At 44.1% G+C, this 72089-nt stretch overlaps 1 non-coding gene across 1 annotated transcript; it reads left to right on the forward strand.

Annotated features, from left to right (window-relative positions):
* Positions 1-34559: 34559 nt before the first annotated feature.
* Trnat-ugu (transfer RNA threonine (anticodon UGU)) lies at positions 34560-34634 on the forward strand. The gene has a single exon. It is a non-coding gene; the product is annotated as a tRNA-Thr (tRNA).
* Positions 34635-72089: the final 37455 nt, after the last annotated feature.

Below are 72089 nucleotides of genomic sequence, written 5' to 3' on the forward strand. Positions count from 1 at the left end.
TCATTCTACCCATGATTATTTTTCCAGGAAAAAATTTAAAGATCATTTTATCCGTGACGGGCCCATTTGATGCATCGGTGCTGCCACAGGTTCTGGATGGATGGTGGAGTAATATTTTGTAACATTTCTCGACCATTTTATGAGGCAAACCAGAGCAACAAAAGAAGCTCTCGTCCTACTACTCCTGGACAACCATTCCTCCCATCTCAGAATAGAAGCCCTTAATAAATGTAAGAACAGTCGTGTAGCGCTGCTATCATTTCCTCTCCACTGTTTTCACAAATTACAGCTCCATGATGTAAGCGTTTACGTTCTTTTCAAGAACATGTGCTCCAGGTGAATCGATGTATGGTTGAAAGCAAATCCAGGAAAGACACTAACAATTTATGATTTGCCTTCCATTATAAACAAAGGACTTCTCACAACTTTCACACCAGCAGACATCACTTCAGGATTCTCAGCTACAGGCATAGCCCCAAGTGACCCAGACAAATTCCAAGAAAGCGATCTTTCTGCATCTTTTGTGCGCGATAGGCCAGTTCCGGAAGGAAAACTTTCAGATGCTCTGGCTAAATCCGAGAATGTGGTGAATGTTGTTAATTCTATTCCACGTACTTGAGCAGAGAAACATTTTCCCCTAAACACATTCATCCTTTCCCTAAAGATGGACCAAGGAAAGGTGGAAGAAAGAAGAGGAAGTGTGCTAGCTTAACAGACACACCCGAAAACCAGGCTCTAGAAAAAGAAAGAGAGGAGATAAATCATAAGATGGCACCGTAGAATGGAAAGAGAAAAAAAAGGAGGTAGGGAAGCAACAACTAGCAGCAAAAGAAAATTGCAGTTTCATCCATCTTCCGAAGAAGAAAATATCGTCCGAAATTGTGCTAAACGCATTCTCTGAAAATTATTTCGAGCAGTTAGTTTATGAGTCCACGCGAATAGTAAACGGTTGTGAAAACACACTTGTCTTCTTACCAACAAATAATCCTGTGTTAATAACCAGCATCAAAACCGATATAGGGATTAGTGAACAGAGGGTTGTCGTAGCGAGACTGAATATTGTAATCCCCAAATCTTCGAAAAATAAGCGAAAAATATACCTATTCAAAAAAGCAGAAAAAATTCACTTACGCCTTCCTGAGAGACAATCTCCACTTATTCCAAATTAATAATATAAGTGTAGACCAGATGTGGCTTAAATTCAAAGAAATAGTATCGGCAGCAATTGAGAAGTTTATACCAAATAAACTGACGAACGACGGAGATGATCTTCCCTGGTAAACAAAACGGGTTAGAACACTGTTGCAGAAACAACGAAACAAACATGCCAAACTTAAACAGACGCAAAACCCCAAGATTGGCGATCCTTTACAGAAGCTCGAAACTTAGCGCGGAGTTCAATGCGAGACGCCTACAACAGTTCCCACAACGAAATTTTGTCTCGAAACCTGGCAGAAAATCCAAAGAGATTCTGGTCGTATGTGAAGTATGCTAGCGGCAAGAAACAATCAATGCCTTCTCTGCGCGATAACAATGGAGATAATATCGAAGACAGTGCTGCCAAAGCAGATTTACTAAACACAGCCTTCCGAAACGCCTTCACAAAGGAAGACGAAGTAAATATTCCAGAATTCGAATCGAGAACAGCTGCCAACATGAATAACGTAGCAGTAAATATCCTCAGAGTAGTGAAGCAACATAAGTCACTTAATAAAAGCAACTCTTCTGGCCCAGACTGTATACCAATTAGGTTCCTTTTGGAGTATGCTGATGCATTAGCTCCATTCTTAACAATCATATACAACCGTTCGCTCGACGAAAGATCCGTACCAAAAGACTGGAAAGTTGTACAGGTCACACCAATATTCAAGAAAGGTAGTAGGAGTAATCCACAAAATTACAGGCCCATATCGTTAACGTCGATATGCAGCAGAATTTTAGAACATATATTGTGTTCGAACATTATGAATTACCTCGAAGGAAACGGTCTATTGACACACAGTCAACATGGGTTTAGACAACATCATTCCTGTGAAACACAACTAGCTCTTTATTCACATGAAGTGCTGAGTGCTATTGACAAGGAATTTCAGATCAATTCCGTATTCCTAGATTTCCGAAAGGCTTTTGACACTGTACCACACAAGCGGCTCGTAGTAAAATTGCGTGCTTCTGGAATATCGTCTGAGTTATGTGACTGTATTTGCAATTTGCTGTCAGAGAGGTCACAGTTCGTAGTAATTGACGGAAAGTCATCGAGTAAACCAGAAGTGACTTCAGGCGTTCCCCAGGGTAGTGTTATAGGCCCTTTGCTGTTCCTTATCTATAAGCGATTTGGGAGACAATCTGAGCAGCCGTCTTCGGTTGTCTGCAGATGACGCTGTCGTTTATCGACTAATAAAGTCATCAGAAGATGAAAACAAACTGCAAAACGATGTAGGAAAAATATCTGAATGGTGCGAAAATTGGCAGTTGACCCTAAATAACGAAAAGTATGAGCTCAGCCACATGAGTGCGAAAAGGAACTCGTTAAACTTCGGTTACAAGATAAATCAGTCTAATCTAAAAGCCGTAAATTCAACTAAATACCTAGGTATTACAATTACATGCAACTTAAATTGGAAAGAACACACAGAAAATGTTGTGGGGAAGACTAAGCAAAGGCTACGTTTTATTGGCAGGATACTTAGAAAATGTAACAGACCTACTAAGGAGACTGCCGAAACTACGCTTGTCCTTCCTCTTTTAGAATAGTGCTGCGCTGTGTGGGATCCTTACCAGGTAGGGCTGACGGAGTACATCAAAAAAGTTCAAAGAAAGGCATCACGTTTTGTATTATCGCGAAATATGGGAGATAGTGTCACAGAAATGAACAGGATTTGGGCTGGAAATTATTAAAAGAAAGGCGTTTTTCGTTGCGACGGAATCTTCTCACGAAATTCCAATCATCAACTTTCTCCTCCGAATGCGTAAATATTTTGCTGTTTGTTGACACCGACCTACATAGGGCGGAACGATCACCACGATAAAATAAGGGAAATCAGAGCTCGTACGGAAAGATATAGGCGTTCATTCTTTCCGCGCGGTATACGAGATTGGAATAATAGAGAATTGTGAAGGTGGTTCGATGAACCCTCTGCCAGGCACTTAAATGTATCCACGTAGATGTAGATGAAAAAGAAAATTATTGTTTGATCTGTGGCGATGTTTATAGAAAGGGAGAGGAATGGATACAGTGTACTAAATGCAAATTGTGGTCTCATTGGTCATGTGCGAGTAATGATTCTTTCTACATGTGTGCAGAATGTGGACACAATTCAGTCATAACACTTCAAAAAAATTTTTGGTATGTTGTAACGTGCCCCGTTGGTGGGGTAAATTGATAACACATGTCAACCTTTCCTCTATACTTTATAGCAGCCGTTCTAATGGTTTAATTGGACGTTCTATTTGTGATTTCTATGTGTAAAAGTAAGTAGTTTCTCACTTCCATTTTCAAATTTAAACAGTTTACAATTAAAAAGAATAATAAAAATTAATAGGTTTTCTTGTTGAAACGTGCCCCTATCTCCCCTATATACGTCTGTCCCGTGGGCCGCGCCTCGGTAAGATTATGTGGGTTATGTGAGTCTGAGTGACGCTACTGACATTCCGAATAAGAGAGGTAGGAGTCGCTGCACAGTGACGGGATCTCTTGCAATGTCACGGACTGTATGACACATTGGCTGATGTTCAGGAGGAGCCTGGCCGAGTTCATCATTCCTGCCTTCCTCAGTTAGATTGTCCGTTAAATGTTTCGCAGTTGCGAATATGAACAACCATCAGCTGTAGAATGGAATGACGACAGTAAAAATTTTTGCCAGACCGGCACTCGAACCCGGATTTCTCGCCTACCGCGAGCGGTTGCCTTATCATTTTTCTTTTCTATTCCTTAGACCTCTTCTAATTCAGGCATTGGCCCCTATCACCCATACTACCCCCAAAAATCTATCTAACCTAAAAACAAAAACGAAGCTAGTGCCACCACCACTTTCACCCTAAAGCTAACTAGACGGTTGTTTGCCACCACTTCAGACTCCGCCCACGAAGAAAAATTAAATACGCCACGTTTTGTTAAAAAAAAGAAAAGGATAAAGGAAGGAGTATAACACTTTTATTATATTTTATTTGTTTTTCATTTATTTGTTATGTTCTTATCTGTAATTATTTTTTATCTTTATTTATTTATTTGTGTTCTTTCGGGGGTGTCCACAGCAGCCAGACGGCGGGATGTCCTGGTCCTCTTCTCGTACAGCGAGGGTGAAACACCCCATAATTACCGTTGATGTCTCCCATCAGTCCATCATGTGCTACATCTCAGTCTCGTCTCACACCCGGTACACCCCAATGGTTTGGAGTGCGCGTAAACAACGACCCCAAGTAATTCGCAAAAAGCGCACCATACGACGCTTTGCGCCGCAAACCCGTGTAGTTGCTCATTAAATAATGCTAAAAATCGAACAACACTGCAACGCTCCCACTAAAAAAAGTATGACAATGCCATACCCTTAACACACACCGTGGCGTTATGACGAGTAGCCAGGAAGTAAGTGACGTCGAGATGGATGAGTTGGGTGGGTTCTATGGACTGAGGCATCCGTCGCAGCAACAATGCCAACATACGCCGTGCGAGAAGCCAGCAGTCGGCAGCCGTACCACAAGCGAAACGGTGCATGTCGGTATCGACAGCGGCGTATCTGGGGCAGAGAGGGTCCTCGGCAAGATGGATCACTGTAAGCGTTGTCGGGTGGGGAATTTTTCAGTGTTATCACATACCGCAGTGTCCTGACCATGTTGGGAAGGAAAGGCGTTACTCCACACCCGTCTCCAGCCAAACGCCGGATGGTGGTGTTCAACCACATTAACAGGCAGCGTCTGTTGAAAGTAGCGGTAGAAATCCTCGGTTCTAGGATCCCGCGTGGTCGGTAGGAAATCCAACAGATAACTCCTGTAGATCGGCCAGTCTGTGGATGGTTTTTAGGCGACTTTCCATCTACCTCGGGGAATGCGGGCTGGTTCCCCTTATTCCGCCTCAGTTACACTATGTCGGCGATTGCCGCGCAAACAAGTTCTCCACGTACGCGTACACCACCATTACTCTACCACGCAAACATAGGGGTTACACTCGTCTGGTGTGAGACGTTTGCTGGGGGGTCCACCAGGGGCCGAACCGCACAATAGCCGGCCGGAGGTGGCCGAGCGGCTCTAGGCGCTACACTCTGGAACCGCGTGACTGCTACGGTCGCAGGTTCGAATCCTGCCTTGGGCATGTCCTTAGGTTAGTTAGGTTTAAGTAGTTCTAAGTTCTAGGGGACTGATGACCTCAGATGTTAAGTCCCATAGTGCTCAGAGCAATTGGAACCATTTTTTGAACCGCACAATAACCCTGCGTTCGGTGTGGGGCGGCAGAGGGGTGAAGAAGTGGACTGCGATAGTCGTCGTGGGGTTGTGGACCACTGCGGCTGCGGTGAGGACGGAGCCTCTCCGTCGTTTCTAGGTCCCTGGTTAACATACAATACAATACAATACAACGGTTCTTGAACACCCTACCCTCGCTGACGAAATGACCTAAGGCGACCTGGAACTTGGCAGATACCGTAACGGCCATTGGGAGAACGTGTGTGTAATGATTAAGTTTCGGAGCGAGGTAGACGTTGACAAAATGTACCCGCATCATCAAGTCAAGTGTTCGAAAGTTATGGAGACGAACTTACGTGCGGATCACATTAAGTAGTCTGCGATACGTTTCTGCTGCTGTATAATGCACGTTCCCACGGAAGGTCACTCCCAGACATTTCATCGCCTGGACTTCGGTAATGGGTACTGGCGTACTCATATTCAGTCCTCTGCCCACATCCATGTAGTGCGACTTTAGAAGGTTGATACAGCTTCTGGCCACCTGGTCGTATCGCAAAAGCCACGCGATCGCTGTACTTATATCGTCTGCCGACCTCGCCAAGAAAACTATATCGTCCGCATAGGCACAACATTTAAAATGCACATTGCGGAAGCGAATGCCCTCCAAACTCTGTCGTAGACCATGAAGTGCAGGCTCGAGGGCAACTGCGAAGAGAAAGGCTGACAGAGGACATCCTTACCGCACTGAGCGTGAGCGCTCAATAGTGAACTTTGGCTAGCGGTAGCCATTGACCAGGACTGTGGAAGGGGCTCCGTGGATGAGACGGAGAACGACACCTGCCGATACTGGAGACAGTCCTATCTTCTCTAAGACAGCCTGCAGGAAATGGTGCTCAAATCGGTTAAATGCGTGGTCTAGGTCAACTGCCACGAGGGCGCATCTAAGCGGCATGCCGACATGAGCGCCACCACATCTCTATACGAGCTTAACGCCGTGTGTATATTACTGCCACCTCTCAGATATGTTTGGTCGGCATGAATGGCATCTTTGACAATAGTGAGGAGGCGAGCACGAGGAACGGGGGCGAACAGCTTGTAATACGATTTCACTAACGTCAACGGCCGGAAGCCTTGAGGCCCCCCCCCCCCCGTTTGGTTTTGGCACAATGGGTAGTTATGCCCTCCAAAAATGCTGGGAGGGGGGGGGGGGGCGGAGTGCGAAAGTCCGGATCCAGGAATTCGCGGCACGTCTGCCGCCAAACTTCCCCCATCAGGTCAGAAAAAGTGCTATAAATTTCAATCGGAAGACCATCAGGTCCAGGGGATTTGTTTCTCGCGCCCCGCGACAGGGTCATGGGCACTTCTTCCCACGTGACGGCCTCCAAGAATGTGGCGTCGCCTTGCGCCCTACCCGAAGGTGACAGGTCGTGCAGGACGTCCTCAGTGTCTCTGTCACGCCGTTGATCTGCTTGATAGAGTGTGCGATAATAATCTGTGAGGGCACGGGAGATGGCGTTGTGTGTCTCTGCGCGTTACCCGTCCGCGGAAATAAGTGCCGTGATGAGTCGTCTCTTACGGTGTCTCCGTTCTCAGACGATGTGATAAAGAGAAGCACGTTACTCTAGGATGGAATCTTGCAGTCTCGCTCGAAGCCGCGTGCTGTCCAATCTGTCAGTTGTAATCTGCAGAAGCCGTGCCTGTGCCAGATTGACGGCCATTGGCGCTATGGCGAAGGTTGTAGCGACGCTAGTTCTCGCAAGACCGTGTAGTAAAACTCACAGGTCGATAGGAGCCAAAGCGCCCTGTCTCGTCCATACGCCATGAGCGTGCGGCGAAGAGCTGGTTTGGCGCAGTATGTCCACCATCGTGTTGTGGAATCATTGGTATGACGTCGTCTCTCACATTTGTGCCAGGTACTCGTAGCATTGACGGCTAGACGGCAAGCCTCCTCCCGGAGAATGTTAACGTCCAAAATCCTCTACTACGGCTCGTCTGTTGTCGTGGCAGAGTCACGGCGCAGATGAAGGCCTGATGGTCGGTGGGTGCAGTGGGCCACAGCCCAGCACAGACAGTCGTTGCCCGAAGATCTCGGGAGACGTAAATCCTGGCCAAGCGGTTGGTGAAGTGTGTGTATCCCAGACGGTCACCGTGGATTAGTGTCCATGTATCTTTCAAAGCGAGATCCCTGACCATAGCATGTAGTGCTGGACATGGAACATGGTGAGGGATCTGATCCTCATGGCGTAAGACGCTGTAAAGGCCCCGCCCACCACGAAGTGTTCTGTAGCGCGTTGAAATAATGGACCTACCTAAGGAGAGTAATAGAGTGTTCGCTCTCGACGCTTCGCTGTGCGAGACGGGGCATACAGATTCACAAGGCGGACTGCGCCGGTTGTGAATGCCTCTCGCTGATGGCAGATACTGAATGTCCGTTGCTTCGATGGCATCGCATAGTAGTATGGTCGTACCACTACCACCGTCGGAAGTTGGTTTGACGTAAGAGGCGTATCCATAAACATCCAGGCGCAGATCACGCCGTATCTCTTGAAGGAGCACTATATGAGTGCCCGCCGCCCGAATCATGTCGTTTAACAACTGGGTTTTGATCGTGGAACTAATGCCGTTGACATTGACTGTACCTACCCTATACACCTGGGTCATTTGACGGTACGATGACGTATCCTGCTGTCGTTTAAGTCAGTAAGCGCCACGTCACCCGTCCGACCGTCCCTGCCACCCGCACCGTATACAGGGTGAGTCACCTAACGTTACCGCTGGATATATTTCGTAAACCACATCAAATACTGACGAACCGATTCCACAGACCGAACGTGAGGAGAGGGGCTAGTGTAATTGTTTAATACAAACCGTAAAAAATGCACGTAAGAATGTTTTTTAACACAAATCTACGTTTTTTTAAATAGAACCACGTTAGTTTTGTTAGCACATCTGAACATATAAACAAATAGGCAATCAGTGTCGTTTGTTGCATTGTAAAATGTTAATTACATCCGGAGATATTGTAACCTAAAGTTGACGCTTCAGTACCACTCCTCCGCTGTTCGATCGTGTGTATCGGAGAGCACCGAATTACGTAGGGATCCAAAGGTCACCGCTTTCACCCGTTTCATGTGTCGCTACATCAGCAATTACATGGTGATGACTTTAATCATCGAGTGCAATTCTGTCAATGGGCATTAACAGAGAATGCGTTGCAGTTCTACTGTTTACCGATGAAGCGGGTTTCACAAACCACGGGGCACTCAATCTACGGAACATGCATTACTGGTCCGTGGACAATCCTCGCTGGCTCAGACAGGTAGAGCGACAGCGACCGTGGACTGTAAATGTATGGTGCGGAATCATTGGCGACCACCTCATTGGTCCTCACTTCATTGCAGGGTCCCAAACAGCTGCAACATACATCGCATTTCTACAGAATGAACTGCCAACGTTGCTCGAAAATGTCCCACTGGAAACGCGTCGGCGTATGTTGTATCAGCATGATGGTGCACCTGCACATTCCGCAATTAACACTAGGCTGACCCTTGAGAGGATGTTCGACGGGCGTTTCATAGGACGTGGAGGACGCATAAATTGGCCAGCCCGTTCTCCTGATCTTACACCTCTGGACTTCTTTCTGTGGGGTACGTTAAGGGAGAATGTGTACCGTGATGTGCCTACAACCCCAGAGGATATGAAACAACGTATTGTGGCAGCCTGCGGCGACATTACACCAGATGTACTGCGGCGTGTACGACATTCATTACGCCAGAGATTGCAATTGTGTGCAGCAAATGATGGCCACCACATTGAACAACTATTGGCCTGACATGTCGGGACACACTCTATTCCACTCCGTAATTGAAAACGGAAACCACGTGTGTACGTGTACCTCACCCCACATGGTAATGTACATGTGCGTCAGTGAAAAAGACCAATAAAAAGGTGTTAGCATGTGGACGTAATGTGTTGTTCCAGTCTCTTCTGTACCTAAGGTCCATCACCGTTCCCTTTGGATCCCTACGTAATTCGGTGCTATCCGATACACACGATCGAACAGCGGAGGAGTGGTACTCAAGCGTCAACTTTAGGTTACAATATCTCCGGATGTAATTAACATTTTACAATGCAACAAACGGCACTGATTACGTATTTGTTTATATGTTCAGATGTGCTAACAAAACTAACGTGGTTCCATTTAAAAAAAACGTAGGTTTGTGTTAAAAAACATACTTTCGTGCATTTTTTTATGGTTTGTATTAACCAATTACAGTAGCCCCTCTCCTCACGTTCGGTCTGTGGAATCGATTCGTCAGTATTTGATGTGGCTTACGAAATATATACAGCGGTAATGTTAGGTGACGCACCCTGTATATTACTGATCGGGTAAGACAAGATGTCCGTCCGACGATCCGCCGGCCGTGGACATCTGGTTGTCGCTCGAGTCTGACATCGTTCTTTCCATCACCATCTCGCACGTCCAATCACCAAGTTTGAGGGATGGTATGTTCGGCGACGCATGACGTTCATCTGGTGTCTTAGGAGCAAAATCGCCAGGGGACTCGTCGGTCAATTGAGCATCGTCAATTTGGCTTTGTCCTTGGGCGGACGTTGCCAGCAGCGAACCAGGAACCGTTGGAGTGAGGTCTACAGCCCGGGACTGATGGACTTTCCTCATCCTCCTGCAACGTGCCACCATCTCGCGAAGCATTTCCTGCAGACAGCCTCCTCTTCTTTCGTCGTTTGGTCGACTTCTGCTTGCAGGAACGCGTGTCCGCGTCGTGTGAATCACGACAAGCAGTAGGCACCTCCCGCATCTCCGTGTCCGAGCTCGAATAGATCTTCTGGTGTTCTCCTTCCTCACACGGCTGGTGTGCAGACGTGGTCGCTTCTGTCGAGCACGGCGACGTTTCCGATGGAGGCTACGTCGTCGTAGTCGCGGAAACCGGTCCCACTGTAACTGGAACGGAACAACGTCCGCGCCCGTCATGTTCCTCGCTGCCTCAACGTATGTAGCAGGCAGTGTTGTCGGTTGCGATGTAGGCGTCGTGTCTGCACGTGGTATCTGGACGAGGCGTTACTGCAGGCATTCATAGCGTACATGCCCTTCCTGCCCGCACCCTGAACAAGTCCGCGGTTGACAGTCATAAATGTCGATCGCTCGAGAGCCAGCAGATGTTACGTACGATGGGATGTGTTTGCGCAGTTCGATTCGTACCTGACGCACTCCATTCAGTACAGGATACGTCTCGAATGTTTGCTGCTTTTCCTCCACGTGACTTAGCACTTCCCCGTAAGGCCACAGCGCGTTCACGACAAGCGTGGCCGGAACTTCAAACGGCAGCTCGAAGAGTCGGATGTTCCGAACACCTAGTCCTCCGTGGCCGACAGTCACTACACACACGTTGCCGTCCGAGTGGTGGAAACGAGGTCCATCGGTGGAACGGCGAGTAAGCCGTTCGCACGCTGCTTCATCGACAAATTTCAGGTAAACTGTGCAGGAGACGATCGAAGATGTCAGGCAGGAAACGCTCTACTTCGTATGCCTTAGGTCTTGCGTACTCTGCATGGAACGTTAATTTAATCGTGGGCTTTCTATTGTTCTGAACCCTGGGAAATGTTTTTTGCTGTAATGAACGATACCATCATGACAAATCCAACGTGTTGCAGTACCTCTCTTTCAACAAAGTTGAATTTTGCAGATCAATAATTTCCAATTGACAAGTCATCAGGGGAAACTGAAAAAAGAGTGCTGAACACCTTAAGTTCCATTTCCAAACTGGTAAGGTCTCGGAATCGTATTTCAAACGACGTGATGAGCTGCTTTAACTGTACTTGGTAATCGCCGAAAGTAGTACCTTCAGGTAGTTTTAAAGAAGCAAGACGATTGAAGAACGTTAAATGTCCATTACTCGTATGCCTCTCAAATAAACGTAACTTTTCCATGAACGCTTTGATGTGGTCGTGCATGTCAACAATTAGCTGCCCTTTTCCCTGCATTCACAGATGAATATTATTCAGATGCATAGTTATGTCAGCTAGGAACGCCAGGTCTGATATCCATTTTATATCTTTCAGACAACGCATTTCTTCCCCTTTCATTTCGAGAAAAAGGGATATTTCCTCACGAATGGCAAAGAAAACATCAAGAACTTTTTCCCGACTCAGTCAACGAACTGTACTGTGGTAAGGTATATCATCATACTCTGCTTCCATATCTTTTTTGCATGTTTTGATACCCTCCGTATTACGAAACCGTTTTTAAACTTTCGTCTTCTCGTACCTATGTAGTTCTTAAGCCTGGCTACCAGTTCTCTGGGTGCAACGCCTTCTACCTGATCGTAGTGCGCTGCGTGAAGACGTGTATAATGTCGTTGTATATTGTACCTCTTCGCAGAATTAGATACTTTATGACATACAAGACACTGCGGACGACCATCCCTCTCAATGAATAGAAAGGTGTCCTCCAATAGAGGTACAGCGCTCCCGTGGCTAGTCATAGCTGTCATCGAACACGGATTATTGCGTCAGTTGCGGCTGCATGCAGCCAGGGCGCAGTGAGTTCACTTTCCCCCTTCACGCAGGCTCCGAGCTGCCGCAGTGAGCACTCCGGAGCGCTCCGGCTCCCTGGAGCTCGGTTGGAACAGCCTGCTTTACGGTCTTATATTAGGCGGCGAGGAACCCAGAGAACACACTCGTCTGAGTACCCCAACTGGTGGACGAATGTGTCAGCACTATCAACAGAGACGCCCAGTTGGGCAGCGATGTTTTTGAGTCCGATCTGTCTTGTCACTTCGAATGAGAGTGTCCGCACGTTCCAATACTGCACGAATCACAGCTGTGCCCGGTCGGCCGGCACGCGTGAGATTGAGCAGGTTTGAGCGATCTTGTTGCGATGACAGACGCCTCGCCCAACGACTCACCGCGCTTTTGTTAACTGCCAGGTCTCCGCAGACATGCTGCAAGCGCCTATGAATATCTCCTATGCTCTAGTATTCCACCAAAAGAAATTCAATCACAGGTCTCTGCTTGGAACACACCTTGTTTAAAGACACCATTTTGAAGGCTACGTAGTTCAATCACAGCTCTCTGCTTGAAACGTACCTTGTTTACAGACGCCATTTCGAAGGCTACGTATAGCGCCGCCGCCTATCGGAACTTCATGAAATTATAGGGGCTGAAGCGGGAATATCGCACGATGTTCCACAACTAACTCCTCATTTTTTCAACCGAAACTAGCCGAGAGAAAAAAGAAGTTGCGCTATTTATTGAACGCCCCTCGTCTATCAAGAATAGTGATGATCCGAAAACTGAAACCTGTGGAGCGTCGCTAATTAACCGTCCCCCTCCAGAGAGCGATCTTCCTGTGACAATGGCGACCTACCAAGACATTCCTCTTTAAGAGGCTGCTGAGCTGTCTCGGTCGACGCCGTCAGCGGAAGGAAGCCGATGGCAGCGCTCCTGCTGGCGTTCCTTGCGAGCGAACGCAGCGTCCGGGTGCAGGCAGGTGGCTGCGCGCCGCCGAGGCGTCGGAGTGTGACCCACTGTAATTACGAGCGGCGCTGCGCTGGGCCGTGCTGTGCTGTGCTCTGGCGGCTGTCTCCGGAATTAACGCGGATTTATTGCGAGCGCGCTGGCAGTTTACGGCGCGCCGGCAGCCGCGTCGCACGTCAGCGTCGTGACGCGTCCCTACGCAGCCAGAGAGCTAGCTCGCAATTAAGATGCCGCTGCACCCACGTCAGCCAAGGGCGCTGGGCGTCTCACGGTCCGCGACAGTTTTAGGAACACCAGTCCAGTACTTGGCGGCTAAATATAACGCCAAGAAAGGAATTATGTGTAGCCTGATGACGCAAGTTATATATACAGTACGTGGCGAAACGATGCCGATTATCTTCGAGGGTTTGTAGAGATTTTATGGAGGAACGGTTTGAAGACAACTCCTTATCCAGAAGGATCATCCAACGAAACTACAGATTGTCGAAGTTAGCAGTGCTAACGCCTTTCGTTGGGCCACCCTTTCAGCAGCAAACTTCAGTTTATACGCAGACGCCACTGCTCTCACAAAGGAAGCCTACAGAATTTATTTATCATCTATTTATTTATTTGCCATCATATTTAAGTTTTCCAACTAATGATCATGGAAACAGTGATAACTACTACATACAAAATACAGCATAATTTCAGAATACATTGTTGTTGTTATTGTAGTCTTCAAATGGTTCAAATGGCTCTGAGCATTATGGGACTTAACATCTGAGGTCATCAGTCCCCTAGAACTTAGAACTACTTAAACCTAACTAACCTAAGGACATCACAAACATCCATGCCTGAGGCAGGATTCGAACCTGCGACCGTAGCGGTCGCGCGGTTCCAGACTGAAGCGCCTAGAACCGCTCGGCCACTCTGGCCGGCTGTAGTCTTCAGTCCTCAGATTGGTTTGATACATCTCACGACGCTACTCTATGTTTTGCAAGCCTCTTCATCTCCGAATAAGCCGGCTGGTGTGGCTGTGCGGTTCTAGGCGCTTCAGTCTGGAACTGCGTGACCGCTACGGTCGCAAGATCGAATCCTGCCTCGTGCATGGATATGCAGATGTAAAGTTCCACAGTGCTCAGAGCCATTTCAACCATTTCATCTCCGAATAACTACTGCACGCTACATCCTTCTGAATCTTCTTACTGAATTCATCTCTTTGTCTCTGTCTACAATTATTACCCCCCCACACTGAAACGTCCCCTTATAACTATTTCTAAATTACTGTGCTGATAAACCTCTTACACTATTTGCTTTTCAAACAGCTGAGCAAAACTGAACGTACTCAAACATTCACTAAAGTGACACACAATATTTTTAGCGTAACGCAATCTGACTTTCCAAAATCCCTACAAAAGAATGGCCCTGACTAACATTAACCTATACCTTTCACAAATCACTTACCTCACAAAAATCTTCGTTACTCAAGCTACAGCAATACAGCGAGCGCCACTACTGCCAGCTAAATAAAAGATTCAAACTACGGAAGGCACTAACTACTGATAGGCATAGTTAGCAAATGAAAGATTTTAATAGAGAACAAACAATGTATTACCTTAATAGTCATCAAAAGTCATAATATATATAGCAGTTCATGACATCCAGTCTTACAAATTTCAAAACTCCGCCATTTCTCTCCCCACATCCACCACTGCTGGCGGCTCACCTCCAACTGCGCAATGCTACGCGCTGTTAACAGCCAACTGCCCAACACTACAATAGCCAACAACAACGCAAACCAGCCACAGACTGCACACAGCACAGCCAGTGATTTTCATACAGAGCGCTACGTAACGTTGCCAATAAGAAAACGTAAACTGCCTACTTACATAGCCCCCATGCTCCCCACAAAAAAAATTTACAAATTGTTTTGGGCAGTGGCCAATAATGATTTGATAAAAATTTTTCATAATTACAATAACAAAGATATCAAATGCACACACTTATTGATGCAATGTTGGTCAAAAGCTAAAACTTTCTCACAGTCCCATAAAGACAGTCCTGATCATTCATCACAGTAAAATTACAGTGTTTTTTTTTTCTCAAAGTCTGAATAGTAAAAGAGAATGCACACGGAAGTAGTGGATTTACATGCCATCTTGAAGAAGTAGTGTTGTCCTTCCAATGGAAAGACAGTGCTGACTCTTGACATGCACACAGGTAATGGGCCACAACAGAGCAAACCCACAGCAGAGTCAGTCGAAGTTTTGAAGAATATTGGTAGGTAGGCCATCACAGAGCAGACCCACTGTAGTCCTGGTAGAGATTGTGGTATTGGTGCGCCACCAGAGGTGCAGACCCACTGCAGTCCTTGTAGAAATAATGGTACTGGTGAGTCAGCAAAGGTGTAGACCCGCTGTAGTCCTGGTTGAGATTACGGTATTGGTGGGTCACCAGAGGTGCAGACCCACTGTAGTCCTGGTAGAGATTGTGGTATTGTTGGGCCACCAGAGGTGCAGACCCACTGTAGTCCTTGTAGAGATTATGGTATTGGTGGGCCATCAAAGGTGCAGACCCACTGCAGTCCTTGTAGAGATGGCTAGCAGCCATCCGTTGCGACTGTGCAGGTGCATAATCACCATAGAAGAGTCTTGTGGACAATATAGCAAGTCCATGAACCACTACTTGTGCACTCACAAAATTTTTTTTTGAAATGTCCTTAGAACCAGCAATGCTGTTATTCAGTCCCTTGCTGAATTATTAACACACGTGCAAACACTAACAGTCCTTACTTCTCACATATTGTCCATATACTATGACCAACAGAAACATGTGCAGTGAAATGTAACTTACAAGTTAATAATATGATGAACTGGTGACAATTACAATTTTATAACATGAGAATACAATTACAAAGATACAGAAACATCATTAAAAACATAATAATACAGATAACATTTGTAGTAATACAGGCTTTACAAAAGAATCGAAATAACATATACATCAGTGTTACAGGAATTATAAGTACCTACACAAAAGATCAGAATAACTTTTGAAACATCAACTTCACACATGAGCAAAAAATGGAACAGAATAAATAATGTCTAAACATCTTTACAAAGTAAATAACATAGTATTAGAAAAATTCTACAACATAGCTCTCATCAGCTAAACACATAAAGACAGGAAAAACACAAATACACAAGGGTACACAAACATATAGAGGGATGACACAAAAGGGAAAGGACAGGGTTTGTTTTACTGCAGTATTTTGCATGGAGATCTCCCTTCGTTCATCATTATTCCCAAAAAGTCCTATCTAGGCCTGCTTTCTGTATTCTGTTCACATCCTCTGTCAAAAAATAGTCTTCTCCACTGTACACTACCTTTTTTTTTGCCAAACCATTTTCTTATAGCTTCTCAATGCATTTCTTATAAATTCATCATAGTTAGTTTCTTATATAGTCTACCCCCTCTTAAGCTAACTTAAATCTACTGAGCTCAGATATATATGCCAAGGGACGAGGCAATGCAGCAGCACATAACAAATTAACACAAACAGCAATGACAAAAATTCAAATTGGCAAAGCAATTGCAATATTACAACTAATATAAGGCACTGTGCAGCAAACAAGAAAAATAAATCCGTAGTAAAACTGGCTTAACAGCGTAATACAAAGTCAAATTCAGTAACATTATGCCTGGCAAACAGCAGTAGCAAATGCAATAACTTATATCTAAACATGACAAAGCTCAAGCAGAAAAAATATTACAGTAAAAATGGCCATGTTTAATACCTATGTCACATCTTAACACTAGAGTGATGCATCACAAAAACTTACTCTACCAAAAAATTACCAAGTAGTTGAAAAGAAAATTATGTATGCAGTTACTGTTATTAATCCCTTATTATTGTTCTTTCCATTCCAAATGCAGATCTGTTGGCAGAAAGTGTTCACATTAGCAAATGCACTTAATTTTATTTTATAAAGCCAATGCTGCAACACAGCTGGAGACCAGATATTAAACAAAATGAGCAATCTCTCAACTAGAAAGACAATAGATGTAAAATGTTTCTCATCATTTCATTAGGCATTTTAGTAAATATCATAAATTAAGAGCTCCACAGTGTAATCATATGTTTTCAAGTTTGAGCATGTCGTATTTGCGATGCTTTCTACAAAGGAATGTCAATAGCGAGGATAATGGCCTCCTTTTTTTTTTACCTGTGCCTCTGAAAAGGCACACACTAATGGCTTTTTCTCCAGGTGTCTGACACAGCTGGCTGCTCAAGACGCATTATATCAAGGTCACTTGGCTTCCTTAGCGAAATATTTATGACACCAGTTTGCAATATAGTGTCAGTCTCATATAAAAAATTTCACAGGTCGAGAATTTACGTTGCAAATGTGTAGAAGCAAAATCCTAAAAATATAACAGTGTCCAAAAAATTTTCGCCGGCATTGTGATACATTCACGCATATACACACACATTTTATAACTCTTAAAGTACATTTCTTGGTTTCCAACATCCTTTTCATAAATCAGAGTCCCTAACCACTACTCATTATTCCTTACCTTATTACACATATACATATTCGTCAACACTTCTTCAATATATTATCATAATAAATACATAGCATACTCAAATTCCTCATTTAGTATCATCTTATTGATCATAAACATACCTAACAGCATAATACACATCGTCATCATAATAATAACATCATAACACCTCAGTCAAATCTCAAAAACGTCGTAGCTTTCTGAAGCAGTTTCAAAACCTAAAGAAAATTCTCTGCTCATTTCAATAGTGTCATCTAACTCAAACGTACTTTAAAAATCACGATCCCATACAAAACAAATCGTTCAAAGCTCTCATAGTATCACAATGGTTCCGAAAAAATATGAACAGTTCACTAAATACAGACAAAATACAATTTCATAAGTGTGAAGTTATCCAACTGTGTAATTGCGTAAACATCTGTCACTGACATAGTAAAAAAAAGTGTGTTCCTCTGTTAAATAATCAGATCACACCGAGGATTCCTCCTGCACTGTGGTAAATATGCTATAATATGACTAGCCCAATTTTTTTCCCAACATTCTGCAATCAGGATACAATCCACAACTTACAGAACAGACGAAGATCATTGGCGTCTTAAAACCAGGTAAACCCAATAACAAATCTCAAAGTTATCGTCCTATAGCCCTCCTGAGGATGATGTACAAATCTCTTGAGAGACTGCTGTACAGAAGAATACGTATCGAGATTCTTGGAAATATTCCTTATGAACAGGCCAGATGCCGACCAACCCATTGCTGTGTGGATCAAGTATTTTCATTGACAACTTACATAGGAACTGGCTTCCAGAAACAACTACAGATATCTGCTGTATTTATTGATTTGTCTGCAGCTTATGATACCGTGTGGAAGTAGGGTGTTGTCTATCAGTTGCTTCATGTAAAACTCTGCGGATGAATAGCACATCTTCTTCAAAATATGCTGACTGACATACCACTTTAGGTAATTACAGGACACACTACTGTAGTTGGGTCGGCGTAAGTTAATCACTGACACTCTCAATGGGCGGGGCGTAGCAGCTTCATGGGTCTGCCTCAACCAATAACGCAACGCGATTACGTAAACGCCTCAGTGTTTGTCACAACTCTACAAGGTGTAGAAGTATGAAACCGGAATTTAGTTGCAATAATTACAGGTCTGTTGTTTGAAATTGATGAACAATATTTTATTCACAATAATCTCCATTGCTGTCGATATATTTCTCTCAACTCTCTGGCAGCCTATGAATGCCACACACACACACACACACACAAAAAAAAAAACAGTTCTTCTTTTGAAGCGAACCAGTCAGCGAGCCATTTTTGTACATTTTCATACGAAGTGAAGAGTTCTTCAGCGACAGCGTGTTCCAGTGATGCAAATAGATGATAATCGAATGGAGCCAAGTCTGAAGAATAAGCCGCATACCCTAGTATTTTCCAGCTGAACGCGCCCATCGTTTGCCTGACCGGTTTTGATTGTGTGATGGGGCGTTATCATGGAGGAATTTGTGTTGCCTTTTTCCATATTCCTGTCGTTTTTCAAGTAATGCTCGATTCAGATCGATAATTTGCTGTTGGTGGCGATCAGTGTTAATGGTTTTACCAGGTTTTAGCAGCTCATAATAGATGACACCTTTCTGATCCCACTCAACACAGAGGATTGTCTTCTTTCCAAAACGATTTGGTCTTGCAGTGGATGTCGATCGTTTGCCTGGATTCACCAACGACTTATGCCGCTTAGGATTCACAAAATATATCCATTTTTCATCACCTGTCACAATTCGATGGAGAAACGACTTTCATTTGTATCTGGCGAGCAGCATTTCATAAGTGGTCTTTCGATTTGCTTGCTGTCTTTCATTCAGTTCATGCAGAACCTATTTTCCCATTCTCTGCACCACCTTCCCCATAGCTTTCAACCGAAGAGAAACGGCTTTCTGCGTCACGTTCAGCTGTTCCGCTAGTTCCTGTTGAGTATGAGTATCATCTTCATCTAATAAGGCCTGCAGTTCGCTTCTTCGAACTTTTTCGGTGGTTTCCCGCGCTCGTCGTTTCTCACGTCAAAATCACCACTTCTTAATTTTTTGAACCACTCCAAACATTGTGTTTCTCCAAGAGCATGTTTGCCGAAAGCTTCTACAAGCATTCGATGCGATTCTGCAGTAGTTTTCTTCAAATGATAACAAAACCAATGCTGTCCGAAAATCGTAGGACGTAGGCACAAAACTCCAAATGTTTACGGGTTTGAAACAGATACCGGTGTATGGAACTTGCGTTACTGTGCGTTGACATTCGTCTTCAGCCGTTACAGGAAGCAGATGGCGCTGCAGACGCTGTGACACGAGCTCTACACTGCCGGCCAGCACCATCTATAGGGAAATTCCGGTTTCATACTTCTACACCTGGTATAGATGGCCAATGTTCTCGTATGCAGGCGTGAGTGCTTCACAGCTGAAAGCTGGAAGCCGTGCTGCGAGCTTTCAGAGATCTTCTTAAGCCTTCTCGACTTTATAGTGGCCAGAGGAACCTCAACAATGGGCTACCCTAAGGCTCTGTCCTAGCTCCGCTAATATTTAGCTTGTATATTGCAAATAGGCCAGCCACTCGGTCCAGGAAGTTTGGATATGCTGACTCAGTGATAGCAACCCAACACAGATAAATAGAGGTCACCGAAGATGTTGTTCTCCTAGAGTAATTCACGCCGTGTCTAAGTGACACAAGTTGCCTGTCTTTCAAAACCGAGGCAGTTCTGTCCAGTTAAAGCTATTTACAGGAGACGCCCTGAGCCCTCTACTGAAACTGCTACTGAATTCACGCCATTGATTTTAGCCAATAGCGTGCGTGGGATACAGGTCACGTGTGTGGACGCTGGAGTGTTCTGCAGTGCGGAACACAGTTGCCTCTCTCTCTTGTAATCCAGACCTCGAGCAGAACAGACGTCTTTTTGGAAGGGAGAGCCTCTGGCTCTGCCTTTCACGACCAGGCGCCAACGTAAGTTAACATGAACTCCTTCCCCTTTCGTTGCCCATTAATTTAATTGTTCGACCACTTAGACTGGCCTAAACCTCGTAACTTCCGACCCTAGGCGCACCCCTTGTATTTTGAAATATATCCTCTTTATTGTACCTAATTTCCTGTTTTGTCATTTAACGGCAGCCCTGGATCCTCACTCTCAAATCCTGAGCGCTCGACCTCCTGCACACTGTCATCATGAGGCATATGTAACAACCTTCTCCCCCCTTCCCTGCCCGTATACATTAACATTGATGACCAGAAGTGGAATCGTAAACATTAACAGTCCGAAGACTGGTTTCATGCAACTCTCCATGCTACTCTATCCCGTGCAAGCCTCTTCATGTCCGAATAACAACTACTGCAACCTACATCCATCTGAATCTCCTTGCTGTATTCATCTCTTGGTCTCCCACTACGATTTTTACCCCACACACTTCCCTGGGGTACTAAATTGGTGATCCGTTGACGTTTCAAAATGTGTCGTATTAACCGATCGTTTAGGTTATGCCATAAATTTCTGTAACCCAAATTTGTTTTCTCCCCAACTCTGTTGACTACCTCCTCATTAGATAAGGAGACCTACTAATGCTGAAGATTATATGGGTAGATCAGAATACATTACTGATACATAAACTGAAGCATATGACATCTTTGTACCCCGTTTTGTAGTTTAAATTTGCGACGATCGGACACAGACACGGAATAGTTAACAGACAGGACACGGTTCGTTGCGAAATAAATTTGACCGTCTTGCCTAATACGAAAACGTGATGTCTCTTTGCTTCATGACAAACGATAACGTGATACTGAAATATTCAAAACATCCTTCATATCTCATAAACGGTCTGATACATCGAAACGAGATTTTGGCAAATTATAGCGTGCAAGGAGGAAACTACACGGTCCAGTCACATTAATGTGACCATCACCTATGTTCTACGTTAGCTTGCGATAACCAGTAGCAGTGGAGGGGATATAAAGTGTATCTGAGGGATGTGAAAAAACGGTGCAGTCGTTGTCGTAATGCGGAAACTGAGCGATTTATCTGTCGTCCAAAAGGGCACGATCATTGGCTTTCGGTTCAAGTATTTCCAAAACGGGTAAGCCTCCAAACTGTTCAGGTGCCGCCGTGGTTAAAGAGTACAGTGCATGGCAAAAATGGCGCCACCGAAAACCGGTGCACCAAGGGTCATAGACGACAGGGGTGAACGACAGCTGCCGAGATGTGTACGTGCGAATACACGTGAACTTGCTGAGCAACTGACCGCCCACATGAACCAAGGGGCTACCAACAGTGTTTTGTCAACGACTGTTCAGCGAATATTGCTGCGTATAGGGACTCCGCAGCAGACGTCTGGTTCATGCAGTCGCGCTAACTGCTGTCGGATTGTAGCCTATCGCGATTGCGGTTTATCGTATCGCTACATAGCTGCTCGCGTTGGTCGAGATCCAATGTCTGTCAGCAGAATATGGAATCGGTGGGTCCAGGAGGGTAATACGGAACGCCTTGCTGGATCCCAACGGCCTCGTATCACTAGCAGTCGAGATGACACGCATCTTATCCGCATGACTGTAACGGATCGTGCAGCCACGTATCGGTCCATGAGTCAACAGATGGGGACGTTTCCAAGACAACAGCCATCTGCACGAACAGTTCGACGACGTTTGCAGCAGTATGGACTATCAGCTCGGAGACCATGGCTGCTGTTACCCTTGACGCTGCATCACAGACAGGAGCGCCTGCGATGGTGTACTCAACGACGAACGTGGGTGCACGAATGACAAAACGTCATTTTTTCGGATGAATCCAGGTTCTGTTTACAGCATCGTGATGGTCGCATCCGTATTTGGCGACATCGCGGTGAACGCACATTGGAAGCGTGTATTCGTCATCGCCATATTGGCGTATCACCCGGCATGATGGTATGGAGTGCCATTGGTTACACGTTTCTGACACCTCTTGTTCGTATTGACGGCGTTTTGAACAGTTGACGTTACATTTCAGATGTGATACGACCCGTGGCTCTACCCTTCATTCGATCCCTGTGAAACCCTACATTTCAGAAGGATAATGCACGACCACATGTTGCAGGTCGTGTACGGGCCTTTCTGGATACAGAAAATGTTCGATTGCTGCCCTGCCCAACACATTCTCCAGATCTCTCACCAATTGAAAACGTCTGTTCAACGGTGGCCGAGCAACTGGCTCGTCACAATACGCCAATCACAACTCTTGATGAACTGTGGTATTGTGTTGAAGCTACATGGGCAGCTGTACCTGAACACGCCATCTCTGTTTGACTCGCTCAGGTGTATCAAGGCCGTTATTACGGCCAGAGGTGGTTGTTCTGGGTACTGATTTCTCAGGATCTATGCACTCAAAATGCGTGAAAATGTAATCACATGTCAGTTATAGTATAATGTATTTGTCCAATGAATACCCGTTTATCATCTGCATTTCTTCTTGGTGTAGCAACTTTAATGGCCAGTAGTGTATATTTGGATCTTAGTGAAATGTGTCGTTTTAAACTCTGCTGTGTTTTGGCAAAAGAAGCAAATTTTAACATGGCAACGAGGGAAGTGTAGGTGTTACTCAAAACTCGTCACTGGTGTCACCTCTCGACGTAAAAAGAGGGAGTTAGCGACGTGGGTAAAGCAATCCGCTCTTCTGCTGCAAGTTCGGCGGTATCATACAGCCCGGAGCATTTTTAATATTGAACACCTGCGACTGGAATGTGCCACAGGATTTTATTTATATATCTCACTGAGGAATATGAAAACTATGCAAATTACACAGCATAACATTTTTAGCTTGGGAACCAGCAACTAAACTTAATGCAAATTTTACTCCGTTTGAGACGGCTTTAACAATTACATACATCATGGATAATGTTGTGAGGAATAAGTCTGTTAATTAAAATAAAAAAGTGTAGTTTGCATCAATCACAAAGTCTAATTTATCGACTATGCGTTTCGAGGTTGATGCTACCATCATTCGTCGATTGCTTGCAGGAACATGTGAAGTGGTCGAGAGGTTAGTAATTAGCTGAATTAGCCGCAGCGCCTCTAGATGTGAGGTAGCATATAATTTAAGGATATATAATGGATTTTCAGAGAAAGAAGGAGAGTTTGTGTGCTGCATTCCGACGTCGATAATCCCATATGCTTGTCACTGTACATCAGTCACACAGTGTTCTTGTTGCGTAACAAAGAAGTTTATGCCAAAGATTTTAAGCCCAAAGAATTTACATAAGCGATTTACGAAAAACAGAAGATAGATTACGACATGTATGTATATTCCTGGCCTAGAAACAGTAAGAATTACTTGGGGTTGTTAAACGTACAATTAAAAATCTTCATTTTCCCCGTAATAACGATGAGCTAATGCAATCAAGAGAGGTAATGAGTGACGGGAGATGTACATTTTATGTTCTCTTTTTTTAAAGGATGCGATTAACTGTTGTTCTGCTAAATACAGCGTGAGGAGCACATTATTTCGTACATGTTTTTGGTGAGTGTGCAAAAAGTTCAGACATTGTAACCGAGGTAGCAAAACTTGTTGTCCGAGAGCTCCTAACTCCACAATCGAATTAGTGACTGTGTTACAGACAGAAATTTCTCAGTTCGACAACATTATCACTTGCCGAATAAAAATTTAAAAATAAAAAGTCGCTCTTAGAATCAGAACTCTATTCGGTTTAATAGTTTATCATCGCACGACAATGATTTTGAACGTGGCGCTTATTTCTGTCAAACTACTGAAAATATTACACTTATTAATGCGTCGACATATTTTTTGGCTCCCTCGAATTGACGGGTCCTGTATTTGATACAACATTTCTCCGCAATGCTAAGGTTAAGAGATCTTGTGTCGTGAAAGAGTACACTTTAAATTAGAGACACCATGGGATCAAATCACTGACAGTTACATTTATGGCTTTGTGCTGAGAAAGTGAAGAGAGCCAAAAGTATTTAATAAAAAAAATAAAAAAATACAAATAACACGCACAACTTGACGTATGAGCACAGCCGCGCGGGATTAGCCGAGCGGTCTAGGGCGCTGCAGTCATGGACTGTGCGGCTGGTTCCGGCGGATGTTCGAGTCCTCCCTCGGGCATGGGTGTGTGTGTTTGACATTAGGGTAATTTAGGTTAAGTAGTGTGTAAGCTTAGGGACTGATGACCTTAGCAGTTGAGTCCCATAAGATTTTACACACATTTGAATATTTTTTGTATGAGCACAAAGAAACTGTCTTTACTGGTGTGAAATGCCTAATTTTCTGACACATTTTGTTTTTTGATGAAAACACTAAAGTACTGCGAGATAGGTGAAAAAGGAATATTTGGTGTCCCGTGATATGAGAGTAAGGGCAAAAGATCGTTCACAGAAATTAGCTGTAAGAGAGTTAGAGAAAAACTTTGAAGAGACTGAGCAATTAAAGCGACGTAAATTCTGCGCAGCTTCGATTTTGCAAGAAAGTTTTTAATACGGTGACATTCTCTGTTAAGAAACGGGGTGACGTATTGGCAGCGGAATTTCTGCGTCGAAGAATTTTCGGTGTGGAGTGAGGGAGGCGGTGAAGGGTCAGATATTCCTCCGTAGGAGGGCGGGGGGAGGACAGACAGTATCGGAAAGCGGTGCCTAATTGGGAAATAGTTAGCAAGTGATCGCGAGGCGGCAGCGCGCCTGGGGAATTTTTAAAAGTGCGCTCGTCTGGGGGTGGAACTGGCCGGAGTGAGGGGGAGAGGGGGTGCAGTCGGCGCAATATAAGACACCGGACCGTCGCCGGCTCATTCTCGCAGCGACCGAGACGAGGACTGGCGGAAAATATTTAATTAAGGCCGGCGCCCCCCCCCCCCCCCCCCTCCACGCGACACCTCCGCGCGCCTAAATAAAAGACGAGCGCGCGGGATCGCAGGCGCGGCCTTCCCGATGCGTTCGCTGTTCCGGGAAGCCGCCGCCGCCGCCGCCGCCGCTCCTGCCTTATTAAATGTGCAGAGCGACGACGACACCTGACCGACTGGCGTGCCCTTCTGAGCCCAGCAGCTGCGCTTGATGCGGAGCCGCACTGGCCGAGGGTTTCCGTGCCGTCGTTCAAATCTCATTACGGCAGTAAGGGGGCCTCTAACCTCTTGAGAATTACTTAGGGATTGTCAGCTGTACCGGTAGAGTCAGCGCAGGATCCGGTGACCGATGTGCAGTGAACAATTTTCGTCCAAGGCGCTGCTCGAGTTCATTCGTTTGTTCGGAAGGGCAGGCCGACAGTGTCTGTCGCCTTTCGGCCGGCCGGCGATGACGGAAAGAAGGCGCACGTCCCGCAGTCTTTCTCAACCTATATTACAGAAAGTATTCCGTAAAAAAAAAAAAAAAATCCATTCTTGCTTTACATGTTGCTGTATACTTCGGGTTAATGATGATGTGCCCATCATTTCGTTAATGGTCTTAGTTACTGTGATATTTACGTGGAAGTAAGATACAGCGTGAAATTCGGAAAAGTCTTCAATGAAAAAATAGGTGTCCCTATGATTTTGTGTTTGGTGCATATTACGTAATATGGCGCTGTGTATGAAATTTAAGTAACATATTGAATATTTATTTGTACTTCGGTGGACGTCTCTATCACCGATCTCAAGAAAATTTGCCTGACGTAGCACTCTCATATGCGATTGTGCTGCGCCAGTAACAAGAGTCAAATAGCCTCAACATCCCTCTTATTTCATAAACGGATTGATATATCGAAATGAGATTTTGGCAAATGATAGCACACAAAGAGGAGAGTGTTTTTCCGTATGGTTATTACACAAAACAGTCCGCAGCTCGTGGTCGTGCGGTAGCATTCTCGCTTCCCATGCCCGGGTTCCCGGGTTCGATTCCCGGCGGGGTCAGGGATTTTCTCTGCCTCGTGATGACTGGGTGTTGTGTGATGTCCTTAGGTTAGTTAGGTTTCAGTAGTTCTAAGTTCTAGGGGACTGATGACCATAGGTGTTAAGTCCCATAGTGCTCAGAGCCATTACACAAAATATCCTTATCTAACGTGTTATTCCACTAATTACAGAGTTTTTAGATGTATTTATTTAATCGTATGGCTAGGGCCCCCTGTCGGGCAGACAGTTCGCCGGGTGCCGGTCTTTCAAGGTGACGCCACTTCGGCCACCTGCAGTCGATGAGGATGATAGAATGATAATGAGGGCAGCACAACACCCAGTCCCTGGGCGGAGAAAATTTCTCGACCCAGCAGGGAATCGAACAGGGCCCAAAGGATTGACAATCCGTCACGCTGACCATTCAGCTCGCGGCGCGGACACTTTTTCGATGAATGATTGTAATTTTTAAGGGCCATCGATAGCTGTTGATACGAGGAATGCTGTCGGTTTTCGAATAGTTTAAGTGAAGACGTTATACGTCTGTTTTGTCCCGAGGATGTGATTTCTCTTCAGCTACTGACTTTACTTTTCCTCAGTTCCTCACTTAATAATCTTAATATACCACTGTTTCAGAATTCTCTCGCAGTTGCGTCTGCTCAACAAGTTAGTGAGGTGAGACTGTGTAAACCCCACTGTGTTTTGGGAAAAGAATCAAATTTTAACGCCGAAACGAAACAAATGTGTGGGTTTTACTCAAAATATGCCACTCATGGCGCTTCTCTGAAAATTACAAATGGTGAACAAGTCAGCTGAAAATAAACGGCTGCATTTTTAGGGGAATGAGTTTTAGATGCTAACCAAAGCAGAGGTGACATTGTTGGGCCCCACTTAATATTCACAAAAAATGCGAATGTAGGCTTCGGTTTAGAACGGCACTTCCCCTCCAGCGCTCCGCATTCCCCCTACAGCGCCTTCCCACAACCCCCAACACCACCGCTCTCTCCACGGGTGCTCTGCTGTCTGCGCATCCACCGGCCACGGCATTCTGCGCGGAGTCTAGTAGCGGTAGACCGGGCGGTAGGCACGGCACGCAATCCGCGTATCCTACGAGAACTGTAGCCGCGGCAACTACCCGTAGTTGCTAGACCTTCACCTCCACCACCACAAAACTTACTTCTTACACTGTTTCAGTCCTAGGTGGCCTGCTTTCCTGTGTCATCGTTCGTGACACCATGTTATTTTGCTTGTTTTCGTTTTTATGGTTGGAGGTTATTTTATTTTTGGTCATATGATTTTCACACAATTATTGAAGGAATCTGAAAAGAAAAGAAAAGAAAAGAAAAACAGCGAGGTTGCTTGAAAACAGTCGTTGGTGTTCTTCGAATTTGTTTATAACTGTCATGATCCATTTCGGGGTTTAACCCATCATATTATGATGTATTACGAGCAGACAAAGTAACAGATGTTATGTTACAAGTTTTTTACATTTTTTCCTTGTTGTTATTTCATCCCACTCGCCCCATACAAGCAGCGGTGGGCTGTCAGCGGTACAATTCTCCGTTCTTCAGCCAAGTGAATTGAAAAAAAATTGTAATGATAATATACACACAAATTTTGGGACGTTTTCGTTTTTTTAAATTTTTACAGAAATGGAAATGTCTTATACAATCGTCGGTCCTACCTTAACAATATTCAAGACCACAAACACTTTTTGATCAAGGAATACAATTTTGATACAAAAACGTGAGAGTTTGAAGCAGACATCAAAGACTATTGTTACCGAAATGTGGAAAAAAAAGGTAGCACTATTAATTGTACAGTTTGACCCTAACTGTTTAAGTTCAGTAAAAGCAATGGCCAGTGCAACTGTGTGTGCTGGCAGTAAGACTCGGTCATGCTAGGTGCCGTAACCATTTCGATGCACGTTTAAACAGCACCACACAGATCCGTGGCCAATGTAAATATTATATTTAAATTCTCAAGAGACAATGGCAGAAAGTGCTTATCAATAAATAAAATATTTAAGAACTACTTGGCCACACAGGGGAAAAACCCTGTCTTTCTAATACAAATTCAAATAAAACCAGCCTATAAAAATTTTTACAATTTTTTTGTATAAATGTGTAAGATTGTCAAGATATGACGAAATTTTAAATTCCTTCCAACAATTGTATTCATAATGCTTGCATACCTCTCTATAAGGACTTGAAGTCTGATTTCGAATTTTCGTAGCCAAACGAAAAGTCGGAAATGGACAAACGTGGAATCAAACTGACCGTTGTAACGTCTAGTCTTACGAAAAAGGATTTATTTGCTTGAAAGTAGGCATGGTGATTAAGAAACAAAATTATTAGAGAGTTGAAGGAAAATTTTTGTCCGAATTTTCACAGCTAAACGAAAAGTGGGTAATGAACAAATGGGCTATAAAATTGAACAGTGTGAGGTCTACATTCGGCAAAAATATTTATTTGCATTAAAGTAATCCCAGTAACCAAGGAAAACTTAATTACTGATTTGAGAGAAAATTACACAATGAATTTTTGTTCGAAGTTTCGTATCCAAACTAAGAGTCAGAATTGGACAAATGGCATATCAAATTGACCATCGTTAGATCTAGTTCTGCTAAAAAGAATATGCAATTGCCTGAAAGTAATTCAAGAACACTTAATTATTGATTTGAGGGAAAAGTGAAATATTTTACGAACAACTGCTGCTAGCTGTTTAAATGAACTGAAAAAAGTTCATATCTTCAAGACATAGCTATTTTGCGTAGAGAAAGTTGCATTGGTATGATATTTGATTTTTAAAAGGCTTCCTTCGAATTAAGAACTAAATTTACGATATTTCGAGACCAGCAGATAATTGGGAAACAAGTTAGGTATAAAAATAAATATTACCTTTGGTTGATAATTAACGGTCAAAGTGATTACCTTTACATTGAGTACTACATTCAGCGCATTTTGAAAACAGGTGACGCCAAGAAAACAAATGAGTTGCCAATAAGCTCATGCTCTCTGAACAAAGTTTGAAAATAAAAAGAATGATAAAATCAGTCAAATGGTTCGTGAAATGCTTTACCGAAAACTAAGAAGTACGATAGGTAAAGAAATATTTGACGCGGATTTGAATACTGCACGATATCGTGTACAGCAAATGAGGTGCGTAAATGTCTGTTCTATTTTATTTCTTATTTTCACACAACATGTCACAAAACATATGACTGACGTTTTTTCAGTTTTTTTTTTTTTTTTTTACTGTTACTTTGTGCGTGTTTCTGAACAATGTCGGGAGCGAGTTCATCGATAGTAGTGAGTCGAAAAGTTCGACGTTGTTCTCTTTGCCAGTTTTGATATTTTAGTAAGCGGACCATTATCAGCAACTAAATTCACATGGAGTTTATCTCAGGTATTCACAAAATCAATATCACTGTTTCCAATACAGTTCCTGCAGTGCTGAGGTGTTGTTTTCTGCATCGCTTCTGTTCTTCCTGCCAATACTACTTTGTCTGTTTAAGAGAAGTTATCTCACCACGATAAACACCCATAATTTTTTGTTATGTCAGAAAGAAGTAGGCGTGTCAGAAAACTTGGTAATACGTTAATTATACACCTAATGATCTACTTCTCGTAACGAAACCTACGGGTGACGGCTTTTTACTTGACGCGCGAGGGGCACATTGGACATAACATTTAATTATTTCGCTTTTGAAAATTCCGACATACTTATGGTTTGGATTAGGCGAAAATGTGATATATTCTTAAGATTTCGTTCGCATAAAATGTTTATCTAACTCCACTTACGAAAGGATTTCCCTCAGGTCAAAAACCCGGTGTGAGGAAAGGCATATTGTAAACTGTCACTATATCGTCTTCATAATTTGCTACCGTAAATAAAACTAAAACGGAAACATAGAACAACTCTTCCAGCACGCATTGCTCCTGATACCATGTTTGTGCTCTGAGTAGTTTGCGAGTTCGAGCAGGTTGAACGAAATGTAAACTTCACGCGTGTGACCTGACCGGGACGTGGCAACCCTATACCGTGCCTCGGTATGGTCCTGGAGAAATGTCAACAATAAAGTAATTATGAACAGACTACAGCGCAGCAAGCGAGAGATGGGAACCAGCTCGATGCACAGCCTGGATCCTTGTGCGTTTTCGTAACCTAACAGTGTATCAGACTTAAAGCTCGTTTTATAATGTTTTGTACTGGGACAGTAAAATGAGTACCCAAATCCTGGAAAGTATACGAATAATTGCATAATAAGTGAAAAAGTATGAGAATCTCCTTTCTGTGGGCGGAAGCTTATATAGGTTTGGTTTGCAATCACAAGGTCGACCAGTTGGCGAAGGAAGCCGTGAAACGAACGTCACTCTAACAGGATCCTATTTCAAGTTATGGACATGGAAACTGACCTAGGAAGAATGAGCAGCGGATTGGGGCTTTTCAGTCTGCCACTAAGGTCAGTATTAAGCTATGATCCAGCCTCGTCATTGTGCGATGAGGCATGAACGTCCATCCCCTTGTCACCTACTCTGCTCACAACTGACTAGCTTCGCCGAAGATTCAGCTCTCCGTTTAGAGGTGGACATCTGGCTCTTCCAACACCAATGCCGTTATGTAGTCCACCGTGTATAGCTGCCAGAGCATTAGAGGTCGAAACGTGTCAGCTTGTTTGCATCGACTCGTTTCATTAACATGAAATTCGTTACTGCTTCCGTCTTCTCCAAAGAGCCAAGTACTCTTAGGCACACAGCCTATAGAGTATATGCAGGTTGGAGCAAATAAAAGCGGCCCGGTCAAGTGGACACCAATTGGGGAGAAGAAAAAGACCTACCACTACTTCCAAGGATGGAGTAGCCGTCCATATAGCCTGCCGAACTTTGGAGCACATTTACAATCTTCACGCCTTGACAGGGTTGTTAGCATAGTCTGGTCGCGGCCCTAGCTGGTCACCTGGGTCACCTCATCCACCAATGTGCGGTTACTTTGTGTGGGGAGCCCTCAAGTCTGAGGTGTAACACCACAGTCCTCATAGTCTTCAAGAACTGCACCAAAACATTTCGGATGAATCTGCGGCAGTTCCAACAGTCCAACTTCGATCCGCCTTCGGCAACTTGCTGACCAGGCTCCAAATGTACCAAGAGATGAATGATGGACACTGTCAACATCTGCTGTTGTTAGATTAGTATTGTATTTTCTTTCCTCTGCTGTATCTCTTTGTGAAATGGATCGCCGTTCTCTGGGCCACTTTTATTTACCCAATTTACCTATGGAGTGAGCATAGCCTATAGCGCATTTTCTCAATATCAAACCAGGGTAATAACGTGATTTTGAGACGATGCTGCTTGTCTGCATTTCGCTGTAATAGCGAAACGTAAATATTGCATATATTCATTTTTATTACGTTTCTGCACGTTTGAGCATTAGTAACAGTTATGGTGCAGTATTATTGTTGACAAGGATGAAGAGAGGAGTATGTGAAAGGAAGACCAGTGACTCTTTATATGTATGTACAACAAATGCATGATTGTAAATGTCATATTGATATAAAACGTTGTATCGGGACATGATATTATTGCGTTAGACTGTGGTGTTACAAAGCCTTGTACTGTAGAGCTAATATCTGCAATTTTTTGATCATATACCGTACTTAACAGACAAGTGCTAGATGAGTTTGCAAGTGTATCTGACTAAAATTCGAGCCAGTGTATACAAATTCGAGTTATGTTCATATGCAGATAAAATTTATACCTGACAGTCTGATTAATTTTTTTCCAATTTATACAGGTCTCAAACCATTGTGTGCATCTAAGTATTTCTACATGAGAGAGTTTCCGACATTATGTCATTTTTGTGTTCTAGTTTCCCGAAAGATGAACAATTAGTCAAAAATTGAAAATAATAAAGGACAAACGGATGATGTGATTATCTGATTTACTTTAACAATTTCATAGTTCCAAAAGTGTTTTTTGTGACGTTTCGGCGCCCTATACTGTTTCATTATAACGTAAGTAACCAGAACAAACGTTCGAGAATATGAATATGTGCAATAGACAACGTACAAAAATGTTGTTGGATGTCACACATCCTCGTAACCGAGAAAATAGTTAATAAAATGGAATCCGAACTGCGATACTATCGCGAAAAACCACAGTACTCTTGATCTTCACAATTTTAAGGTAACTTCATTTCCAGGTATCAAATTGTTAAGATGTCTATAAAACACGTATACAAAGATTCAATGTACTTCTGCAGGTTATCTATCTATAGCAGCGAAGTAATAAAACTCAAAATACGCTATATAGGCTAAAATGCGCCATCCCAAAAACACGTGACTTGAGCTGCAGGAGATGTTTCGGACAGAATTCTTGTTCTGTGCATCCAAATTCTCGCTCGGTAGTTACACTGATGAGACGAAACATTATGACCACCTACTTAACAGCGTGTTGATCCACTTCTGGAACGTAATTCAGAAGTGATTCTGCGTGACGTGGAATCCGTCAAGTACTCGATAGATATCCAGAGGTTTGTGGCACCAAATGCCAATGACCAGGTCACACACTTCCTGCCGGCCGTGGTGGCCGAGCGGTTCTAGGCGCTTCAGTCTGGAACCGCGCGACCACTGCGGCCGCAGGTTCGAAGCCTGCCTCGGTCATGGATGTATGTGATGTACTTAGGTTAGTTAGGTTTAAGTAGTTCTAAGTTCTAGGGGACTGATGACCTCAGATGTTAAGTCCCATAGTGCTCAGAGCCATTTGAACCATTTTTGAACTCACTTGCTGTAATTTACAGGCGGTTTGTGGGCACGGAGATGGTGCTCGATAGCGTCCCAGTTAGGTTTCATCAGTTCAGGTAAGCCGAATTTGATGGCCAAGACATGTTCCTCAAGCGATTTCAGCACGATTTTGGTCTTGTGGCACGGATAGTTATCCTGATGGAAGATGCCATCGCTGTTGAGAAAGACATCAAGCATAAGGGTTTACAGGCGGTCCCTAGTAATGTTCACGTAGTACACAGCAGTCGTGGTACCATCGATTACTACTTCAGATCCCATGTAAGCCTATGTGAATTTCCCCCATAACATAATACTGCTCCCAACGGCCTGCGTCCGTGACGCGCTGAATCTTTTCGAGCAGCCATTCGACTGGATGACGGCGTATATGGACACGTTCATCGACCTGGTTTAACAATAAACGGAATTCATCCGAACAGGCGACAAGATTCTATTGACCCGCTGTCCAATCTCTAGCATCCTGCACCAAATGTAGTCATAATTGACGATGTCGCTGGGTCAACATGAGAACACGTAGGATCCTCTGAGGCGGAACATCATATTCAACGCTGTGTGCTGAACTGTATGCTCCAAAAAACTTGTGCCTGCCCCAACACTGTACTCTGTCGTCAGATCTGCCACAGATCGCCGCCTATACTGCTCTATAGAGAGAGCAAGCTACCGATCCCTACGTTCTGTGATGAGGTGTGGACGTCCAACTTCTTGTCGGCTACTTGAGGTTTCAGCGTTCTTCAACCACTTTCCATAGATGCTCACGACAGTAGCACGCGATCAGTCGATCAGTTTCGCCTTTTAGAGGTGCCCGCTCCCAGGCACTGGGCCACAACACTCTGACTTTCGTCAAAGTCGCTCAGGTCGGCGGATTTCCGCATTTGCGCCACTTACCCTCGCTGTAATGATTCCCTGTTCATTTTTGCTCCGCTCATATACTCCTCTTACCGCGTCACGTGCGCTCAGAAACACCAAGAAGCATATAATCTTGCGGTGGGCAGTGGTCGAAATGCTTTGGCTCATCAATGTATTTATGCTCTTTGTCGCAGCCACCACTGAAAGCATGCCGCATCTCTGCACTAGCTGCACGTGACGTATCGGTCGGTTAAGTACTTTGACTAGCATGAGCCAGTTTAGGTGCGTCGCCGCGAATTTTTAGTTGGTTCGTAGCGCAATGCGAGGCGAAACCACTCTGGGGCTCTATACGAAGATGGCATGTCCGAAAGAACAGATGCCATCTTCATATCGTTTAAGGCTAACCGGCAGATGACCTTCTGCAGTGCGGATGCACACGATTTGCCTGATCTCTTATAGGATTCGGTGGATTGTCTGCTGCGAGTAATGGGTATAATGGCAGAGGAACTACGAATGTAGTGTGTGGACTGTAAGTGGAGAATGTGGGTCTCACGGGGAGCGTGACGGCGGTAAATCCCTGCAGTCGCATTATCCTCTGTGCCCTCGGTGGCTCAGGTGGATAGAGCGTCTGCCATGTAAGCAGGAGATCCCGGGTTCGAGTCCCGGTTGGGGCACACTTTTTCAACTGTCCCCGTTGATCTATATCACGCCCGTCAGCAGCTAATGGTATTGAGTTAATTATAATTTCACTCTGAGGCCCAGTCTTGTTCTGTTCGAATATGAATACTGTCTGCAGTTTCTCACCATGCTGTTTCACACTTGTTCAGTGAGATCGCTATATGTTCTTCGCTTAAGGAATGCTATGTAAGCGTATTTGGTTATGTTCCTGTAGAAGGTGATCGTTTATCGAAGTCATGGTTAGGCAGGATAAATTCTCGATTTGCTCCATGTTCAAAATGAAACGGAACCTAATTTTTCATTGTGATCAGTCTCGAATCACTTGCCTATGCAAACAGCAATGTTCCCATCTGCTTCATATTTCCTTGAGCATTCGTGATATTCAGTCCCTCTCTCATAATACACACATCAAAAAAAGTTTTTCGTCACCTCGGTTCCGAGAGTTCCGAAACCTGTACCGAAAACTGGAATAGAGATCAACATAAACATCATTGCCACCCTTTTTATTGCTAATGAAAACCACACATTGCATGATGTACCACCACACAGCGCGACCTTCAGAGGTGGTAATCCAGATTGCTGTACACACTGGTACCTCTGATACCCAGTAGCACGTCCTGTTGCATTGATGCATGCCTGTATTTGTCGTGGCATACTATCCACAAGTTCATCAAGGCACTGTTGGTCCAGATTGTCTCACTCCTCAATGGCGATTCGGCGTAGATCACTGAGACTGGTTGGTGGGTCATGTCGTCCATAAAAAGCCCTTACCTATCTATACCAGGCATGTACGATAGGATTCATGTCTGGAGAACATGCTGGCCACTCTAGTCGAGCGATCCTGAAGGATGTCATTCACAAGATGTCCACGATGATGGCGCGTATTGTCATCCATGAAGACGAATGCCTCGCCAATATGCTGCCGATATGGTTGAACTATCGGACGGAGGATAGCATTCACGTATCGTACAGTCGTTACGGCGCCTTCCGTGGCCAGCACCGGCGTACGTCGGCCCCACGTAATGCCACTCCAAAACAGCAGGGAACCTCTACCTCGCTACACTCGCTGGACAGTGTGTCTAAGGCGTACAGCCTGACCAGTTTGCCCCCAAACTGACGATTGTCTGGTTGAAGGCATATGCGACACTCATTGGTGAAGAGAACGTGATGCCTCGCCATTGACGTAGGGAGTGAAGTAGCGCATCATGCAGTCTATTGCGCACAGTTTGAGTCGCAACACGACGTCCTGTGGTTGCACGAAAAGTATTATTCGACATTGTGGCGTTGCTATCAGGGTTTCTCCGAGCCATAATCCGTAGGTAGCGGTCATCCATTTCAGTAGTAGCCCTTGGGTGGCCTGAGCGAGGCATGTCATCGACAGTTCTACATCTACAGGGTGTTTCAAAAATGACCGGTATATTTGAAACGGCAATAAAAACTACACGAGCAGCGATAGAAATACACCGTTTGTTGCAATATGCTTGGGACAACAGTACATTTTCAGGCAGACAAACTTTCGAAATTACAGTAGTTACAATTTTCAACAACAGATGGCGCTGCGGTCTGGGAAACTCTATAGTACGATATTTTCCACATATCCACCATGCGTAGCAATAATATGGCGTAGTCTCTGAATGACATTACCCGAAACCTTTGACAATGTGTCTGGCGGAATGGCTTCACATGCAGATGAGATGTACTGCTTCAGCTGTTCAATTGTTTCTGGATTCTGGCGGTACACCTGGTCTTTCAAGTGTCCCCACAGAAAGAAGTCACAGGGGTTCATGTCTGGCGAATAGGGAGGCCAATCCACGCCGCCTCCTGTATGTTTCGGATATCCCAAAGCAATCACACGATCATCGAAATATTCATTCAGGAAATTAAAGACGTCGGCCGTGCGATGTGGCCGGGCACCATCTTGCATAAACCACGAGGTGTTCGCAGTGTCGTCTAAGGCAGTTTGTACCGCCACAAATTCACGAAGAATGTCCAGATAGCGTGATGCAGTAATCGTTTCGGATCTGAAAAATGGGCCAATGATTCCTTTGGAAGAAATGGCGGCCCAGACCAGTACTTTTTGAGGATGCAGGGACGATGGGACCGCAACATGGGGCTTTTCGGTTCCCCATATGCGCCAGTTCTGTTTATTGACGAAGCCGTCCAGGTAAAAATAAGCTTCGTCAGTAAACCAAATGCTGCCCACATGCATATCGCCGTCATCAATCCTGTGCACTATATCGTTAGCGAATGTCTCTCATGCAGCATTGGTAGCGGCGCTGAGGGGTTGCCGCGTTTGAATTTTGTATGGATAGAGGTGTAAACTCTGGCGCATGAGACGATACGTGGACGTTGGCGTCATTTGGACCGCAGCTGCAACACGGCGAACGGAAACCCGAGGCCGCTGTTGGATCACCTGCTGCACTAGCTGCGCGTTGCCCTCTGTGGTTGCCATATGCGGTCGCCCTACCTTTCCAGCATGTTCATCCGTCACGTTCCCAGTCCGTTGAAATTTTTCAAACAGATCCTTTATTGTATCGCTTTTCGGTCCTTTGGTTACATTAAACCTCCGTTGAAAACTTCGTCTTGTTGCAACAACACTGTGTTCTACGCGGTGGAATTCCAACACCAGAAAAATCCTCTGTTCTAAGGAATAAACCATGTTGTCTACAGCACACTTGCACGTTGTGAACAGCACACGCTTACAGCAGAAAGACGACGTACAGAATGGCGCACCCACAGACTGCGTTGTCTTCTATATCTTTCACATCACTTGCAGCGCCATCTGTTGTTGAAAATTGTAACTACTGTAATTTCGAAAGTTTGTCCGCCTGAAAATGTACTGTTGTCCCAAGCATATTGCAACAAACGGTGTATTTCTATCGCTGCTCGTTTAGTTTTTATTGCCGTTTCAAATATACCGGTCATTTTTGAAACACCCTGTACATCTACATACATACTCCGCAAGCCACCTGACGGTGTGTGGCGGAGGGTACCCTGAGTACCTCTATCGGTTCTCCCTTCTATTCCAGTCTCGTATTGTTCGTGGAAAGAAGGATTGTCGGTATGCTTCTGTGTGGGCTCTAATCTCTCTGATTTTATCCTCATGGTCTATTCGCGAGGTATACGTAGGAGGCAGCAATATGCTGCTTGACCCCTCGAAGACGGTATGTTCTCGAAACTTTAACAAAAGCCCGTACCGAGCTACTGAGCGTCTCTCCTGCAGAGTCTTCCACTGGAGTTTATGTACCATCTCCGTAACGCTTTCGCGATTACTTTTGGTTCAAATGGCTCTGAGCACTATGGGACTTAACATCTATGGCCATCAGTCCCCTAGAACTTAGAACTACCTAAACATAACTAACCTAAGGACATCACACAACACCCAGTCATCACGAGGCAGAGAAAATCTCTGACCCCGCCGGGAATCGAACCCGGGAACCCGGGCGTGGGAAGCGAGAACGCTACCGCACGACCACGAGCTGCGGACTTTCGCGATTACTAAATGATCCTGTAACGAAGCGCGCTGCTCTCCGTTGGATCTTCTCTACCTCTTCTATCAACCCTATCTGGTACGGATCCCACACTGCTGAGCAGCATTCAAGCAGTGGGCGAACAAGCGTACTGTAACCTACTTCCTTTGTTTCCGGATTTCATTTCCTTAGAATTCTTCCAATGAATCTCAATCTGGCATCTGCTTTACCGAAGATCAACTTTATATGATCATTCCATTTTAAATCACTCCTAATGCGTACTCCCAGATAATTTATGGAATTAACTGCTTCCAGTTGCTGACCTGCTATTTTGTAGCTAAATGATAAGGGATCTATCTTTCTATGTATTCGCAACACATTACACTTGTCTACATTGAGATTGAATTGCCATTCCCTGCACCATGCGTCAATTCGCTGCTGATCCTCCTGCATTTCAGTACAATTTTCCATTGTTACAACCTCTCGATACACCACAGCGTCATCTGCAAAAAGCCTCAGTGAACTTCCGATGTCATCCACAAGGTCATTTATGTATATTGTGAATAGCAACTGTCCTATGACACTCCCCTGCGGTACACCTGAAATCACTCTTACTTCGGAAGTCTTCTCTCCATTGAGAATGACATGCTGATTTCTGTTATCTAGGAACTCTTCAATCCAATCACACAATTGGTCTGATAGTCCATATGCTCTTACTTTGTTCATTAAACGACTGTGGGGGACTGTATCGAACGCCTTGCGGAAGTCAAGAAACACGGCATCTACCTGGGAACCCGTGTCTATGGCCCTCTGAGTCTCGTGGACGAATAGCGCGAGCTGGGTTTCACACGATCGTCTTTTTAGAAACCCATGCTGATTCCTACAGAGTAGATTTCTAGTCTCCAGAAAAGTCATTATACTCGAACATAATACGTGTTCCAAAATTCTACAACTGATCGACGTTAGAGATATAGGTCTATAGTTCTGCACATCTTTTCGACGTCCCTTCTTGAAAACGGGGATGACCTGTGCCCTTTTGCGAATCCTTTGGAACTCTACGCTCTTCTAGAGACCTACGGTACACCGCTGCAAGAAGGGGGGCAAGTTCCTTCGCGTGCTCTGTGTAAAATCGAACTGGTATCCCATCAGGTCCAGCGGCCTTTCCTCTTTTGAGCGATTTTAATTGTTTCTCTATCCCTCTGTCGTCTATTTCGATATCTACCATTTTGTCATCTGTGCGACAATCTAGAGAAGGAACTACAGTGCAGTCTTCCTCTGTGAAACAGCTTTGGAAAAAGACATTTAGTATTTCGGCCTTTAGTCTGTCATCCTCTGTTTCAGTACCAATTTGATCACAGAGTGTCTGGACATTTTGTTTTGATCCACCTACCACTTAGACATAAGACCAAAATTTCTTAGGATTTTCTGCCAAGTCAGTATATAGAACTTTACTTTCGAATTCATTAAACGCCTCTCGCATAGCCCTCCTCACACTACATTTCGCTTCGCGTAATTTTTGTTTGTCTGCAAGGCTTTGGCTATGTTTATGTTTGCTGTGAAGTTCCCTTTGCTTCCGCAGCAGTTTTCTAACTCGGTTGTTATACCACGGTGGCTCTTTTCCTTCTCTTACGATCTTGCTTGGCACATACTCATCTAACGCATATTGTACGATGGTTTTGAACTTTGTCCACTGATCCTCAACACTATCTGTACTTGAGACAAAACTTTTGTGTTGAGCCGTCAGGTACTCTGTAATCTGCTTTTTGTCACTTTTGCTAAACAGAAAAATCTTCCTACCTTTTTTAATATTTCTATTTACGGCTAAAATCATCGATGCAGTAACTGCTTTATGGTCGCTGATTCCCTGTTCTGCGTTAACTGTTTCAAATAGTTCGGGTCTGTTTGTCACCAGAAGGTCTAATATGTTATCGCCACGAGTCGGTTCTCTGTTTAACTGCTCAAGGCAGTTTTCAGATAAAGCACTTAAAAAAATTTCACTGTATTCTTTGTCCCTGTCACCCGTTATGAACGTTTGAGTCCCCCAGTCTACATACGGCAAATTAAAATCTCCACCCAGAACTATAACATGGTGGGGAAATCTACTCGAAATATTTTCCAAATTATCCTTCAGGTGCTCAGCCACAACAGCTGCTGAGCCAGGGGGCCTATAGAGACATACAATTACCATGTCTGAGCCTGCTTTAACCGTGAGCTTCACCCAAAGTATTTCACATTTCGGATCTCCGTCAATTTCCTTCGATACTATTGCACTTCTTATCGCTATAAACACGCCTCCCCCTTCACTGTGCAGCCTGTCTCTGCGGTATACATTCCAATCTGAGTTTAGGATTTCATTACTGTTTACGTCTGGTTTCAGCCATCTTTCTGCCCCTAGTACTATATGGGCGTTGTGACTGTTTATTAATGAGAGCAGTTCTGGGACCTTTCTATAGACGCTCCTGCAGTTTACTATTAGCACATTAATATTGTTATTCCCTGTTGCATTTTGCCTACTCCTACCTTGCCGCGTCTCAGGAGGCGTTTTGTCGGGCCTATGGAGGGAATTCTCTAACCTAAAAAACCCCGATGTGCACTCCACACGTACTCCGCTACCCTTGTAGCCGCTTCCGGCGTGTAGTGTACGCCTGACCTATTCAGGGGGACCCTACATTTCTCTACCCGATAGTGGGGGACGAGAAATTTGCACCCCAGATCTCCGCAGAATCGCCTGAGCCTCTGGTTTAAGCCTTCCACTCGGCTCCAAACCAGAGGACCGCGATCGGTTCTGGGAACGATACTACAAATAGTTAGCTCAGATTCCACCCTGCGAGCGAGGCTTTCCGCCTTCACCAATTCCGCCAACCGCCTGTACGAACTGAGGATGACCTCTGAACCCAGACGGCAGGAGTCATTGGTGCCGACATGAGCAACAATTTGCAGTCGGGTGCACCCAGTGCGCTCTATCGCCGCCGGCAGGGCCTCCTCCACATCTCGTATGAAACCCCCCGGCGAGCAGACAGAGTGAACACTGGCCTTCTTCCCCGACCTTTCCGCTATTTCCCTAAGGGGCTCCATCACCCGCCTAACGTTGAAGCTCCCAATAAATAATAAACCCCTCCCCCGTGTGCCTGCTCAGACCTTGCTGAAGGAGCGGCCATATGTCCACTCACAGGCAGAGCGGGCGATGCCACACGGCCAGCCTCCACATTTACCCTCCGCCTCTTGCGCCGCGAACGCCGCTGAACACGCCACTACCCTTGGGGAGAGGGTGGTCCAACCGCGCCCGGTACCCGCGAAGATGTCTCGACAGCAGGGACAGTGGGTGAAGCATGTAACACCTGGGGGGTACCATGCGACGCACCAGACTCCCCACTGCCGCTACACTTCGAGGCAGCAGCCTGAAGACGGCTGACCGCGGCCATCAACACGTTCAGCTGTTCGCGAACAGTGGCCAACTCCTTCTGCGTCCGCACACAGCAGTCACACATCCTATCCATCCTAAGAAATCAATTTACCGTAGAGAATTAATCAACTTTTAACTAGACTGCTAAATCACTAAAGGCAGCCGATTGTTGACTAAACTGTGGTTGCTAGCCTCTTCTTGTAGAAAACAATGAAAGTAGCACTATCTGTCTCTGGACTGTATTGAAAACAAACACTAGCACTACTGGCACTATGGCTGACTAACGGGACTCTCTCTGACTGTATTCAAAACAAACACGAAATCTATGGAACACTATTACTAGCACTCGACAATTAAAGCTTCCTAAAAGCAAAAACACACGGAAGAAGAAGTGACAAGTAAGAAAAATACAGTTAATACTTAAATTAAGGTAGCTCGCTGCACAGCAGACGTGAAGCAGACGGCAGTTACGACGACACTGTCTCTCTGTATCTCCTCCATATCCGAACAACATCGCTTTGGTTCACTCCGAGACTCCTGGACACTTCCCTTGTTGAGAGTCCTTCCTGGCAAAAACTAACAATGCGGACGCGATCGAACTGCAGTATTCAACGTCTAGGCGCGGTTGAACTACAGACAACACGAACCGTGTACCTCCTTCCTGATGGAATGACTGGAACTGATCGTCTGTCGGACCCCTCCGTCTAATAGGCGCTGCTCATGCATGGTTGTTCACACCTTTCGGTGGGTTTAGTGACAATTCTGAATAGTCAAAGTGACTGTGTTTGTGATTCAATATCCATAGCCGACGTCGATCTTCAGGCGTTCGGGGAACTGGGGTGATGCAAAACTTATTTTGATGTGTGTGCAATTCATGAGCCCATTGGTTTGGCAGTATTATTTTTGCAAATATTGTAAAAATGTGGTACATCATGGTCCTTCACTTGGCTTGAAAAGGATGGAATCTGGCCTGCCATGTTGTGGAGGCAGCATTATTTAATAACGATTTTGTGCTAATGTGTCTTGAGGAAAGCAAACGAGATTATATCAACAGAAGAATGTCAAAAAGGAAATTTTTAAGGTAATTCAGTTTTTTAGTAAGATTGAAACTATGTAGTTTCTAATTGCTAGATCATTGCATATGGCTGAATATGGAGCAGAAATTTACTATTTCAAAATATCGTTTTGTTCTATAATTGCAAGTAATTTTCAGAGCCAACATTTTTAATTGGAGCCATTTTTGTTTTGCAGTCACTTGGAATACGTAAATCTCACTGAAAATGGATTACTTTGTCACAGATGAATTGTTTAAAAAACTGGATAGTCTGGATTTCACATCATGTAGTGTGAACTCAAAATTAATTTTTCACATAGTTCTGTTGCTCTACACTGAGATTTACATGTATTGATGTCATTTTTCAGATACCAACCACACACTTCCAAATACGAGTTTTATGGTTTGAGAGCAAAAATGATGCTTATTAAGTTGACAACAAAACAGCCAGCCAGGATGGACGAGCGGTTCTAGGCGCTATAGTCTGGAACCGCGCGACCACTACGGTCGCAGGTTCGAATCCTGCCTCGAGCATGGATGTGTGTGATGTCCTTAGGTTAGTTAGGTTTAAGTAGTTCTAAGTCTAGGGAACTGATGACCTCAGAAGTTAAGTCCCATAGTGCTCAGAGCCATGTGAACCATTTGGACTCCATATACAGACAGTGGTGCATGGTTGTAGACTGGCACTCACAGAACAGATAGTAGTGATCTGTATCAAGTGCTTACTTGGACTTTGTCAACAGCGAAGATCATTTACTGTTCACATGTCACCTCTTGCTTGTGACAACTTTTTAAATACAAGTTAAGTATTGTCATTCTGCTTTATAAAAATAAAACTACCAATGTTATTTGCTTGAACTGTTGTGTAGCATTCCGAGAATGCAGCATCGTTTAGGCTCCCTATAAGAAACGAGTAGGCAAGACTCAACATTCCCCATAATTATATCCTTCCCATATCATTCATCACTATGTCCTTGATCACTGTATCCTTCGTTGTCACTGTGTTCTTCGTAATCACTGTATTGTTCATATGGAACTCTGGTCATTAGTTTTTAAAGTTGATAAATAATATAATTTAATATCATTACATATCTTCTTATTAGCTGTCCAACAGAAATACCCATAAGGTTTTGTGGTTATTGTTTCCTGAGTTGTTCATTTATATAGAAAAAATAAATATATATATACACTCCTGGAAATTGAAATAAGAATACCGTGAATTCATTGTCCCAGGAAGGGGAAACTTTATTGACACATTCCTGGGGTCAGATACATCACATGATCACACTGACAGAACCACAGGCACATAGACACAGGCAACAGAGCATGCACAATGTCGGCACTAGTACAGTGTATATCCACCTTTCGCAGCAATGCGAGACGATCGTAGAGATGCTGGATGTAGTCCTGTGGAACGGCTTGCCATGCCATTTCCACCTGGCGCCTCAGTTGGACCAGCGTTCGTGCTGGACGTGCAGACCGCGTGAGACGACGCTTCATCCAGTCCCAAACATTCTCAATGGGGGACAGATCCGGAGATCTTGCTGGCCAGGGTAGTTGACTTACACCTTCTAGAGCACGTTGGGTGGCACGGGATACATGCGGACGTGCATTGTCCTGTTGGAACAGCAAGTTCCCTTGCCGGTCTAGGAATGGTAGAAAGATGGGTTCGATGACGGTTTGGATGTACCGTGCACTATTCAGTGTCCCCTCGACGATCACCAGTGGTGTACGGCCAGTGTAGGAGATCGCTCCCCACACCATGATGCCAGGTGTTGGCCATGTGTGCCTCGGTCGTATGCAGTCCTGATTGTGGCGCTCACCTGCACGGCGCCAAACACGCATACGACCATCATTGGCACCAAGGCAGAAGCGACTCTCATCGCTGAAGACGACACGTCTCCATTCGTCCCTCCATTCACACCTGTCGCGACACCACTGGAGGCGGGCTGCACGATGTTGGGGCGTGAGCGGAAGACGGCCTAACGGTGTGCGGGACCGTAGCCCAGCTTCATGGAGACGGTTGCGAATGGTCCTCGCCGATACCCCAGGAGCAACAGTGTCCCTAATTTGCTGGGAAGTGGCGGTGCGGTCCCCTACGGCACTGCGTAGGATCCTACGGTCTTGGCGTGCATCCGTGCGTCGCTGCGGTCCGGTCCCAGGTCGACAGGCACGTGCACCTTCCGCCGACCACTGGCGACAACATCGATGTACTGTGGAGACCCCACATGTTGAGCAATTCGGCGTTACATCCACCCGGCCTCCCGCATGCCCACTATGCGCCCTCGCTCAAAGTCCGTCAACTGCACATACGGTTCACGTCCACGCTGTCGCGGCATGCTACCAGTGTTAAAGACTGCGATGGAGCTCCGTATGCCACGGCAAACTAGCTGACACTGACGGCGGCGGTGCACAAATGCTGCGCAGCTAGCGCCATTCGACGGCCAACACCGCGGTTCCTGGTGTCTCTCTGCTGTGCCGTGCGTGTGATCATTGCTTGTACAGCCCTCTCGCAGTGTCCGGAGCAAGTATGGTGGGTCTGACACACCGGTGTCAATGTGTTCTTTTTTCCATTTTCAGGAGTGTATATATATATACACTCCTGGAAATGGAAAAAAGAACACATTGACACCGGTGTGTCAGACCCACCATACTTGCTCCGGACACTGCGAGAGGGCTGTACAAGCAATGATCACACGCACGGCACAGCGGACACAGCAGGAACCGCGGTGTTGGCCGTCGAATGGCGCTAGCTGCGCAGCATTTGTGCACCGCCGCCGTCAGTGTCAGCCAGTTTGCCGTGGCATACGGAGCTCCATCGCAGTCTTCAACACTGGTAGCATGCCGCGACAGCGTGGACGTGAACCGTATGTGCAGTTGACGGACTTTGAGCGAGGGCGTATAGTGGGCATGCGGGAGGCCGGGTGGACGTACCGCCGAATTGCTCAACACGTGGGGCGTGAGGTCTCCACAGTACATCGATGTTGTCGCCAGTGGTCGGCGGAAGGTGCACGTGCCCGTCGACCTGGGACCGGACCGCAGCGACGCACGGATGCACGCCAAGACCGTAGGATCCTACGCAGTGCGTAGGGGACCGCACCGCCACTTCCCAGCAAATTAGGGACACTGTTGCTCCTGGGGTATCGGCGAGGACCATTCGCAACCGTCTCCATGAAGCTGGGCTACGGTCCCGCACACCGTTAGGTCGTCTTCCGCTCACGCCCCAACATCGTGCAGCCCGCCTCCAGTGGTGTCGCGACAGGCGTGAATGGAGGGACGAGTGGAGACGTGTCGTCTTCAGCGATGAGAGTCGCTTCTGCCTTGGTGCCAATGATGGTCGTATGCGTGTTTGGCGCCGTGCAGGTGAGCGCCACAATCAGGACTGCATACGACCGAGGCACACAGGGCCAACACCCGGCATCATGGTGTGGGGAGCGATCTCCTACACTGGCCGTACACCACTGGTGATCGTCGAGGGGACACTGAATAGAGCACGGTACATCCAAACCGTCATCGAACCCATCGTTCTACCATTCCTAGACCGGCAAGGGAACTTGCTGTTCCAACAGGACAATGCACGTCCGCATGTATCCCGTGCCACCCAACGTGCTCTAGAAGGTGTAAGTCAACTACCCTGGCCAGCAAGATCTCCGGATCTGTCCCCCATTGAGCATGTTTGGGACTGGATGAAGCGTCGTCTCACGCGGTCTGCACGTCCAGCACGAACGCTGGTCCAACTGAGGCGCCAGGTGGAAATGGCATGGCAAGCCGTTCCACAGGACTACATCCAGCATCTCTACGATCGTCTCCATGGGAGAATAGCAGCCTGCATTGCTGCGAAAGGTGGATATACACTGTACTAGTGCCGACATTGTGCATGCTCTGTTGCCTGTGTCTATGTGCCTGTGGTTCTGTCAGTGTGATCATGTGATGTATCTGACCCCAGGAATGTGTCAATAAAGTTTCCCCTTCCTGGGACAATGAATTCACGGTGTTCTTATTTCAATTTCCAGGAGTGTATATATATATATATATATATATATATATATATATATATATATATATATATATATATAGCTAACAGTTCTAATTTGTTTAAAAATATTAATGAAATACAGGTAAGTTTTTTGTAGTACATTACTGCCTGTGAATGTTTAAGCACTAGATATGGTGGAAAATTTTTATTATGCTCAGTAATGAGTTTAAGATTAATTTGCTAGACAGATATTTGAAATAAGTAACTGACTGGAATGTTCAGTTTTCTGATGGAAAGGTTAAGCTCAATTACAAATTAATCAAGAAACTTAAAAATAATAGTAATGAATTTCAAGACCTATAACTTCTAGTTTAAAAATTTTAAGTGGGTCTATGCAGTAGACAATTATATACATCTTCAATCTGTATTATTCCATGGGGGATGCATGTCCCCCCACCCATGGAAATCTTCATATAGGTAAGATTATCACATAATTATGCTTTCAGCTACTCAGTTTCCGCTACTTTTTTCTAATTAAAAATTTTATTTTTCCGAATAATATTTATAATCATTAAATACACGAACTAAGGGGTATAGCCAGTGTATGGTAAAAAAATATTAATGAATTTTATAAGCATTAACATCGAAAAGATAGATATAATATATATAAGGAATGTGGCAAGTGAAGACAAAAAGTTAAAGTTACATGTGAATGTGGAAGAAGTGCAGTCAAGCATGCACTAAAAAACATCTAAAAACTTCAGTTCATAACAGTCTTATGTTCGCTAAAGAACAAAAATTTAGCGAAATATCAGGTAAATGTTGAGTAAAATATATCATATACGAGGGCTGTTCAGAAAGTAAGCTCCGATTGATCGCGAAATGGGAACCACAGTGAAAATTAGAAATGTTTTATTTTTAACAGCTAGCTACACCATCCAGCTACTTCTCTACGTAGTTGCCGTACTGACTAAGACATTTGTCGTAGCGTTGTACCAACTTTCCAATACCCTCATCATAAAAGACAGCCGCCAGTGCTTTCCGCCAATTCTCTACGCTGGCCTACAGCTCGTTTTCTGTGCCAAAATGTTGTATTCATAGCCAGCGGTTCATGTGAGCAGAAATGAAACGCAGGGGGAGTCAATTACGGGCTGTATTGTGGGTAGTCAAACATTTCCAATTGAAAACGATGCAGGAGCATCTTCATTGCCCCTTCAGAATGCGGCTGAGAATATTGCCTTGTAGAAGAAACTGCACGACAGTTATGTAATGTTGGCTGTATAGCTTCAGGCGAAATTTCTCACCAGGTCCTCGTACTTGGCGGGAGACACTATTCTCTAGACAACTTTACGCGATCACTGTGAGCTCAGAAATGAGAGGAGTGACGTGATGCTATCTAGGGTCATACTAGAGACACTGCCCAACACATTTGTGCAAAGCTTTATCGGATTATCATAGTCGTTTCCATTTCGCGATCAATCGGAGCTTACTTTCTGAACAGCCCTCGTATATTTTATTTTATTATAATTTTTATAATAAAATAAGTGAGCCAGAACTGGATTATTGGGACAATAGGTACATTTTTGCAGGTTTTTGGGAACTTTTTAATAAAAAAATAAAAAATTGTCATTTTCATGATTTTTTATTTTTATTTTTTTCTAGAAAGTGAGCCAAAACCTACTAAATGTACCTACTGTGAATTTGACCCAGGCGCCTGAAGGCAGACGACTTTGATTGGTGGAGTGTCAAGAGGTCGTCTGCTTACCTAGGACTGCTTCACAGATTGTCTCTGGACAAGTTCAATTTTGAAGTTCTCGATAAAGGTAAGTATAACACTGCAACAGTATTTACATAGCTTTTATAATCAAATACCAAGTTTTGGCTTATTACGTACTATGCCCCAACAGAACAAATAGTCCTGTCACAGAAAAGCCACGTATAACACTACCGTCTGCTACTGCTGTACCATAACCTTAAAGTTGGAGGCAGGTCGTAAAATAACTATCTTATTAAAGCAATTATGGTATAACGCAACAGAGCAGTGTTACCCTCTGAGACGAATTTTGTAATGTTGACTGTGTTGTACCTAACGGAGGAGGCTTATCGGAAGTGAAAGTCAGAATTACATAAACGTTCAGACAGTAACAAATAATGTTTTACCTAGCTACACTGTTTAAAGAATAATGAAAACGGTCGCCAGCCTAATTAGGCACGAGAAAGATTAACGTCCTTGTTTAAGAAAGTGGGTATGAGTAATTTTAACGGACAAACACAACCTATACTTTACCACAAAGCAGTGCAATCAATTCTGACACCTGCATATGTTCACAGTTAAGATTGGAAGCTGACAGAGCAGGACAGACTATTTGCATAAACATTACAGATAACGGAACACACTATTACTTTCAGGGCTTATTCAAACCGAATAAGTTTTATAACATTACTATTAATATTCACTGCAGAATCATAAACTGAACATAGGTTAAATATTATTTTTCAAACACTTTCCTAGTTGACATAAAACTATAAATGTAGTTCACGGCAAAATTATGAACTAGTCAGAGGTTAAGTCTCTCTCAGTTAAATGCTTTACTATTTAAAATGAAAGTTAAATGGAATTCACTAACAGGTTACTTCTCACTGTCTTTTCAATAAAGAAATTATTGTTTTCATAAATAGTGGTAAAGGATAACCTGTGGATCTTATTACACTATTAATATGCACTTTCAAAACCCAAAAGAAACAAGTGCTTAGCAAGTATGAGTATATAACTTTCCACAACTGCTATTCACGACTTTTACTGCAGTGAGACACAATGTTGATAAATTTGCAAGAAACTGACTCACCTTTTAAATTTTATTACAGGCAGCACTATGATCATTAACTAAGCAAAACTTTATAAGCCTCAGTTTTAAGAATTTTTAATCTTTAAAAGAAACAGCAAATTGTCTTTATTACCACAGTCTTCTACTTTCAAGCAAATGATTAAATAGGTGACTTTAACACTCCAAAAAAACTTTAAATTTGACTGTTTCCATCACTGGGAGGCTTTAATTTTTTTCACAAACTAGGACACTCGGTAATCATAGTTCAAATGGAGAGGAACCTGAGAGGTGTAGTGATAAGGAAAAAATCAAGATAGGTACATAAATTCAGTTATAAATTACCTCATATTTGAGCACGCTAACACATCCAATAAGCTGATCCTCCACTGTACATTCTTATAGTTTCCGTTATAATGATTGCGCAATGTGGTGGCATCTGCATGTTGGTAGGTCGATTTGCAGGCAGATTTGCTGGACTCTGTCCCTTCTTGGTGGCGATGATGGATACCAATTCCAGAATCGTTCCAGCTATTTATCCATCCATCCGAGGCATTGGAAAGTAGCAGAAAAATCTTCTCTCGGAACACAGCACAATATACGACTTTTACATGGCAGTGCACAGTTTGGTAGCTCGTCCCCGACTGACTCTTGGTTCCACCTTTTCTACCTGTGCCAACCACAATTTACGCGCGCTGCACAATTCCGTTCCGGAGGGGAACCACTACACCTCTTTCATACAAACTAATTAAGAACCCTAAGTGAAGGTCAACAGTTTACACAACAACAAATAAACATTTTAAACAAAACATATCATTTGCACATATAGGTAGTTCTAAACAAAATTATTTAAACAAATTCCAAATATATACAGTAAGTTTTGTCTCCCTCGAATTGGGACAAAGAATTTAAATGACAGATATAGTACATTGCATAGAATCAAACCATGACATCCAAAGCTTTTACAAAGAAAGGAGTATACAATTTTGTGTTATCGATTCAATCAAACATATTTACAGAAGCTCAACGATGTAACATTAAATGAAACAAAAGCAAAATCAATCAGTAGAGCACTACAGTTATGGTGTTACATAAGTGGGTGCCACAGAGGGTCTTGCCACACTGAGGGCGGTCTTAGAGGGACCCTTTGTCATTGTATTCAAGCATGTGTGAGTGTCAAAGCGCTCTCACCTCTCTCCGTGATCACGCTGCAGGAGGTCGCGAAACAGGAGGTCTGAAAATGCATATGCACCACTTGCTGCTACAGATTACTTTCAGATTTTGTCAAAGGGTTTTGAGTGGTCACTAGGTTGTGATATGTATACGAGAGCAAAAATGTGGTCGCACTGTACTACAAAGAGACACAATCACGTTCGGCAGAGATGCAGCACCACAATTTTCTTAGAGAAGCGTTGGAGCGGCCGAGGGTGTCTGCAGCGTCAAAGGATGTCAACAACGTAGTGCTGTTACTTATCAGACTATGAACTGACGTTTGGGACCGCGAAATGTGTGGGAATCCATGCCCCATGGAAAGGGGCGGTTCCATGTATGCCTGAGCCCTTTTGGTGTCGATTCTGAGCGGCGGTTGTGTCTGAAATGTTTTCCTCGGTCACTCATAAGAAACGCTGGGCGTTGCAGCTCTGACTTCCATCGTAAAGATGTTAAAAGAAAGGTTTAAATGTGGGTAAGAAGTTTTGTGTCGCCTCGTTGTCACTGTAGGCTTGGTCCATGGGAAGCATAAGAGAGGATGTTGTTTGGTGGCCTGTATCCTCTTTCTATAACACAACTGCTCGCTTGTATTAACAGGGTTCTTTATTAACACAAACAGAGAGCTACTTAACTTAAAATAGTCCAGGTGTTGTGGTACAAGCTCTTCCGTAATAATCCACGTTAGCCTCACTGCTGGTGAAGTACAAGTCCCGCTATGAGCACTACTCTGGTCACTAGGTACTGACAGATAGTGAGCTATAGGCTGAGCTAACTGCGACTGCGACTCCCACTGGGCCTCGACTGGTGACTCGACTCGTTGACTCACTGGATGACTGACTGGACTCTCCAGACCGCAGTGGCCACATAAATATTGGCGGTCGACAGGGCGTTGGCGGCACTTTGCCTTCGAGTCGGTTTTTGTCCTTTCTCTTGACAGGCACGTTGCTTGCGCCTACTATCGATCTTCCCGCAACCTCTTTGCAGCCTGGTGTGCTGGTGACAGCTTACGCCAGCGCAAGAGGGACTGTGATGACCTTCCTATCGTCTGACACCTCCACAGGGGCGTTAGGCAGAATTGTGCCAATATGACATCATTCATCCGCTTTACACGTCGCATGAACTTCTGAGCTCTGGACTTTCTTTCGCATGTGTCGACACCTTACTGTTTGAAACGTTGTCAAGACCGAGGGTGATGTCCCAAGTCTCTAAGTTTTTTCACCATTACAGATGAAGGTTGTGATAACTTTTTCGCCAAATTTCATATGTTTGCGTCGCAATGGGAGATAATTATAGGGTTTCTAAAAGTGATCCTTTAATTCTTATGCAGTATGTTTCTTTCTGAAACACATAAACAAATTTTAAGTCTACCTGCCAAAGTTAATCGTTGTCATCGAGTAATTTTGAGTCAAACTACGGTATCACAAGGGTTTGCATGACAAATGGCTACAAATCAGTTAAAAGATGTTTCAGAATTTTAGTTTGAATATGTAAGTTTTTCTTATGTTGACATAGTGTTTGAAAAAGTTTCTCAAATGTTCCAATGGAAGTATGTTCAGTCAAATATTAGAGAGGTGGGTAATGCTTTCAAAATTAATGCAAGCATTCAGAACTACCCACCATTACAGATTATATGCAGCTGTGACAGAAAAGACTAAATAAACATTATTTAGGTTAAAATCTGGAGACAACAGTTAGCATTCACAGTGTTCCTGGGTTGGGTAATGCCATGTAAAGTCTGTCCAGCACGTTCATCCAGGCCAGCGATGCAGTATGGATATGGCAGTCTCTTCATCCTGTGTACATATTGATGATGGAGGGTCGACATTTTAATCATGTGTGTGTTTTTGTATTAATTTCACATATTACTTAATTTAGATAGTTTATGGGATGTTTTCGTTGTGTAGAGTACGTTCCAATTAATGTCGAAAATATGAAGATGTAGACCTTATCTAATCTATCTGGGGCAGTTAGTCACTGATAGCAGTGCTTTTAAATGTGATGCCATTTCAGTGACGTACATCGAACGTGCGTAATTTTATTGAAACTGTTCAATGAACAAACATTTTACTTTGGGCAGTCAACAGCAACATGGTGATAAAACATCCAGCGTTTCAACAACTGATATTCCTTGGGTGATGTGTTGCTGTGCCCCTATCATGCAAAATGTTCGTCTTGGTATGCAATGTTAATTGACTGACAGGATCAACCAGAAGAGAGAAGCGATGGAGAAGGGAGATTAAGTTTCAATGTCTCGCCCACAACAAGGTCATTACAGACGGAACTCAAGACAGGATTGAGGGAAGCTGAGGGAGGAAACTGACAATGCTCTTTCCTAAAGAACCACTTCCATATTTATCTTACGGTGTTTACAGGAACCAGGAAAACAAAGCTCTGGATGACGGTAGGGAAATCTGAACCATGGACCTGTCGAATGTAACTCTACTGGCTTAACTACTGTATGGTCCTGCCCAGTGATAGACATGGTCAGGAAGATCTAAATGTTGCTTAAGATTGATAAGAACAAGGACAGAAAAAGTAGCAGCAAAGCAGTATTGGGTAAAATTTATGTGAAGAGGAGTAAAATGACACCAAGTCTTAATGTACAATAAGTTATTCAATGCTGCAGACAGGATTATATATAAGTGTGGTCTGTTATTTATCTAATTTTATGTAGTAGTCTCAGGAACAGCCGTAGATTTCATCAATAAGACCCTAGACAAATTGTATCAGGACTCCTTAGGCTGTCAGGTCACTTAACATATATTTTAGGTCTTTTGGCTACCTTAGAAAGAGGAGAGCTGTTCGTAACAAAGAGACAAGGTTTATTAAATAAAACATGCGACCAAAATATATTAGGAGAACCAAATTCAATAATAAATGTGATCATTAATGTATCCATTTAACAGTGGTGCATAAGTAAGATGTTACTGCTTTTAAGATGACCTACAATTCAATCGTAAAAGAGAGGTGAATATACACTGAAAAATGTCGTCATTATCTACAGTCATACAGTGATATGCGTTCGCATTATGGGCCAACAGGCCTAGGATAGTCTATAGTTAAAGGCTTCATATGAGCAAGCCATGTTATAAACCTGCTGAAAAAATTTAAGGCCACAACTCTTAAAATGCTTGTACCTAAATCCAAGAAACGTACAATTTATGAATATGAAAAGGGAGTGAAGTTAAAATTGCATGGTAGAGAAACTATGTTATATGGTTCACTGGATATATGCTATATGCAAAAGTCATGCTCTGTAACTCAATAGTTGAGGAAATAATATAAAATTTTTGTATCTAAGTCCAAATAATTTTAAAACAATAAAAATAACAAGGGAATTAAGTTAAAATTACAAGACACATAAGCTGTATTGTATCTAAATAAATAAAAATGTAAATGTTCATTTGTTCAAAATGGTGTATCTCCAAAATTTATTGCCTCACTGATTTGAGATTTTGACACAATGTTGTATTTCTAATACAAGCGTGTTTTCAGGTACCTATTTCACACACACACACACACACACACACACACATATATATATATATATATATATATATATATATATGAGGAAAACCTTTACTCCAGATAAGCTCAAGGTCAGAGACAGGGGGGGGGGGGAAGAGGAGATGGAGAGACAGGTGGGAGGAAATGGACAAACAAGCCGGAAGAGAGGGGGTAGGAGGAGACAAGTCAGAGTGAGAGAGAGGGAGGGAAAGTAGGATAGAGAAAGGGGGAGGAGGTGATGGACTGATAAGGGCGGACTTCAAGGTTCTTCTAAAGGAAAAACAACACGATAACTAGGAAGCCGATGTTCCAAATCTGAAAAGAAAACGGTGTGATTCCTGCCGAAGAGCAAAGGACAAGAATGTCAATTAACAATGTGATGGGTGTCACAAGTTTGTCTGTAAAGAACATGTTGGATAAGTGTGTTGTGTAATGATTGTTCGTCATACGACACGGAGATCGAGTGGGATTGTATTTATAATAAGATTCCATATTATACATAATATTAATAAATTACAGCTTTGTTACGTATTGTGTGGGTTATGAATATTTTGTGTTAAAATAATTTTTGGAGCTGAACAAACTAAACAAAATATGTTTTCGTATTTCAAATAAATGCAGTGAATGATCAAAACTTATATGTAACTTATACTACTGCCCATTAAAATTGCTACACCACGAAGATGACGTGCTACAGACACGAAATTTAACCAGAGCATTCACACAAGGTTGGCGCCGGTGGCGACACCCACAACGTGCTGACATGAGAAAAGTTTCCAACCGATTTCTCATACACAAACAGCAGTTGACCGGCGTTGCCCGGTGAAACGTTGTTGTGATGCCTCGTGTAAGGAGGACTTTGATATAGTTCGGATTGCAGCCTATCACGATTGAGGTTTATCGTATCGCGACATTGCTGCTTGCGTTGGTGGAGATCCAATGACTGTTAGCAGAATATGGAATCGGTGGGTTCAGGAGGGTAATACGGAACGCCGTTCTGGATCCCACCGACCTCGTATCACTAGCAGTCGAGATGACAGGCATTTTATCCACATGGCTCTAACGGATCGTGCAGCCACGTCTCGATCCCTGAGTCAACAGATGGGGACGTTTGCAAGACAACAACCATCTGCACGAACAGTTCGCCGACGTTTGCAGCAGCATGGACTATCAGCTCGGAGACCATTGCTGTGGTTACTCTTGACGCTGCATCACAGACAGGAGCGCCTGCGATGGTGTACTCAACGACGAACCCGGGTGCATGAATGGCAAAACGTCATTTTTTCGGATGAATCCAGGTTCTGTTTACAGCATCATGATGGTCGCATCCGTGTTTGGGGACATCGCGGTGAACGCACATTGGAAGCGTGTATTCGTCATCGCCATACTGCCGTATCACCGGCGTGAGGATATGGGGTGCCACTGGTTACATGTCTCGGTCACCTCTTGTTCGCATTGACGGCACGTTGAACAGTGGACGTTAAATTTCAGACGTGTTACGACCCGTGGCTCTACCCTTCATTCGATCCCTGCGAAACCCTACATTTAAGCAGGATAATGCACGACCGCATGTTGCAGGTCCTGTACGGGCCTTTCTGGATACAGAAAATGTTCGACTGCTGCCCTCGTCAGCACATTCTCCAGATCTCGCACCAATTGAAAACGTCTGGTCAATGGTGGCCGAGCAACTGGCTCGTCACAATACGCCAGTCACTACTCTTGATGAAGTGTGGTATCGTGTTGAAGCTGCATGGGCAGCTGTACCTGTACACGCCATCCAAGCTCTGTTTGACTGAATGCCCAGGCGTATCAAGGTCGTTATTACGGCCAGAGGTGGTTGTTCTGGGTACTGATTTCTCAGGATCTATGCTCCCAAATTGCGTGAAAATTTAATCACGTATCAGTTCTAGTATAATATATTTGTCCAATGAATACCCGTTTATTATCTGCATTTCTTCTTGGTGTAGCAGTTTTAATGGCCAGTAGAGTAATTATATAAAGAAATTATGGAGTTGTACTATCAACATTGTGCACACATTTCTCAATAAATTATAATGCCCTTTGCGGACATGTTTAAAATTTTATTGCCATAAAGTTGGTTGAATCACTTTGGGGTCATAAAAGAGCCCAGGCGTGTGTTTTTCGAGGGTTAAGCAGACTGGGCCACAGCAAAGTGTAGCTGGGCGCAGATAGTAGCCTTATATAGTTGTTTTGCCAAATTTGCTTAGGCAATATTTCCTCTACTTGTTTACAAATCTGATTCAAAATGGTTCAAATGGCTCTAAGCACTTTGGGAGTTAACAAAATGGCTCTGAGCACTATGGGACTTAACTTCTGAGGTCATCAGTCGCCTAGAACTTAGAACTAATTAAACCTAACTAACCTAAGGACATCACACACATCCATGCCCGAGGCAGGATTCGAACCTGCGACCGTAGCGGCCGCTCGGTTCCAGACTGCAGCGCCTAGAACCGCACGGCCACTACGGCCGGTGGGAGTTAACATCTGAGATCATCAGTCACCTAGACTTATAACTACTTAAACCTAACTAACCTAAGGACATCACACAGATGCGTGCCCGATGCAGGATTCGAACCTGCGACCGTAGCAGCAGTGCGGTTTCGTACTGAAGCGTCTAGAACCGCTCGGTCAGAGCGGCCGTCTACAAATCTGAAGCTGGTTCTAGAAAGCAATCAATACTAGTCATCCATGCTTTAATTGTAAAATGAAAACTGCGGTCTGTCCATTAAAAGCTTTCTACAGTAAATTTTTTTAAATTTGTTAAATTACGGTAACACTACTGTCTCTTTGCTGGTAATGTCAGGTTTCACTAAAGAGACAAGACGTGAAAATCTACAGTCTGCCCCAGCGTTTGTTAACGTGTCCCGATTTTACAGGCCTATAAAACGAAACGAGCGATACCAGCTGGTTCTAGAAAGCAATCGATACTAGTCATCCATGCTTTAATTGTAAAATGAAAACTGCGGTCTGTGCATTAAAAGCTTTCTACAGTAAATTTTTTTTAATTTGTTAAATTACGGTAACACTACTGTCTCTTTGCTGGTAATGTCAGGTTTCACTAAAGAGACAAGACGTGAAAATCTACAGTCTGCCCCAGCGTTTGTTAACGTGTCCCGATTTTACAGGCCTATAAAACGAAACGAGCGATACCAGAGAATCATTACGTGGTACGTCGTTAATGGAGATGCGAACGGAATGAAACAACGTGCCTGTGATATCTTCTGCGGTGGATAACTTGTTGAAGAGGAAATATGCGAAGCATCGATTTCGTCTTCGCTAGTTGTCGCCGGAGGGGACACTTGGAGTGGTGCTAGAAAGCTTTCAGGCACCTGTTAGGAATCATAGCGGGCGTTACTGGGCTGTTTCTTTCCGGTCCAGTGCTCCGGGCCCTGCCGCGAGCCACCCTGCGGCCAGAGGATTTACTGTGTTTAGTGCTGCTCAGCAACACGCATATCAGGGCATGCAAAAGATACCACTTGGGTCGCTTAATGTTTTCCGCGTGTACCTTATATGTCTGCCGTAACAAAGATAACCATAAAACGGACGCAATGAATGTGCAACATAAACGCGACGGGCGCGGCCTGCTAAAGATTGCAGATGCAGCAAACACTCGGAGGAACAATGCGTGACCATAAAGGCGGCGGCGTATGGGCCGCGTTTATGCGGCAGATCGTAAACTCGGCCCGTCGCCACTTTTACAAGCAGCGCGCTGCCCTGGCCGGGACCCCACGCATTAGCCACCGGCGCAGAGGGCGAGCGAGGTACCAATACGGGAGATACGCTGGGGGAACAGACGCCGGTGACTCACCGGTAGCTCTCATACACGCCGAACTGTCCGACATCTCGTTACTACACTGCTGTCCATTAAAACTCCAGCCCAGGAAAGACGGCATGTAACGAAATTCTGGTTACCCTGCGTGTACAGCACAGTAAGAGAAATAATTTATTAAATTCGTAGGCCATTTGGGGCTGTACACTGAATATCGGTATTACTAACGAGGACAACACTGCAAATGCCATCACCCGATTTCACAGGAACTTTGGTCAGTTGAGAAGGGGTCAAAAAAAGTCTCGCTTATCCGTAGATACCCCATCCTTTCAGAAGAAACGACGGTCAATGTTTTCGGGGTACTTTATCCATTTTTACCGCGCGATCTCGTTCGTCGAAGAGATATCCCAGTGGTTAATGTCGCGGTTTCTTAATTTTGCGCCTCGTGTTCGAAACCCATTTATTGTTTGCATTTCTTTTATTTCTGTTGTTTTCTTTTATCTAACATGTCTGTAGGAGGTTACTACACGAATATTTCTTATCGAATTAGGGAATACAAGGACGTTTTAGTAATTGTAAAATTACAATAAGTGTCACACATTTATTATATACACTGAAGTTCAAATGGTTCAAATGGCTCTGAGCACTACGGGACTTAACTTCTGAGGCCATCAGTCCCCTAGAACTTAGAACTACTTAAACCTAACTAACCTAAGGACATCACGCACACCCATGCCCGAGGCAGGATTCGAACCTGCGACCGTAGCGCGGTTCCAGACTTTAGCGTCTAGAACCGCTCGGCCACCACGTCCGGCTATACATTGAAGTGCCAAAGAAGTTGGTATAGGCATGCGTATTCAAATACAGAGATATGTAAACCGGCAGGCTAAGGCGCTGCGGTTAGCAATGCTATATGACACAATAAGTGTCTGGCACAGTTGTTAGATCGGTTACTAATGCTACAGTGGCAGGTTGTCAATATTTAAATGAGTTTGAACGTGCCCTCATACTCGGCGCACGAGCGACGGGACTCACAATTTCCAAGGTAGAGGATTTTTCCGTACGACCATTTCACGAGTGTACCGTGAATATCAGCATCCGGTAAAACATCAGATCTCCGACATCGCTGCGGCTGGGAAAAGATCCTGCAAGAACGGTATCAACGACGACTGAAGAGAATCGTTCATCGTGACAGAAGTGCTGGGCCATCAACAAGTGTCAGAGTGCGAACCATTCAACGGAACGTTATCGGTGAGGGTTTTCGGAACCGAGGGCCCACTCGTGTACCCTTGATGACTGAACGACACAAAGCTTTACGCCTCGCCTGGGCCTTTCAACACCGACATTGGACTGTTGATGATTGGAACCATGTTTCTGGTCGGACGAGTCTCGTTTCAGACTGAAGCGAGCGGATTGACGTATACAGGTATGGAGACAACCTCATGAATCCATGGACACTGCATGCCAGCAGGGGACTGCTCAAGCTGGTGGAGGCTCTGTAATGGTGTGGGGCGTGTGCGGTTGGAGTGATATGAGACCACTGACACGTGTAGATACGACTATGACGGGTGACACGTACATAAGCATCCTGTCTGAAGAGCTGCATCCATTCATGCCCATTGGGCATTCCGACGGACTTGGGAAATTTCAGGAGGACAATGCGACACCTCCCACGTCCAGATTTGCTACAGAACTGTTCTGAATTTAAACACTTCCGCTGGTCACTAAACTCCCCAGACATGAACATTATTGAGCATATCTGGGATGCCTTGCAAAGTGCTGTTGAGGAGAGATCTCCACCCCCTCGTATTCCTACTGATTTATGGACAGCCCTACAGGATTCATGGTGTCAATTCCCTCCAGCACTACATCAGACATTAGTCAAGTCCATGCCACGTCCTGTTGCGGCACTTCTGCGTACCCGTGGGAGCTCTACATGATATTAGATAGGTGTATCAGTTTGTTTGGCTCTTCAGTGTAATTGAATGTATGTATGATAAGTTGACGGATTAGAATCTGTTTTAAATGATTATATTCAGATATATCATTCTCATATCAGTTTTTATACTAATTTACATACACTACTGGAAATTGAAATAAGAACACCGTGAATTCATTGTCCCAGGAAGGGGAAACTTTATTGACACATTCCTGGGGTCAGATACATCACATGATCACACTGACAGAACCACAGGCACATAGACACAGGCAACAGAGCATGCACAATGTAGGCACTAGTACAGTGTATATCCACCTTTCGCAGCAATGCAGGCTGCTATTCTCCCATGGAGACGATCGTAGAGATGCTGGATGTAGTCCTGTGTAACGGCTTGCCATGCCATTTCCACCTGGCGCCTCAGTTGGACCAGCGTTCGTGCTGGACGTGCAGACCGCGTGAGACGACGCTTCATCCAGTCCCAAACATGCTCAATGGGGGACAGATCCGGAGATCTTGCTGGCCAGGGTAGTTGACTTACACCTTCTAGAGCACGTTGGGTGGCACGGGATACATGCGGACGTGCATTGTCCTGTTGGAACAGCAAGTTCCCTTGCCGGTCTAGGAATGGTAGAACGATGGGTTCGATGACGGTTTGGATGTACCGTGCACTATTCAGTGTCCCCTCGACGATCACCAGTGGTGTACGGCCAGTGTAGGAGATCGCTCCCCACACCATGATGCCGGGTGTTGGCCCTGTGTGCCTCGGTCGTATGCAGTCCTGATTGTGGCGCTCACCTGCACGGCGCCAAACACGCATACGACCATCATTGGCACCAAGGCAGAAGCGACTCTCATCGCTGAAGACGACACGTCTCCATTCGTCCCTCCATTCACGCCTGTCGCGACACCACTGGAGGCGGGCTGCACGATGTTGGGGCGTGAGTGGAAGACGGCCTAACGGTGTGCGGGACCGTAGCCCAGCTTCATGGAGACGGTTGCGAATGGTCCCCGCCGATACCCCAGGAGCACCAGTGTCCCTAATTTACTGGGAAGTGGCGGTGCGGTCCCCTACGGCACTGCGTAGGATCCTACGGTCTTGGCGTGCATCCGTGCGTCGCTGCGGTCCGGTCCCAGGTCGACGGGCACGTGCACCTTCCGCCGACCACTGGCGACAACATCGATGTACTGTGGAGACCTCACGCCCCACGTGTTGAGCAATTCGGCGGTACGTCCACCCGGCCTCCCTCATGCCCACTATACGCCCTCGCTCAAAGTCCGTCAACTGCACATACGGTTCACGTCCACGCTGTCGCGGCATGCTACCAGTGTTAAAGACTGCGATGGAGCTCCGTATGCCACGGCAAACTGGCTGACACTGACGGCGGCGGTGCACAAATGCTGCGCAGCTAGCGCCATTCGACGGCCAACACCGCGGTTCCTGGCGTGTCCGCTGTGCCGTGCGTGTGATCATTGCTTGTACAGCCCTCTCGCAGTGTCCGGAGCAAGTATGGTGGGTCTGACACACCGGTGTCAATGTGTTCTTTTTTCCATTTCCAGGAGTGTATTTTATTCATATGTTTATTCTTCAGGAAGATTTGATGCATTTCACTAGAGATGTAAGCATAGAAACTTTAGAAACACAGATATTTTTAACAAATGAACATCGTGCAAAGCGGGTAGGACAATGGGATTTCTTTGTATGAATGTCACTCGGGAAAGAAACGTCGTTAACATTGGTGAAGATTTTGCGCATTGCCAATAATTTCGCGACAAACCATGTATAACGGATCACTTTTCCGAATACTGGCACGGAGCGAGGTGGCGCAGTGGTTAGACACTGGACTCGCATTCGGGACGACGACGGTTCAATCCCACGTCCGGCCATCCTGATTTAGGTTTTCCGTGATTTCCCTAAATCACTCCAGGCAAATGCCGGGATGATTCCTCTAAAAGGGCACGACCGACTTCCTTCCCCATCCTTCCCTAATCCGATGAGACCGATGACCACGCTGTCTGGTCTCCTTCCCCAAACAACCAACCAACCGAAAGCTGGTGCTTGCAGTTGATTACAAATCATGATACACCACAAGAGTCATATCGAAAAAAAAAAAATTGAAATACTTTTCTCCTTTTTTTTTTTTTAACTTCATTCAAGTGACTTAAATTTATTAGGTGAATAAGGACAAGTCTATACACTGGCAAACGTTAGTGTAAAATCAGCTACAGACGTGGGTGTATAGATGAAAAACAAAAAAATAATAATAGGGTTTCGAACGCGGGGCGCAAAATTAAAAAGCCGCGACTCTAACCACTGTGCTACTATTTTGTACGAAAAAAAGAGCCTGACAAAAGGCATATAAAGTACCGGAAAAATAACTCGAAGACTCTGACTGAACTTTTTTTTATAAGAAACGGTCTAATATCTATGGATAAGCCGAGACACGTGTTCTCTTATTTTGACCTCTCTTCCACTGAGCGGAGTTTCTGAGAAATCGGGTTATAGCACTTGGATTGTTCTCCTTTTAAGTGATGAAACGGTCACCCGATGCGATTTGCAGGTTGCCTATCTAACGGCTTCCGGGGACGACAAAAATTTAATTATATTTCATGTAAATATCGACAGAAGCTAAAATATTAAAATTCCGTCATAATCTACTCGTTAAGAAGTACAATCTTATGATAAAAACTTAACGTAATACGTCGAGTATTACCCATAGTTACAAACTGTACGCATGTTTGGAGGCAAAAGTAATTCACAGTCTGCAAATGGCCTGGAATAAACTCTCTCTCTCTCCCTCCCCCCCCCCCTCTCTCTCTGCTCCAGTCCTGAACAGACACACCCACATACACATACACACACACACAAATACACACACTCACGCACACACAAACCAAACACCACAAGCGCCAGAAACACTTCAGACTTGTGCGCTTCACCCAAACACTCCAGGAAACAGATGAATACTACACAGCTACAACTACGCGTAATGGTGGCGAAAACTCTGCCCATGTTTGAAAATTCGTAGAAAGTGCGTTGTCAAACAACCATAAGTCACAGAAATCAGCCTTTTCACCTTGCCAAAACATATGAGAAAACACTACAACATCAAAGCCGCAAATTATCCACAAAGAAGATTGATATATGCTCATTTTCATTCGTAAATACATAATAAACAGAAAAATAAAAATTACGTTTTTATGTATGCAGATGGAAAGTTGTTGATTGTGTAGCGGACTAGCTACCAACATAAATACCCAATTCCTTCACGTAAGATAGGTAAACTAATACATACATCCACACTTTTGCCAATTAAGCTTTAACTAGAACTTTAGACATAATGTAATAAACATCATACAAATGGCTCTGAGCACTAAGGGACTTAACTGCTATGGTCATCAGTCTCCTAGAACTTAGAACTACTTAAACCTAACTAACCTAAGGACATCACACACAAACATCATACAGTGCATCAGGTCGTTAATACATACACTATGTTATCAAAAGTATCCGGACACCCTCAAAAACATACATTTTTCATATTAGGTACATCGTGCTGCCACCTACTGCCAGGTATTCCACATCAGAGACCTCAGTAGTCGTTAGACATCGTGAGAGAGCAGAATGGGGCATTCCGAGGAACTCAAGGACTTCGAATTTGGTCAGGTGATTGGGTGCCACTTATATCATACGTCTGTACGCGAGATTTCCACACTCCTAAACATCTCTCGGTCCACTGTTTCTGATGTGATAGTGAAGTGGAAACGTGACGGAACACGTACAGCACAAAAACGTACAGGCCGACCTCGTCTGTTGACAGAGAGACCGTCGACAGTCGAAGAGGGTCGTAATGTGTAATAGGTACACATCTATCCAGACCATCACACAGGAATTCCAAACTGCATCATGATCCACTGCAAGTGCTATGACAGTTAGGAGGGAGGTGAGAAAACTTGGATTTCATTACCGAGCGACTGCTCATAAGCCACATATCACGGTCGCAGGTTCGAATCCTGCCTCGGGCATGGATGTGTGTGATGTCCTTAGGTTAGTTAGGTTGAAGTAGTTCTAAGTTCTAAGGGACTGATGACCTAAGATGTTAAGTCCCATAGTGCTCAGAGCCATTTGAACCATTTGAACCACATATCACGCCGGTAAATGCCAAAAGACGCCTCGCTTGGTGTAAGGAGCGTAAACGTTGGATGATTGAACAGCGTAAAAACGATGTGTGGAGTGACTAATTACGGTACACAATGTGGCGGTCCGATGACAGGGTGTGGGCATGGTGAATGACCGGTGAACGTCACCAGCCAGCGTGTGTAGTGCCAACAGTAAAATTCGTAGGAGGTGGTGTTATGGTATGGTCGTGTTTTTCATAGAGGGAGCTTGCATCCTTTGTTGTTTTGCGTGGCACTATCACAGCACAGGCCTACATTGTGTTTTAAGCACCTTCTTGCATCCTATTGTTGAAGAGCATTTTGAGGATCGCGATTGCATCTTTCAACACGGTCGAGCACCTGTTCATAATGCACGGCCTGTGGCGAAGTGGTTACACGACAATAACATCGCTGTAATGGACTGGCCTGTACCGAATCCTGATCTGAATCCTATAAAATGCTTTTGGGATGTTTTGGAACGTCGACTTGGTGCCAGGCCTCATCGACTGACATCGATACCTCTCCTCAGTGCAGCAGTCCGTGAAGAATGGGCTGTCATTCCCCAAGAAACCTTCCAGCACCTGACTGAATGTGTGGCTGCGAGAGTGGAAGCTGTCATTAAGGCTAAGGATCGGCCAACACGATACTGAATTCCAGCATTACCGATGGAGGGCGCCACGAACTTGTCGTTTTCAGCCATGTGTCCGGATACTTTTGATCATATAGTGTACTTCAACTGGGAACTATGAACAAATGATGTATAATATTTTACAACATTTATTCATTCACAATTATAAATATTTAGCACCAAAAGTTTTTATAAGTGTTAATATGTAACAACAATTTTACAATAAGAAAATAAAATAACCCACTGAAGACAGTACAAAAAGTACTGCAACATGTCTGGGTAAAACGAAACTGAAAAAGTGTCTTGCATAAGGCGGTATTCCTTGTCCTATCGTCTTATTGAAAAATGGTTCAAATGGCTCTGAGCACTATGGGACTTAACTGCTGAGGTCATCAGTCCCCTAGAACTTAGAACTACTTAAACCTAACTAACCTAAGGACATCACACACATCCATGCCCGGGGCAGGATTCGAACCTGCGACCGTAGCGATCGCGCGGTTCAAGACTGTAGCGCCTAGAACCACTCGGCCACACGTCTTATTGAAAGGAAACAAGTTTATCGTTTACTAAATGTGGTGAAACTTTAGCATCACACGTGACTTTTAATTTGATATCTGTTTACTACGGCCGGCCGGTATGGCAGAGCGGTTCTAGGCGCTTCAGTTTTGAACCGCGAGACCGCTACGGTTGCAGGTTCGATCCCTGCCTCGGGCATAGATGTGTGTGATGTCCTTAGGTTAGTTAGGTTTAAGTATTTCTAAGTCTAGGGGACTGATGACCACAGATGTTAAGTCCCATAGTACTCAGAGCCATTTTTTGTTTACTATGAACCGTATTCGCTACTCATTTTGTAGGCAGTACTCACAATACCATTACAGACATCCACAAAATAATATCAGTGTATGACACATAGTTTAGCAGAAAAACTACCTTTTTTTGGGAAAATGTAAATAGTCCTTAATATCGGTTTATGTTTTCAACCATTAGGGTTCTACATCAGATATTTAACACATTAATCTATTTGAAAAGTAATCAGATATTTGAAGGTGTTTTGTAGATGGGACAAAGCGTTCATCAAAATGAAACATTTAAACGAAGGAGATAAGAATAATCTTGAAATAGCACATATGATTTTAAGGTTTGGGCATCCACAACTGAGATACATGGTAGTCATATTAAAAAAAAAAAAGAACGGTTTAAGTCACGTAAAAAATCTTCTGGTAGTCGCATTACCTGTTAATAGTTCCTTTATTACAGAATCATTCACGACGGGCTTTGTAACGATTTAATCGTATCCTCAGCTGTACACATATAACTAACTTAACACTGGGTCATTAAGATACAAGGTCTCCCAACATTTTGACAGAGTTCGAATTATTAGAACCGCTTAAAGTGGATTGTTAGAAAATGAAACATTGGAATTTTTGATGTTTAATTTTGTAACCATCCAATTTAAGCAGTTCTGGCAGTTCGACCGCCATCCGAATGCTGAAAGACCGTGTATCTTCAATGGCCTGTAACACATATATCGATTAGGAGTAGGTTTATTTTGAGTAACTATGTACCTGAAATTTATGAAGTGTGCATTCTGTGTTTTTAGAAGAGTGGCAAGATTTAGAGTTTTGTAATGTACACTACTGGCCATTAAAATCGCTACACCACGAAGATGACGTGCTACAGACGCGAATTTTAACCGACAGGAGGAAGATACTGTGATATGCAAATGATTAGCTTTTCACAGCATTCACACAAGTTTGGCGCAGGTGGCGACACCTACAACGTGCTGACATGAGGAAAGTTTCCAACCGATTTCTCATACACAAACAGCAGTTGACCGGCATTGCCTGGTGAAACGTTGTTGTGATGCCTCGTGTAAGGAGGAGACCTGCGTACCATCACGTTTCCGGCCTATCGCCATTGCGGTTTATCGTATCGTGACATTGCTGCTCTCGTTGGTCGAGATCCAATGGCTGTTAGCAGAATATGGAACCGGTGGGTTCAGGAGGGTAATACGGAACGCCGTGCTGGATCCCAACCGACCTCTTATCACTAGCAGTCGAGATGACAGGCATCTTATCCGCATGGCTGTAACGGATCGTGCAGCCACGTCTCGATCCTTGAGTCAACAGATGGGGACGTTTGCAAGACACAAAAACCATCTGCACGAACAGTTCGACGACGTTTGCAGCAACATGGACCATCAGCTCGGAGACCATGGCTGCGGTTACCCTTGACGCTGCATCACAGACAGGAGCGCCTGCGTTAGTGTACTTAACGACGAACCTGGGTGCACGAATGGCAAAACGTCATTTTTTCGGATGAATCCAGGTTCTGTTTACAGCATCATGATGGTCGCATCCGTGTTTGGCGACATCGGGGTGAACGCACATTGGAAGCGTGTATTCGTCATCGCCATACTGGCGTATCAGCCGGCGTGATGGTATAGGGTGCCATTGATTACACGTCTCGGTCACCTCTTGTTTGCATTGACGGCACTTTGAACAGTGGACGTTACATTTCAGATGTGTTACGACCCGTGGCTCTACCCTTCATTCGATCCCTGCGTAACGCTACATTTAAGCAGGATAATGCACGACCGCATGTTGCAGGTCCTGTACGGGCCTTTCTGGATACAGAAAATGTTCGACTGCTGTCCTGGCCAGCACATTCTCCTGATCTCTCACCAACTGAAAACGTCTGGTCAATGGTGGCAGAGCAACTGGCTCGTCGCAATACGCCAGTCACTACTCTTGGTGAACTGTGGTATCGTGTTGAAGCTGCATGGGCAGCTGTACCTGTACACGCCATTCAAGCTCTGTTTGACTGAATGCCCAGGCGTATCAAGGTCGTTATTACGGCCAGAGATGGTTGTTCTGGGTACTGATTTCTCAGGATCTATTCACCCAAATTGCGTGAAAATGTAATCACATGTCAGTTCTAGTATAATATATTTGTCCAATGAATACCCGTACGTCATCTGCATTTCTTCTTTGTGTAGTAATTTTAATGGCCAGTAGTGTATATACGAAAAAAACAAAAAAAAGTTGAAATTTTAAATTATTATAATTTGAATATATTTATGAAAGACGTATGTTTGTTAAAAACTGCCCGCATCTCGTGGTCCTGAGGTAGCGTTCTCGCTTCCCGCGCCCGGGTTCCCGGGTTCGATTCCCGGCGGGGTCAGGGATTTTCTCTGCCTCGTGATGGCTGGGTGTTGTGTGCTGTCCTTAGGTTAGTTAGGTTTAAGTAGTTCTAAGTTCTAGGGGACTTATGACCACAGCAGTTGAGTCCCATAGTGCTCAGAGCCATTTGAACCATTTTGTTAAAAACTGGTTCATGCTTAGGGCACTTGTATTTGTAAAATGTAAACGCTGTAGGGAAGTTCCTCCGCAACGAAAGTGGCATGGCGCGATGTAAGAGGGGGATTTGGGGGTCGAACTGAGCGGCTCCTTTGTGTGAACGGCACACAGTATGTGACTATCCTTAGCATGGTACACCTCGACGGTGTTGAGAGAGGCAATTGGAAGCTGCATTAGAAGGAATTTGCCTCGGATGTGGATCTGGCTATTATTTGGTACTCACGGAATAATGGTATGGCTCTAATATGCTTAAAATCCGACGCCACTAAGAGATTTCACAGAGCATTCGCACATCAAGAGCCGTTAGTACAGTTAGCCGCCATTTCGCCTACACCTTATCTTCGCCACTGCTTCACGGACTTAATACATTCAGTTACGTGCTGTATAATGGCATGGACCAGTTAATTTGTGTATTGTTTCAATAATCATCACATAAAACGTCAATTCACGTTCGAAACCGTAACTTCAATCCTGATCACGAACCAACGCAGGGTGCTCTCCTAAGTACTACTAAAACAGAGTATCCTGATTTAAATGAACAATTGTGGCATTCATGTGTTTAGAAGTGGTTTTCTGTCTACGTAAACGCGGTAGTAAAAATTAAAGTAAGAGTAAAATTTGGATGCTTTGTTTATGGACTACTCCAAGTGAAATTGCTAAGGTAGGAAGTACGAAAATTTAAAGATCAATCAATAAGAAAGTGAAAACCTTATTCATTTAAAAGCTAAAACCATAAAAGTGAAGTTGGATAGGCTTTTGCTAAAGTATCCTTAGTTTATTATAAAATATAGTTTTGTAGGATTACAGTGCAAGATTGTGTAAATATTACTGCCAAGAATGCCTGCTTCACATGTGATTAAAGTACAAGTGTATATAAATCTTTAATGAACCGATTTGCGGTAGTACTATTAGAAGTGAAATTATGCACATTTTCAAATATAGTGTAGTTATGGTGCCCATCATGAATGGTTCCTTTTGAAGTTAATTAAGCCCAGTGTTGCATTTTATTACCTTGCAAAGTAATTTAAGTGAATGATCAGCTTTTAGAGATAGTTTTTATTTTTGCTATAATCAAATAACCTTGACTAGTGGAACTATACCAGTTTATGGGTTCCCATTATATTGTCCTCCTATTAAGAAAAAAATGAACTATTACTGCTACTAAGGAAAACTGCTATATTTAGAGGAGCTTAAACAAGATACTTAAGATGTTATTCATCTTTATTTGTGTTATTCATGTCAGTCAAGATAGGATCCCATCATGTCCAAAATTAGTTCTGTACTTCATGCAGAGTGTTTCAATATTTTGATTAAGTGATGCTAATGATTGTCTCCGTCATTAATAAGAGCTCGGTTCAATTTTGCTCTCCATAACTTACTGATGTGTGTGTTATTGGTAACTGCTGCTACACACAGTACAGTGTGCACTGTGTCAGTTTGTACCCTGTTTGCTATTCAAAGGCAAATTTCAACAAAAGTAACTTCAATAACTGATATCCAATTTCCTCAAACATTTATTTCCAAATTAATGCGCCTAATTAGGCTGGCGACCGTTCTTTTTATTTGATTCACTTACAATTTTACCACGTCTGTCAACTCCCAATGTTAAGGCCCATTTGGTTTTACTGTCAACTTCACAAAATTCGAAATTATAGTCCGATACCCTTTTCCATTAGACACACCCTCGGTCGAACTTTGAAACCCTCTCAGAGGGTAACATTAGCGTGTTTCACGGCACGTTAGTGTTATAGGCCACACGTTAAATTAATTATATGTATACAACAAAGGATGCGATTAAATCATCACGGGGTCGTGTATGATCTTGTAATAATTGAACTGTTAACAGGTAATACGTATACCAGAGGTTTTTAGAGGATTTCAATTGTTTTTCAAAAACATTTTAAAAATATGTCTATAATCTAGAAATAAATAAAAAATATGTTAAACTAAATGGTTACAATACACCCACTTCTTTTTAAAAGGTCAGGGGATGGACAAGAAAATGAAAATAGTGCGAGCAAAGCATGCTTAAAAATGCAGATAAAAAAGTTGTGCTGTTGTGTTCGATCACGAACGGCACATGCGCAATGTCTTCAATACGTTGCAAGCGTGAGTCGTGATAAGAACAAGTGTTCTGCGCAGTCATGGGTGCATTATATCGGAGCTAAGTGAATTCGAACTGGGGCAACTTGCTTGTGGTCATATGGTGGGTGGTTCCATAATCAAGGGGGCCGAAGTATTTGGTGTTTCAAGAGGCGCCAGTGAACACAGGGAAAGTGATAAAAAAGTCATTCGCTAGCTCACAAGGAGGACCAAAGTGTGTGTTGAGAATGGAGAGAGAGAGCACTGAAGATAATTGTGGTGAAAAATGAGAGCGTGACAGCTGCAAAAGTCACTGTGAGGCGTGGCGCCTTATGTCGCTCCTGTCTAGAGCCTGTGTATTGGGAGAATGACTCATGCTTGCACAGTGACAGATGATCTGAAGAGGGTTCAGTTGAGTATGTAGTTCTAAGTTTCATCTGCTAGAGGACAGTATTGGACAGGACTAAACAGAAAGAACTTTAATGTAGTTGAGAATTTTGACCACCAAAGTCCGGTTGTGCACAGAGACATTCAAGAAACAGGTCAAGAGAAAGTTTTTGTGATTCTTTCTGTTTATTTCTTGAAGGCTTTTTATTTATTTATGTTTGTACAGTTTAGTATATGCTTTTAGTAGTGTGAATCATGTGTGAATGTGGTATAAATTAAATATGTAGGTCATTGTTCTACTGATGAACGCTGTACGAACTAATATGAGAAAGTTTTAAGACAGTGTGAATGCAGACGATGGGGAATAGCTAACAACATAACGTATAAACAAAATATCAGAATGTTAAATATTTATTTCGGGAAAAAGTACAGGTAGAAAGTGTGTTATTTGTTGATTGGTTAGTCATGAAGAACGCGGACTAACGCCGGAGAATAATGTTTTTCTATTGGCCTTAAAGAAAACTGACCAATTAGAACAGAGTATTCTGGGCGCGTTTTTTCTCTTGGAGATAGAGAATGCTTACAGCAGTCGAATGGGGTCGGAACCCATCCTTTCAATGGCACGGTCGTATGTAGTATGAGCTGCGAAAGAAGTTATAATTTGCCGGTTTTAGTTTTGCTACATGTTTCAAAAGTGTTTTAAAGTGAACGCATGTTTATTCTGGTGTGTTTCTTTTAGAAATTACGGAGTTTTAAGTAATTTTGTGTACGAGAAAAGACAGTAATTCCACGTGGTATATTGAGCAGATTGGTGACTAAAATCTTGAGTGCATTATACACCGATAAACTTAATAATATTGCGAGCAATTTCATTTAAGGAGAATCCGTGCTTAGTAGCTGTTCAGATTTCGGGAAATACGTTACCATACGCTTGATAACCTGAATGAAAGGATTTGCGCATGATTGAGTTAAGAATAGCACAGCAGTGAACGTATATATTATCAAGGTTCAGAATATAACTAAGTTTTCCCAGTATTTCCACCTTTCATTCAAAATTAAAACCTTTTCCCGATTCTTAGAACAGTTACGTTGTATACAGCCTGTTGCGAGTTGCAGTGCGGTAGGTTTCTGCTCGGCTTTCTTACCGGCGATCTGCTGCAACGAATTCACAGGTAGGTGCAGGTAAGGGACGAAAGTAATCGCGCTGCCGCAAACTGCAGAATTGAGTTTCGCACTCACGAACCCTCCCAGCACCAAAACAATACGAAAGTACCGTGAGTAGGGCACTGCATGGATAGATGGAATTCCAAAACCACACATCAGTGATGCAAACCGGAAAAAATGGCGACGAAGCCATAAAACGTGGACTAAGGAGCAACGCAAGACTGTCATTTGATTTGACGACTCTTGTTGCACACTGTCCCCAACTACTGGCCGAATTTGCTTCCTAGAGTGAAACGTGGCAGAGATTCGATGATAATATCGGCAGCCATATCGTGGTATTTCATGGGCTCCATGGGTACTCTGCAAGGTCACATTACTGCGAAGGATTATGTGACAATTTTAGGTGTATACGTCCATTCTATCGGTACAATGTATTGTTCCCCAATGGTGCCGATGTGTTGCAAGACGACAGCGCCTTTGGTCACACAGTCCCGATTGTCCAGGAC

Source organism: Schistocerca cancellata, chromosome 3, assembly GCF_023864275.1.
Source record: "Schistocerca cancellata isolate TAMUIC-IGC-003103 chromosome 3, iqSchCanc2.1, whole genome shotgun sequence".
Classification (NCBI taxonomy): Eukaryota; Metazoa; Arthropoda; class Insecta; order Orthoptera; family Acrididae; genus Schistocerca; species Schistocerca cancellata.